At 38.7% G+C, this 72,089-nt stretch overlaps 1 protein-coding gene across 1 annotated transcript; it reads left to right on the plus strand.

Moving 5' to 3' along the window:
* Positions 1–14,217: 14,217 nt before the first annotated feature.
* On the plus strand, positions 14,218–42,015 carry LOC149029128 (26S proteasome non-ATPase regulatory subunit 2 homolog A-like). The gene is made up of 25 exons (XM_089140497.1): positions 14,218–14,435; positions 14,561–14,661; positions 15,482–15,602; positions 15,698–15,757; positions 23,619–23,686; positions 24,166–24,208; positions 24,504–24,569; positions 24,776–24,814; positions 24,899–24,981; positions 25,325–25,439; positions 25,692–25,766; positions 26,177–26,335; positions 35,241–35,348; positions 35,443–35,547; positions 35,624–35,764; positions 35,847–35,951; positions 36,570–36,791; positions 36,954–37,067; positions 37,143–37,358; positions 40,088–40,147; positions 40,229–40,342; positions 40,622–40,707; positions 40,792–40,900; positions 40,989–41,167; positions 41,255–42,015. The coding sequence occupies exons 1-25, from the start codon at positions 14,325–14,327 to the stop codon at positions 41,328–41,330; spliced, it is 2,676 nt and encodes an 891-aa protein (XP_088996623.1). The 5' UTR covers positions 14,218–14,324; the 3' UTR covers positions 41,331–42,015.
* The last annotated feature ends 30,074 nt before the right edge of the window (positions 42,016–72,089 follow it).

Here is a 72,089-nt window from a genome sequence, read left to right on the forward strand (position 1 = left end):
AGGTGGACAATCCTTTCACCTTACCAACGGAAGGCTACTCCTCGAAAACAAATATAATCCACAAGGGATCAACAGTTTCAGAAAAACCCAAAGCTAGTCAGATGCCCCGCGCATCAGTGCTCTCGAACATCTTATATGATATTACTTAGTGAAATATTGAATTTACTTTTTCTGATTCAGAAACCGCATACTGTTATTAATCATCCCTCCAAGTTCCGGATCGATCCGAGCCCCGGAAGACCGATGTCGGACCAAAATCCCAAAATCCACTATGCGTTTCATATCATATTGCATCATGTTATGGTTTGTATCATATGGCTTATGTTTTATGGAATAACTGCCTTGCTAAGTTCATTTGAACTCACTCCTTTTTGCAACATCTTTTGTTAGATTCTGTTACAGATAGTACTACTGTTGACTATGGCAGTCAACACTCTGAAGACCAAGTTGGTGACTCGTACCACACTGGTTACGGTGAACAAGTTGATAAAGACTAGTAGTCCGAGATTGGGACTTATCTGGAGTAGTTCGGTTTTGCACTTGGGTGCTAGGGATAGGATATCGTCTCATTCTCTTTTTAACCTTTTATTTGATTCGTTGAGACCGTAGTTTAGTTTGTTCCCTTGTCACTTTGGGAACCAGTTGTAACCCTTATTTTTAGTCGATCTACCTTCCGCTATTATCATAGGATGGGTTTCCCCCTCCTTTTCACACTTTGACTATTTATCCTATTTGTATCATTTTCGCACTTTGATTTTCTTTGTGATCCTTTATTGACTTTTATTATTAAAGTAATTAAATATAAAGATTTGTTCTTGCTTTTGATTATGTCATTGTGCTAAGTGGCTATGATCGTTCCTAAACTTGATCGGTGGGATCGTGAATCACTCCTCCGGGTAATCCAAATAGGGTACCCCCTAGGTGGATGTGACAACTTGCCTTCCAAATGTCCAACTACCAAGCAAGGCAGGCTCTTCAACAAAAGAATCCAGATCCATGGGTTCAAAGTATGGATTATGGACTTCTATCTGGACACTCCACAAATTTACCCGACTAGACCTTCGGGTTCTCGAACCTGCAATACGGATCCCGGGTTAGAAATACGAGGGTTGTTACAGATAGGGTAATTGTCACGCCCTCCCAGCCGGTACCCTATCTAGCATACCCGAGAGTGTGATCCACAGCCCGAAGATCAGGTATCGAGTGATCAACCTCCCACATAAACAATAACATAATCATGAACAATCATAATAAAAGTGCGGAAGATAAATCATAGATCCAATAAAGAAGAATGAATCATAAATGAATCAGAATAATAGATATAATCAGAGTGTCAAACAGATAAGTAAAGTGAGGCAAATATCCCACTCTACAACCAGCGGAAAAGTAGCTCTAAAAGAATAAAGTAGACAAAATCTAATCCCAGTAGCAAGTACATTGGGTAACTAAATTGTTCTCCACTTTATAGACAACATCCTTATAAGTGTAAATCTCATAAATGGCACAAGGACGCTTCCACTCAATGGTCGGACTAAACATCGTACGGAGCATAACCACTCGCGGAATCTTCAGAGTAATTGTGGTAACCGCAATCACCTTCCTGGAGATATGCCTCTTCACCTTGCGCTTCTTCATAGGGACCGTCATAGTACTCAGTACCTGCAGGATAGTCTAACAACATTGTACAATAAAGGAATGAGTTTCAAAGAAACTCAGTAAGGCAGTTAAAATCCATAATAACATAAATGGCAGGATTCCAGAACAATCATAAATGCAATATGATATGAGACAAGCAATGAATGAATGAAACTAACTCTATGTATGCTGGTCTCTATTGGCAAACATGCTTTAAGTCATAACACCGTACTTCTTTAGGAAAGTCCACTCACATCCTCAACCATTTAAGATATCTTGGATTCTCTCACGGATCATTTCACCGGTCTTGAGCAGCCGATTGGTAATGGGTCCTTCATCCCTCGGGACAAACCATGGCAGGGGGTTAAGTCAACACACTCTCTCACAACCATTTGGCATAAGATCTTGGCGCATGTCGGGGGTAAAACCTAGCCAAATGCAAGTCTTCTACTTAGTTACATTAAGTCGGATCCAGATACTTCCATTCCTCGTCCCCGACGATCCTTTCCGGTATCCTTCACACTAGAGTCCTCATAGACCCTGACTACGGACTCATCAACCCTATTGGTTATCCACATATGGTAAACGGGAAGCTCTCACGTCCTCTCACGGGTTGGTTACCGGTCTTAAGCGCCCGTGAGCCCAAGTCTAACCATATGCAACCCTACCAATAAATGGCCCCCACAATGTGATTCCTGTCCTCTCACGGGTTGGTTACCGGTCTTGAGCGCCCATGAATCCCCATTGCTACCACGGGTCGTTCGGTCTCAATACCCCTCCGATTAGGGTCGACATAACGGGACATCCTAGCCAAACACTACTAGACAATCCTAGATATGTCATCCAACAGTTTAGGAAGGTGTCCAGAGGGCATCTCCGGAAACATCCCATAATATTCCCGTAGTAGTCCAAGGACAGAAGTGTCAAAAGGACACCTCTCCTTTCCAAACCATACTTAAGCATACACATGCATCAATTCATATCATCACATATATGGTAACTTCATATATGGAAAGAAATCAATAATTACAATCACTTGTATAACATTGGTAAGTAAATCATACATGAATCAATTCAATATGAATAAGTAATGCTACTGTAATCAAAGTTATGCAACAGTAGTATATCATTGTAAGAATCTAATTTAGGAATCATATCAATGACATTCAAATATAGAAACTAGATTCATGCTATCTATGTAATTAAGGAAATAACCATCCTTACCTTTTATAACCCGCAAAGGAATCCTAAGAAATCAAGTAAGATCTTGGCAAACTTGAGAAGAAGGTCCTAAACAAGTGTATACAACATATTAGGAAAGATCCCTAACAGAAAAGATACCAAAACATCCAACACAGACCAAATCTGGAGTTGCTGTACTCATTGGTCGAGTGGATTGGTCGACCAATGCAGACAGTAGCCCAAAAAAAAACAGAGTTTTAAGATATGAAATCCGAATTTGGTGGTTCAAAAGGGTACTAATCAAGGGGTAAACTACATCAGTAGTATTCTAACATATAGGGGACTTCAAAACACCAATCCAAACAAGACATCAAGATTCAAATTAGGAAACAAAAAGTTACCATAATTAGATCAACCATGGATCTTGATGAATTCGAATTAGAAATCAAAGACAAGAACAATAGGAGGATGGATCATTGCTTCAGGTAAATGTTTCATGAAAACATACTTAGATCTTCAAGGAACAAGGCTTAGAAGCATAAATCTAAATAAGGAAATAAAACCTACCATATATGTAACTACCATGCTTCATGAAGAACACATAGTATGGTAGAAGAGAACAATTAGAGATTGATAGATCATGGATCATGGAAAGAAAACACAGTAATTAACTACTAACATGATCAACATAGAAGATCCAAAGAGATCAGAATTCAAATCAGATGTTTAACAAGATTAGATCATGGTTTGATCATGATTCCTTCAAAAGCTTGCAATGATCATGGTTAAGATCATTGTTCTAGCCTCAAATCCTTAGGATGATCATGAGAACATGTTCAGAGATGTTTGCAACAGAGAATGCAGCATCTCTTCTACTGTCTCAACTCAAAAAGGAAAGAAAAACAAAGATGGAGGAGAAGAAGAGAGAGTAGACATACCTTTTGATGCAAAAAGAAGAATTTCGACGAAGATCCGTCAAGAAAACACCAAGGATGCAAGGGAGATGACTTGCAGAGGTCTTTGGTTCGTTCCAGAGAGTTTGGAGGCAGCAAATACGAAGTGGACTCGAGATTGGACTTAAATAGAGCAAGAACAACCTAATTGCCAAAGACAGCACTCATTGGTCGAGTGGATTGGTCGATCGGCCCGATCGACCAATCGATCGACCAATGCTGACAGCAAGACCAAAACAGGGAATTGAAGGCCCAGATCAAATCCAATCCTAAAGGGGTTTTGCACACAAGTCAAATGACTTACCTAATAGGTAGAAATGCCTTCAAACCAAGATAGAGAGCACTCCAAGTCCATCAACTAATCAGATCTTCATCAGGATTCAGTTTCCATAAATAGAACTTCATCATCAACTTTCATGGATTCAAAGCCAGACACCAAGTCCTCCACTGGGATGGCCCAAAGCTGACTTCTTACTTTACTCCGGGTCATCGGACCTACAAATAACAAGGTTTCCGGGTCAAGGTTAGGGCTGGGTTTTACAGTAATGACATAATGGGGTTACAACCATGTTCATCTAGATATCCTAGAAGTGCATCCTAAGCTATATTGACAGTGATTGTACCACAACCCTAGGTCAAGTCCATTTTTATTTTAACTACACCACATTACTTTACAAATCAGCAAGGTAGAAAAAGAACATAATATTATAATATAAATGAATGTGGAAATCATACAACCACAACATATAAGTCATTATGCATGATTAATATTGAATTGGATTTCAAAGATGAACATGTAGTTGAATTTTCTCACAATTTAAGTCGTCTATAAACTTTTCAAAGTGAAACAAAAGACGACTTTAACACATCCCAAAAAGTCCTATTTAAATATTGGTTCAAAGTTAGAAATAACCCTAGAAGTCAAACATCGAAAGTATAATCAAATACAAAAATAGCAAGGGTATAGGTTGCTTGAAAGGGGGTTGCTCGAGAGATTTCTGTCAATCGACCCTGGGGTAGGGTTTCTGTCAATCGACCCTGGGGTAGGGTTGCTTAAACAGTACTAGTAAGGGTCGCTCGGGAGACCCTTGCCAGTTGACCCTAGTAGGGTGGCCTGGGCAAAGCAAGGATGGGTTGCTCTGTCACATCCATCCAGCCGGTACCCTATCTGGCATACCCGGGATGTGATCCACAGCCCCGAAGATCCATAGTTCAGAGACCACATCAACCACATCGACAATAACACAATCATGAACAATCAATAAAATAGAATTCAGGAATAAGATATCAAGGATAATCAGAGTGCGGAAATAAATATCAAAATAGATAAATAAGAAGACAATGGGCGGAATCCACTCCTTCACCAAGCGGAAGTGAGGTCAAAATTTAGTTAAGTACAAGTCTCAAGTTATGAAGGTAAGTTAAAGTTATTACAATTCTTCTAAGTTTAATTGTCACAAAAAGAAGGGGTAACTACTCATAAGTCTCCTCCACAATGGATATGTCCTCCTCAAAGGTGAGGGCCATGGAGAACCAACATGACTGCTCCCTACAACTCCAGGGCTAACCCTGGTACGCCGGGTGATCTTCTTTGGTATGGTCACCGAAGTCTTCAATCTAGCTAGTCTCCGGATAGTAGTATGAGGTATCCGGGTCCGCCTCAGGGAGGGTGTCATCAGAGTAATCACCTGTAGAATAGCCTAACAAAATATTGCAACAGAAAAGGAATGAGTTCAAAAGAACTCAGCAAGGAAGTTATTCCACCACACATAAACCACAAGATAATCATAACATGATGCAGATGATATGAAGCATATAATGCAATATGATTTTATTCTAAGTATGCTGGTCATCTATGGTAGACATGCTTTAAGTCATAGAACCATACTTCTTTGGGTAGTCTCAGTCACTCATCACCGGGGGAAATTGGGTCCTGCATCCCTCTCGGACAAATCCATGGTTGGGGGTTTCGGTCACCACTCTCTCACATCACCGTTTGGTCTAAGTATTGGCGCATGTCAAGGTATAGCCTAGCCCAATGCAAGTCATCTACTTAATCATATCATGTCAGTTCCAGATACGTCCATTCCTCCCCTCTCGGGATCCTTTCCGGTATCCTTCACACTAGAGTCACGGATATTACTCACCAGACTCATCAACCCTATTGGTCATCCACAAATGGTAAACAGGAAGCTCTCACATCCCTCTCACGGATCATTTCACCGGTCTTGAGTGCCTGTGAGCCCAAGTCTAGCCATTTGCAACTCTACCAATAAATGGCCCCTTTCGGGTAACCGTAATGCAATTTATGTCCTCTCAAGGAGTGGATACCGATCTTGAGCGCCCACAAATCCACACCACTATCACGGGTTGTTCGGTCTCAATGCCCTTCCAAATCGGGTCTGATATGATAGGGACATCCTAGCCATACATCTAGACAAGTCCTATGTATGTCATTCAATAACCCGGGAAGCGTCAATGGACACCTTCGGAGAACATCCCATACTATTCCCTCCGATGTCCAAGGACAGAAGCACCAGTAGGGTACCCCTCAATCCCAAGTTATACTTAAGCAACCACATGCCCAAGTTCATCATATATCAGTTCACAAGATACAACATCATAATAAACATTCAATTCATGACATTGACATAAGTCATCATATATTGAAATTGATAAACATGATAAGACATTGAAATAACATAATGTAGACACAAAGCTACTGTTGAAAGACATATGTAGCAAGTCTAACATGATAAGGATATGAAATAGAAACTATATTTACTAAGTTAGGGATACCAAGTCAAGATTCCATATCTTAGGTAATTGTATCGATAACTATCCTTACCTTGAATCGGAGATGAGGATGGTCCAAGATCACAAGCAAGTGGCCCAAATAGCCTTAAAGTCCTAAACAAGCATATATGAAAGGTTAGAGAAGAAATCAGAACAATTGGAGATCAAACGAATCAGAACTAGGCAAAAGTTGCGACAGAGAACTCTATTGGTCGATACATTTGGTCGATAGTATCGACCAATAGTATCGACCAAATCAATTCCAGGACAGCAAGCTGGCTTTTTGGATTCTTGCCCAGATTTGGTCTTCCGGGTCTCGGATTGACACGAAACTTGGAGGATAGTCTAAGCACAACATGGGGACACTAATTATCAAGAAACTTTCATAATCCAATGGTCCATTTGGAAATCCCCAAATTGATATACCAAGGTTAAGAGTTGTAAATCATGGCATTGGCTACATCTTAATGCAAATTGGGGGAAAACATGGGGGATTAGGTAGGGAATCATTTAGAAGTAACATTGAACTCATATGCAAGGTATAGATTAAGTTAATCATAAGCTTCATCTCAGTTTTGGTAAATAAAACAAGTTGGTAAGCAATAAATCATGGAAATGTGTAGTTAATGATCATGAGGTGAATCAATCATAGTCATATCGGTGAAAACATCATTGTATGGGGTTTAGAAGGCTCATGGCAAGGTGTATGCAAGGTTGCAGCACCTTGGCCATGGTCCCAACAGTGAAATAGAGGAAAGATGAGTGAGAAAGTGATTAGGAGAGAGAGAGTCATACCTTTAAAGTGGAACAAGAAAGTAGGAAAGAGTGGTTGGCAATGATTGATGAAGAAGATGCTTCACCACTACCAAGGAGGAGTTCTTGGGAGGCTCTCCCACGTTCCCAAATGTTAAAAACGCGAGAATAGGGCTCCAGTCTCGAGGAATAAATAAATAGAAAAGAATATTCCAAGAATCTTTAAATCTGGGTTCAGCAAACTTGTTGGTCAATATATTTGGTCGATACTATCGGTCGATAGTATCGACCAAAACATGTTTCTGCAGAATTTTACAGAATAGTTCAGCAACTTTAGGTGCGGACTTGGAGGGCTATACAAGGTCAAATTGCATGAGGTTTTCTCCTACAGTTCACTCAAGAGGTCTAGTTTTAGGGAGTACCTTTGGATTTTGCACTGGAGTCCGTTTGGTATCTCAACTGTCTCACTCTTCATCAGTGCGCAGATTCTAACTTAACACTGGTAATGTGCTCAAGGAAGGAGCAGCATCATCAATGTCCATAAACTGGAGTTCCGACATTACGTCATCAACCAGTAGGGCCCATAAGTCCCTCCCACCACCACTTCGGGTCTTCGGACCTACAAACACAACAATGACCGGGTCGGGTCAAGGTTAGGTAAAAGCTGGATTTTACAGCTCTAGAGACCCTTGCCAAGAGACCCATGTCCGAGTGCAGACAACAACCAACATACTACTCAGATGGCTACGAATTTGGGTTCCAAACAATTTCCAGATCGAAAAGGATGTTCTAAAAATTTCTAAGGGCAAGATCTAACCTCAACAAACATTCAAGAGCACAAATCTAAACAATAAACTATTGAATCACAAATTAGGTCTCTCCAAAATCTATCCGTGAAGAAATCGGCAAATTAGAGTGATTGTAGAATCACTCCAGAGCAAAATAAAAATAGGGTTTAGGTTCGCCATAATTATGGATCTCTCCACAAGGTTCCACTTATGGCGATAAATCAAACAAGGATGAGCTATACTAAGGAAGGAGATAATTAACCTTAGCAATCACGGTTGGAACACAGATAACTCTCCAAAAGATCTCCCCAATGTTCTCCATCACAATGGTCTCTCTGATGTGGTCTAAGTTGTCTAACGTTCTTTGATTGCTGAGGAGTATAATAATATGTTTTAGGTAAAAAATCTCATTAAATAGGGGTTTGAAACATTAAATCCTGAAATACCCTTTTCTAACTCACGGGCACCAGGTAGGGTCGCTCACCTTGGAAATTACCCCAGAAGTGAGTTTCAAATGTAGTTTCCTAGGGCTCTTCTTCAACACTAAACCCACATATTAGGAGGTTCTTACCTAACTTTAGGGCCTTCCAGAGGTGCCAGCATGAACTCTTAATCCATTTTCTCAGTCCATCAAATATTAGAGTCAATCCTTCTTTTGAAATTTAACAAAGGTCTAGATTCATCATCTTCACCATCCATTTCCATTGGTTCAAGTTCCAATATATTGGTCTCTATTTGGATGGCCCACAGCTGTCTTCTACAAGTATTGCGAGTTCTTGGACCTTCAATATGGGTTTTCGTGTTAGGATCGTTGGGGATTTTTTTTTTTTTTTTTTTTTTTTTTGGTAGAGATCGTTGGGGATTTCACACATATAATTATAGTTTGTATGTATTTGTAATTGGAATGGGTTTTGGGTCAATTACTTGTATCGAGTAGAATTATAAGTGTACAGGAATTAAGGTTTTGGGTTTCCATATATATAGTCTTCGTGGGATAAACCAAGTAACATGAGGTGCAAGTAAAGGGTAGCAATTTTCTAAGATATAAGACTGATTAAGTTTTCAAGAAATAGTGAAATCCTTATACCTTGAGTGGACATAGGCAATTTTTCCGAACCACATTGAATTCTTTGAGTGCATTTGGCTTGTGTTCTTTTTTGTGGTTGTTCCTCCGTCCCCAACAACCATATGTCAAAACAAAAGGGGGGGGGGAAGAAATAGTGATAAAAGAACGATACCTAAACGCTAGCGCTACCAACAATTCAAGTCGTCGTTCCCGCAGAGAGTCTGCAAGACCACAAGCAACCCATGAATGGGTGTGTGTAACTATTTTGGCGAATTTGCAGAATTACCCGCTGAATTTGTTGCATCTGTCCTTCGACCTTGAATGGCATTCTTCAAATAGGAAAGAAAATAATATAAACTTTTAATAGAGGAATGAGACAATATGGAAGGAAATGTCTTATTTTGGAGAAGGACGAGAAGCAAAGTTTTTTTTATTTTTACTAGCAATATTCCACATGCATATGCACGTAGTTTAAGTGATTTTCTTTTATTTTTTATATTTATATTTTTTAGTGAAGGTGACTTTCTAGTGAAATTTTTGACTTAGTATATTGAATGGATTTTGGTTTTTTTTTCTTCTTTTTTCTTTTGCCATTTTTTGTAAAGTTATCATAGAAATTTTAATTTAATATGTGGAGTGAAATTAGGTTTCTTTTTTATTTGTATGAAATGTAATTGTAGTTTCGCATTGTAAACGTGCTTGTTCATTTCCATCTACTCATTCCGCACAAATAAGTGAATAACCTTTGACCTATAGTCAAGAATCGAGATCTCTTGGATTGTTAATTTTCTTGTGATTTTTTAGTTACATTTTCATTTGAAATGCGAAATTTTTTCTAGTTTATTTAATCTACTTTGTACCTAAAAAATAAATTTCACTTCACATCAAATTTTTTTCCCTCTTTATAACAACCAAATGAGCTCATAGCAAAATTTGCATTCATATGACCAACTTAAATGGCGTCCCATCCACAAATATATATTGAATCAGAAACCATCAACGGTCATCCATATAATAGGTTCACTTATATTATGCTATCTTCTTGTTTTTGTAGTTTCCACTGTCTTGTATTGGTTCAATGTCTTACCAAAAGAAAAAGTATTGGTTCAATGAAAATCACTAATGGGAAAAGGCAAGATTCTTAGAATTAGGATCAGAGTTGCTTTTCCTTCTCATTTGGCATTAATCGGAACGTTCATTTCCGCCTGTAGCATGAGTTTTGCAGTATGGTTTATGAAATCAAGATAATGGATACTTGAAAACAAAATTAGATAAGAGTTGGTCAAAATGGATGGTGATTGGAAAAATCATTGGTAGGGGCTCAAACTATGCTTCTGCCCTTTTTTTTTTATTTTATCATTTGGGAGTATTTCAGGTTTCTATTAATTAATTACTTGGATAAAGATAAGAGTACTTGTCACTAAGAGGGAAAGAGTAAGACGCAAGTGGAAAAATCCCATCTCTAGATCAAAGTCTTCTAGCAAGCAAGACAAAGCCCACATTCTAACCTACACAACCATCCCATCCATTGCTGTTGTAGATAATGATGGACATGAATTCGAATTCAGACCAACCTACACAACCATCCTAATCGCCGGGGTAGAGAATGATGAAAGGGCAGTTGGTTACATACCTTATTGCTACAACAAAATGTCTATTATCTTCCAGCAATGTCATCATATCTTCCTCATTTGTCTTATCCTATCTGTTTTCTTTTCTCCATGCTCCCGCAACAAGAATTCCTTGCATTGTAATGCAGCTACTTCCAATTGGATTTAGTCATCCTGTTCAAACTACTCGATTGAACAATGTCCATCCATAAGACCCAAGTACAAAGAAATTGAATAATTAAAGGCTGAAGTAGAACTAAATGATATAGGCAATATGTTGTACATGGGAATTGTGATCGATGGATGATATTGATAGATTAAATTAAAGATCTCCAAGAGATCTTAGCACTCAAAACTACCAGGGAAAATAGGAATACTATATGCATAATACATTTAAAAATAAAGAGCGAATGAATAGGACAATGGAACCCCACCCCTGGCTAAGATTCCTTCTTAATCCTTCCAGTGATGAGTAGATCGGTTAATAGTCTTTGTTGACTTTGGGAGTTAAACATAAGCAGAAGATCCAACCTTTTCTATCTAATAACCAATAATCATTTTTGGGATTTTTGTTTTGTTTTTGTTAACAATCAGATAGACCAGGCTTTGAACGGTCAGACAAAGCAGGCTCTAGTAAGCAAAGGAGAGAAGTCGAGAGGATTTGTAGTTGTTCTCAAAGGATTAGAGCAGTCAAACAAATTAGGTTAAGAATGGTAGGATAAATAAGGTTTTAATTAATAGTAGAGGGGAGAAGGCGGGTGGAGAAACCCAAAAGTAATGGAGAATAAGTAGCAGTGATGTTTGCTCTCTAGTGTGTAGGTTTCGCGACTTTTCAACTTAGAGTTGGACGCGGGGAAGGAATCACTTTATTTTAGTATTGAAAAGTTCAAAAAGTTCGAAAGGCACGCGTTTGGGGAAATTGTACCTCTTGGGAGGAAGCACTATCAATTGTATCTAATCAAGATAAATCAAATGTTTTGGCTTAGTGGATGAATGTGTCAAAATTAAATTAAGTTTGTACACGACATTGCACAAGGGTGGCTTGGAATTGAGTTTGTATATGATATTGCATGAGGGTGGTTTGAAAGAGTATGTTATTTGCCAAAGTTTGACAGGGTATGTCCAATGATGGAAAAGTATGTTGTTTTCAAGAAGGGATATTTTGGTCAAGTGAAAAAACAAACCATAACTGAATTGAAGTTTTACTTTTATATAGTAGTATGAAGTATGATATGATAGTATGATAGCATAGCATAGCATAGCATAGCATAGTATAGTATGATCACATGATTTGATCTAAAAATAGTATGGTAGGGGGAAAATAAGGGAGGTGACTACCGTTTGGGTAGAAGGTGTGAATCAATTTCTTGAGCGTTCTATGACAAAGGATATGTTGCTTTGTAGGAAAGGTATTTTGGTCCAATGAAAGATCGTCCATGACTAAGTTAAGGTTTTACTTTTGAATGTTAGTTAAGGTTTTACTTTTAAATAAATACTTTCAAGGAATGGATTATGAATCTGAATTTGAGATGTTTAAAAGGGTTTATATACTTTGGGAATGGGTGTCTATGGCTAGGAAATGGTATTTTGGTCTAGTGAAAAAAATGCCATAACTGATTTGAGGTTTTCCTTTTATATAATAGTATGATATGATATAATATGTTTACCAAAAACAAAAAGATATGATATAATATAGTTTATCTATTTATTTTCCCCCAAATTAAGGGAAATATAATGAAAAAAATCCATGGGGGATTTCTGTTTCCTAATTTGATTGGAGAAAAATTAGAATAAAAAGGGTATTAGAAATTTATTGGACAAAAAGAAAACTAATAAGTAAATTAGTATAAAAATTTGACATTTGAATAAAAACAAGTGATACAATAATCAAGGGAAAAATTTGTCACCAAATAAGAGTACATGCACTTATATAATAATGTGATATTGTCATGTATGAGATAGATCCATTAAGGCACCATTTTGTTTGCAAATGTGGGGTTGGAAAAATAAACATGTGGGACCCATGTGTAACATGGTGGGAGAACATAAAATGAAAGGAAATGATCTTGTAAAAAAGTGTCAAATGTGGGTTTCACTTTGTTGTTTTCCACATTTTTTCATAAAATTCCACATATTTAGTGGGAATTTGAAAAGGGATGAGATGAAAAAGTTAGCTTGCCATGGTAGACAAATTTCCTTAAATTAAAGAAGTTTGTTTGTTAATCTTAGTGAACCAAACAAGCCACACTTTTTCAAACTTTTTCACATCCTTTTTTACCACCCCACTTTAGATTCAATAAATAAACGGTGCCTAAGTTGAATCCATATACATCACCAAACCTTACATTCACCTCCTTATGCTCATCATCCCCAAATCCTTACATTCACCTCCCTATGTTCATCATGTCGTAGTTTGCATGTTCATCATCATTTGATAGTGACATCATGACCAGATTAGAGGACCTTGCTTCAGTCCTATGCTTTAATTGTCCAACCAAACTTTTTGGACCATCCGATCAAGATTTCGGTCGAGTTTTCGATCTCTCTTAATCATTAAGAATGAGATCTTGGATTTGATGATCCAGTGCATTTAATGCTTTTTCGAGGATTAGATTTGTTAAGAACGAGATCTCGGATCCGACGGTTTGAAATTTTTTAGGACGGTCCTGTGCATTTAATGCTTTTTCGAGAATTAGATCAATCAAATGTGGTCAATGATTATGTTAAGAACGAGATCTCGGATCCGACAATTCGAAATTCTATGCATGGAGTTAAATGCAATATTTTGTGGACTACAAATGGCAGCATATCATGAGTACCCACAAATACAGGTCCAATATGATTCACAACTTGCAATTCAAATTCTCATTGGGTGCATGCAAAGCCCATGGGCTGCAAGAGATATTGTTGAAGACATTCTTGATATCAAACTGGGATTTCATCGGGGTGTGTTCACGCATCATGTAAGAAAATCCAACTTATGTGCTGACTTTTTAGCAAGCTATGCAAAGTCCCCTGGCGAAACTCACTTGTGCCCTTGCACTCTTCCCTTGGATCTGGTTGGACTTGTTCACCAGGCTGCTGATGGGAAATACAACTAATGCTTGTAATTATTTTCTTTTATTTCTCAGTTTAATATAAAGCATCTTTTCACCAAAAAACAGAAAACTGTGGTTTGAAAGAGAAGGATCCATCATCATCCATGTAAGGCTCGAGCGATCTCACATGGTATTATTTCAGCCCGATTCATTCCGATTCTATTCTAAACTGGGTCCGATTCTACTATAAACTGGGATGATTGGTCAGATTCCACATCGTTAACGTTTTCTACATTTGCATCTCCAAGATACCTTAGGGCGTCTTGCTATTGGTTAGGGTCCGCCCCGGCTTACTTATTATTCAAGTCAGAATCTCGGAGTGCCATATATAATACAACTATTGGAAATCCAGTTCTTCAACAAAAGCTTGATAAACTGGACCTGTCCCAGTCTCTTCCTTCTTCAGCGTTCATCTGTTCGATAGTTTTGTCGATCTCTGAAACATGACGACCGATCCAAACCCTAAAAAGGGCGGAAACCGAGACGAGGCGTCGATGAAGGTCCCCTCCAAGGACCCCAAGAAGAAAAAGGACGAGAAGAAGGAGGAAGATCTAGTAATTTTAAAACCCTACTTTCCATTTAATTTTTTCTCTTAATTTTCTTTTATCGTTTCATTGAGGTTCTATCTTCATCTTCTAAGCCATTCGATTTTCTTCGTCTTTTTGCTTTCTAATTTCAGTCAGATGAAGATTTAGCCCTAAAGCAGCAGTTGGAGCTCTATGTTGAGAGAGTTCAAGATCCTGACCCGGGCTTGCAGAAGGTCGCGCTCGAGAGTATGAGGTAGTTTAGTCTCTTCAAATTTCGTTATTTGAGGCGATTTTTATTGGTTTGGGCTTTCACGTTATGGCACTTAGTAGGGCAGAACAGTATAAGGAAATTGGAAAGACCACTCGACATGATATATTGGGAATGGGATTGGAGAAGCTGAAGTTTGAAGAGCGATGTTAAGTGCCGTTGAAGTTTTTGGTCGTTTGAACTATGCACTTTCTAGAATATATAACCCTTGTAATGGGTAACTTTGGTTGCTGCATTTTACAGTGATCCAATGCCCTGTCCTACTTCGAATAATGTTTATTTGAAAAGTTTGTTTTGTTAAACGGTTGGTATGAATTTCATGCATATGCCTTGTAGTTTACTTGTCAGGTAATATTTTTTGAATTAGGAAGCATGCCTTTTGTGTGCATGCTTTTACTTTTACAATGGATAGGAAATTTTTTTAGTGAAGGGGACATGAATGAGGGCAGTCCAGTTCTCCGTGACAGGAATGTCTCTGGATACTGCAGTCCCGGAAGAACACTGTCTAGAGAGTGCATATTTACTTTTATTTTTGTGTATCCTATATCATAGAAGAGGCTGTTCTGTGGATGTTGCTGGCTCTTTACCTCTGCCAAATTTTGCAGAATTGTGCAATGAAGTTTTATTTTGATTTTGTTCGCAAAGGAAGGAATGCATTCAGAACTTGTAGCATAACGTTTTTAATTGTAACCTGTTGCCGATATATCTGTTTGCAACATTGTTTCCAATTTGTAGACAGGCATTTATGCATGGAGGTAGCTTTATCTACAGTGTAGCCTGACAATGTGATTTCTTTCTTCTGTAGACAGGAGATCCGAACATCTACGAGTTCAATGACTTCGGTTCCAAAGCCATTAAAGTTTCTTCGTCCTCACTATGGAAACTTAAAAGCATATTACGAAACAATGAATGATTCTCCTGAGAAAGTACGAACAGTTTGTTCTTATGTTTCCATAATTTTGGTCAAAGAGCACTTCTGCTTATGTGGTGACTGATCTTCCCTCTCTACATTTTATTGCAGAAATTCCTAGCAGACATACTTTCAGTTTTGGCCTTGACCATGTCTGCTGAAGGAGAACGGGTATGCAAAACAACTTTATAATGCTATTTTACTTTGAACTGTTCGGCTCCAGGTTCAAAATTTATTTGTGTCTCAGGCTTTTTGTCTGCTTCCTTTTTTCCAATAGATGAGAAAAGAACTTTGTCCCCATGAGCTTGGTGTTCTCCCAACTCTTTTAACAGGGGTTCTGGGAAAAATAACTTCCTATACTTCAAACCAGATAATGAAAGAGGAAATAAGAAATAATCAAAATATGCAACGTTTTATAATTTTCAGACAAAGGACAAAAAGCTAACTAAAGGAATTAAGGGAACATCTCTGGTCACGAGCATACTTTGGGAAAGTAGTCTCGGTGGCCTAAGAATATATTTGCTTGACTTAAGAACTATTTTTCTAAGTGCTGGTGATACTGGTGAGATTAGCTGCATGTATTGGTTGTAGTCTCAGAATGTAATTAGATTAAAATCTATTGAAGAATATTTAACTGATTAAGCTACACATTAGGAATTTCTCCTGTCAATTAGGGTAACATATGCAGAAGAAGAAATTTTAGGGAACTGACAAAAGGTACAAAACTGATCTTGGGAAATGTGTTGTAACCCTGTAACTGAATGACAATTTGATCTAGAAGATAAATGGATGCATAGCAGATAGAGGGTAATAGAAAAAGAACTTGGGGATCTTCCTAGTGATGTAACTAGGGTTGGCTCCCCTAAAATTGGGCCAAAAAACCAGCTCCAAAAAAGGGCTCTTAAAGCTGGCCGAATACCCTAGGGGTATATTTGTCATTTTTCAAGCCCCCTTTTGGGGCTCAATATGGGTCTTAACTGAATCCCCTCGATCCAGGGATCGTGGATTTACTTTTGGCTTTCTGTTTGAGTCAGTAATTTGTAAATTGTAGTCCCTTTTAAGTTGTGTTGAGTTTAGTTAATTGTGGATAAGATTCCTTGTCTAGAGACAATGTTATCTCTTAGAGTTTGTTAAGTGTTCTAACAATATTCCAATCTAAGGGTTGTGGTCTTGTAGTATTTTGATTCCTATTTGGGGGTGATAGTCTAGTATTGGGATCCTCATCTATTAAGGATTCCAACCCCACACTCAGTCTTTTCTTTTTAAGGCTATGAATAACCTCTTATTGCATTGTAATTTTCAGCTTGAGTTTATGAATGAAAAATTAAATTGATTGGAGAATTGACTGTGAGACTTGTGGGAGCTGTAGGAGTGACTTGGAGCTGGTTTTGAGCTATTATTTCTGTAATTTTCAAGTTGTTTTCTTCTTCTTCTAGCACTCAAGCAACAATTCCAAAAAGCCTTCTCAACATACAAGTATAGGCCTTCCTCCACCCCTTCCCTCTGTTCCCAGCTCCTATCCTTGCTGCTGCACCAAACCAGCTACCCCTTTACCTCCTGCAAGCCCTAGAGTCCCCTTACTCTTTAGTCCCTTGCAACTCTGTGACCTTCCCCCACCCCCCCTCTTCAGCAATTCAACAGTTTCCTACGGAGGAGGTGATAGAAGGGTCTGAGAAGGTCCTAGCAACTAAACAGTTGAGGCACCCACTCCTCCAAGGGTTCTTCACAGTATAGGATGAGCATTGCTGCCCACAAATATCAGGTCAATACCAGCACCACACTCCCATGTGAGATTGGACTTCTCTTGGGTCTTTCTTTCCTTCTTGGGGAAGATATTTTAAAATTGCTAAACCTGTCCATACCAGCACCACTTCCATGTGAGATTGGACCTCTCTTGGGTCTTTCTTTCCTTTTTGGGGAAGATATTATAAAATTGCTAAGGCCCATAGCGACAAGGATGATAAAAGTGCTGACAGAAAGGCTCCAACGGCATGGCAATCGACTCCATCCTCTCTTCTAGGGTTCCTAACATTGAGGCCCCTAGGATTGAAGATTACATTGCTATAGGTCCCATTCCACCAAGGTTATGTCAAGGAAAGGTGCAAGTTAGCAACACACCTACTACTCCCTTTGCACTGTAAGATGAGAGGTCTTACAAGCCCTCTAGAGAGTTGACCCAGAAGCACATGACAAACACATTCACTAGGAGATGAATGTTTTCAAAAAGAGGAGAGTTGATGTAACCAGGATTGGGCTCCCTAAAATTGGGCCCAAAAACCATACCCAAAAAAGACACTTAAAGCTGGAGGAATACCTAGGGGTATTTTGGTCATTTTCCATGGCCTCCCTTGAGGGGTTTTCTATGGGTCTTGACGAATCCCTTGATCCAAGGGTCATGGATTTACTTTTGGTTTTCTATTTGAGTCAGTAGTTTGAGAATTGTTTTGGGTTAGTAAATTGTGGATAAGATTCCTTATCTAGAGAGGATGTTATCTTTTAGAGTTTGTTTTTATTTGGATGTTGTTTAGTTGAGTGTCCTAACAAGATTCCAATCTAAGGGTTGTGGTCTTGTAGTAATTTGATTCCTTTTTCGGGGTGGTAGTCTAGTGTTGGGATCCCAATAAGAGTCTTTTATTTTGGGCTATAAAAAGCCTCTTCTTGCATTGTAATTTTGAGCTTGAGTTTATGAAGGAAATTAATTGAAGAATTGACGTTGATAGTTGTGGGAGCCCAAGGGGGGAGTGGGGACCTACGGGTGGTTTTGAGCTATTGTTTCTGCAATTTTCAAGTTGTTTTCTTTTTCTTGAAGCACTCAAGCAGCAATTCCGGCAAACCTTCTCAGCATACAAGTACAAGCCTTCCCCCACCCCTTCCTTCTTGGCTGCCGCCCCAAACCAGCAGCTCCTCTACCTCCGGCAAGCCCTAGAATTCCCTTCCCCTTTAGTCTTCTGCAACTCCAGTCCCTTCGCCTAGCCACTGTGACTTTCCTCCACTCCCCCTCTCTTCCCCACGGCTTCCAAATCCCAACCTTGTTAGGATTCCCCTCCCCCCTGCTCTGTTTCAACCCATTGTACCCTCATTGGAATCGCATAAGCCCCTAGGTGTCATCCCTACTGTTATTTTCTTCAAAACAGCCCTGCAACCCCAACCTTGGAAAAACCAGCACTTCATCTTCAACCTTAGAATTTTGCAGAATTTTTAAGTTTCCAGAAATCTGATTTTGTAAAAGTCTGATCAATTGGACCTTAATCAAGTTGAACGGACAGCAATATAAGTCAGTTCTATACAGCAGAATCAACAGGGATCGTCTTCTTTCACCCTAGCCAAATCCTCCAAACCCTAGTTTTGTGCTGGTTCTTATCTAAGAAGAACCTGAAGATCTAACTCAGACCCTGGGTTACATCACCTAGATTGTGAGGAAATCCATCTGTGAACTGCATGATTGATAAAGAAGAGTAATCTGTGGAGAAGAATTTTGATTGTGCTAATTGAATAATGGAACAGATTACAACCATTCATATTGACCTTAAAAAATTCCTATGAGTCAATAAATTAAAGAAAAGAAGGAAAGAAAGAGTAGGAAATCCTAGCTCATGATTGGATTGTCTATATACTTATACAAATAATATTTGCAGGAATAACTCTAGAAGCGAGAAGAGGAGAGTTTGAAAGCCTCCATGGCTAGACTTATTATTGTAGCCCTAGATTGAAAGGTCAACTAGGTACCAGTCAACCAAGATCTCTATGGGACCAGCCAATTCAAGTAGACAAAACCAAGTATAGGGCCAAGTTGAAGGTTAGTGTTAGGGTTATTGATGGGGATATGTCTAGTTAACATGGTGGAGAATGTTTGCAAAAAGTGACAACTAACTGGCAGTTAAACCTGTGAGTTATGGAGTATTCCTTGGACAAATAGGATTGAAGGGTAAAAGCATAATTTTAACAAAATTGGCTTGGTGATTGGTTTGAATTTTGAGTCAAGTCTTTTAGGGTTAGAGGAAGGGTTGACAAAAATTTCTCTCTTATAGTCTGAGGAAGTTCCTCACCCGAGTCCTTTTTCTTGTGTTTCATATTCATTCTAGATGATTTCCAAGACAAAGGAAGCTTATCTAGAAGAGCATCAGTCACAAAGATTAGGAAAACTGGTATTTACTTTAGACAAGTTTCCAATTAGAATTTGGAATTTATCCATTTGGTATGAGATGCTGTCTCCCTTTTTTGAAGTTCAAAATTTTTTGCTGCTATATAATTCTTTGCCCCTACATCATCCAAAGCATAGTTCTCGCTTAATGTGCACTCAATCATGTCAAGAAAGATATAGAAATTATACAACTTAATTGAGTGGAATTCAGAATCTGATTTTAATATTGAAAACGGTCTTCATCCATGCTAGTCGCTTTGCTCCAAGAACAGGGTTAACACTCTGTTCTGGTTTGGGATAGCTGAATGTAAATGCAACTGATGCAGCTGAGAATAGGTCTTCTATGGTGGGCTTAACAATGGCCAAATTGAGAATGGGAGACCTTCAGGGAAAGGTGGATAAACACACAATAACACATGCTCATATCAAGTCTATTAAATTCAATCTGGTAATTACTAGCTTACAAGCTAACATAAAACTGAAATAATTAGATATCTAGCATGACAATAACAACTTGAAATATATTAACTGGAACTCTTAACTCTCTCTTATGTATGAAAACTAAAACAAATAAAGATAACTAAAAGGCTGAAATAATTTGATTAATTAAGTCCAACTCTTGTTAGACCAAAACCCATTAGGCCAGTCCTTTTTGGGTTGGGCCTCCAAATCCTAGCATGTCAGTCTAACCAGTATAGTGATTCTATGTGAGGACCCCAGCTTGAATAAGAGCAAACAGTAGCATCTGTTTCAACATCTTGAAATTCTGATGGTTGAATGATCAACTTTTTCAAATTTGGATATGCTGATCTTTTTCCACAGCAGGTAGGAGGTTGGTAAGAGTAGGCCTTACATTATTTAGGGACAGTAGTGTCATTCTTATTAAGTTCGGCAATCAATTTAGTTATAGCGGTGGCTGTACTGTTTTTGTTATACAAAATAATGAAATAACAATCTTAAGATTGTAGTATAGTTGGGTAAATGGTTTTTACATTAAGGAAACTTATTTACCGCATTGCAAGATATTGTTCTATTCTATTTGGAATAGAACTACTCTTACAATAAAAGGTAACTAAGTGACTAGCAACTTGCATAAAAACATAAGTCCTCCCATGTGTGGAGACTTGTGGTCCTGTTACACGTTAAAACTTCTTAAGTCATTTGACTGACTTAAGTAGTCAAAAGACAATTTAAACTGCAATAATTGAACCAAGTTGAATGGTAAAGAGACAAAATTGTGCTTGTTGACGAGCTAATTTTGTCCATATCCTAGATAACCTGTTTTAGTCCCTAAAGGTGGCCCTAGTATAAGGTTAAATCATTGGATGGAGGGCTCAACGGTAGGCTTTTTCGACTGGAAAGATGCCCAAATTGATTGTGGAACTGCATCTTAATGGATTCTTAACTTAAAAGTTCTAGTATAACACGGGTGTTATGGACCCAATACGTAGTCCTGGTAGTTTATGGGTGCCTAGGTGCCTGAGTCGAGTGGCTTTTTAAATGAAAATGTGCCCATTGTGTGTTTGTGTGTGTGCTTGAGTCTTGTTCAAGTTGTTATTCTTGTTTTTTTTCAGTTTCTTTTCTTCTTACCCTCCCCCACCTCTGTTTTGCTCCCTTGTTTTACCCATTTTTAGACTAGAACAGATCTGGGTGCTTAGAGACAGATGGGTTGCCTTGAATATGGGTGTTTGCCTTGTCGCTTAGGAGGCAGGATGAAAACTATGTTTACTAGGGTTTGTTTTTCGTTGAAAGGATGGTGAAGTAAATTATTAATTGAATCCCACCTGAACTAGGGCTGGCCTATTTGATGTAACCAGTGGGTTACTTTAATTTATCTGACTGGCTGTCTATGATCGATTGTTTGCATCAAGAAGTTCGTCTGAGATTCACTTAGTTTTCTTGATGAATTTAATGAAAATGAGAAAATGATATAGAAGTAGAAAGACCTAGGCAAGGTTCTTTTTCTTTTAGTTTTCTACATATACAAAAGAGGTATTATAATACCAAGTTTCAAGAAAAGGAGACCAGGCAAAGGATATTGGCACAAACTTGACAGATACTTTAGGGCATCGACTATAGTACGTACCACTTCTTAATAGCTTTTGACATTTCTCCTCTCGGTCTGTGAATTGAAGGTAATATGTAAAATAACATCACGCCAACATAGGCTTTTTAGTATTAATAGATAGGGTGGAATCGGTGCCGAGGGCTTCCACACAAGCAGAGTTGGGGGGGGGGATTTAACCTACCACAATCTTACCCTAGCAATTTTTGCTAAGAGACTGTTTCAATGCCTTGACCTTAGATAGTTGCGCCAAGGCCCGCCCCTCATTTTAGTGTCTATAGATATGGAACTGATGTAGGAGAAACCCTAGAAACTAGGGACCTACAAAGTGGGCTACTAGACTCTTAGAATTGAACACCTATTCTTGACGGATAGTAAAGAAGGAATTTGCAGCACTTGAAATCTGATTAATCATGCATGTAAGACAACTAAAGTAGAGAAATAAACACAATAAGTCCTACTGGTAAGCACAACTAAACAAGAATCAATAGGGAAACAAGGGGATGGGGATCTTGGCACCATAACACTAAATTGAATGCAAGGGTATTAAGAAACTTAAAGACAATAGAGCTGTCCTAATCAATATCAGACTTTTAACAAGGAATTCAACAATTAACAATGTAAAGGGAGTCTTAGGAAGTTTTTGTTTTAAACAAAACTACTGCCAAATAATAAATGAGAAATATTTAGGGAGAGGTAATGTTACCTGCTGATCCCGGCTGCAAAACAAGGGTTAGAAAGCATTTAGGAACAGAAATAAGAGAAAGAAAAAATATTTTGAAGTAGTTGTGAATGCTAGGAAAGGAGAAAAACATATTTTGTAGTAATGGTGTATCCTAGGAAAGAGAGTAGGTGACTAGAGAGAGGGAGAGAAAGAAAAGAAACAAAGAGAAGGGAAGGGAGACTAACAAAAGAAAAACTAGATTGCCGTAGGGTAGGAAAATAAAAGGAAATAAGGGAAAGAGGGAAGAAAGAAAAAAAAAACAGAACAACTGTGGGGTTTGGGGAAGAAGAAGAAGATCTCCAGGAAAGAAACTAGGTATTTTTCGAGAAAAAAGAGAGTAGATCTTTGTAGAGGAGAGCAAGGGGAATTTTTCTAGTGGGAAACAAGGGTGAAAGGAGGAAAGAGAGGTTACCTGGAAAGAGAGAAGTGCTGGTTCCGCCAGGAGAGAGAGAGAGAGAGAGAAAAAAAAGCAATGTGAGCTCTTTTTTCTAATTCTTTCATTCATTCATTGATTGCCAAAAACGAATTCCATACAAGGTTTAAATAAAAAAATTGATCCCTCACAACCCTATATGTTTAATTCCCAAAATAACCCCCACTTAAGTAGTAAATATAACCCAAACCCAAAAGAATTCAAAATTGGGTCAAAATAGACTCTAGGTCCAGCCCATAAAGACCTAAACATGAAATTAAAATATTTCAATAACAAACTACTACCCAAGCCACTATGATTAAGGAAAATAACATGACAAATTGCCTATGAGCAGCGCTTCTCATCGAACCATAGGATCCTAGCAATCCGATAACTTCCAAACTCATCATCCATCTACATAGATGCTGTCGTGGGATGATCTCTACGTCGGCGTCGCCGGTAAACTCGGAACTGCTCACTGATGTCCTCATCAGGAACACTAATTTATCTATTCATATGGCTGCATACGATCTGTTTGATCTTTGTTGTGCATATATCTGATCAACTAATGGGTTTAATGAAATTCCTATTTCCATCATCTCTGTTTTAGAAATCGATACTATTAAAAACTGACTGTTACTGTAACAGTTTAGTCGTGAATGGTCATTTAATGCTCTCTTACTCTTGCAGGAGAGTTTAAAGTACAGGTTGTTAGGTTCAGATGGAGATATCGGGTCATGGGGTCACGAGTATGTAAGGTAAGCAGCTTTTAACTCAAACAAACTCAATCAGGTTAATGTTATTGGGTTACTTAATTTTTTTAATTCCATTTTATTATTATTATTATTTTTTTTTTTTGTATGTTGCATAGGCATATGCACATGTCATTCTTCACAGCCTCACTTTTGGGCATTTTAGGCTGCCCCTAGTTCTTTTAGATCCTTCAATTTGTCAGATCACTCCTTGATGCAGATTAAAATAAACTAATGGTTGGTTGTAATGGTTATGATTCTTTAATCCCATGAAATTAAGTTGTAAATTGGCCTCTCTGGGGCCCCAAAAATGAGTGTACCAGATCCAAATACAAAGGTGGCTAGTCTATTTTAAGTTAAGTGTTCATTAGGTCTTTTAAGTTCCTCCGCTATTAATTGAATTGGTGGATTTGTTCTTTGATATCCAAACGGTGGTGTAGAATATTAATTATTATATACTCACTTGATTATTTATTGGTTACCAGGAACCTTGCTGGGGAAATTGCACAGGAGTTCGCGAAGAGACAGGTTGGATGATTGATGTTTTAAAGAACAACATCTGTCTACTGTTATAATAAGTCTAATGAGGGGCTTTGAAAATGGAAGGAAAACTAGAGAAGTTCATGTTTTTGGTGCAAGGCAAAAACTATAAGAATTATATTAGTACTTCTAAAAGAAATGTTTATAAGTCTCCTTTATGGCTTCACTGGCAATGTGTGCATTCTGGTTTATGTTTGGATACATTTTGACTTCTGCAAATTAATGTGTAGCTTACTGGGATCACTGTCTAATGTTGTATTTTCATTATCCTGCTTTATTGCAGATGGAAGAGGTGCCAGTAGATGATCTGATGGAGCTTGTGACTCAAATTGTTGTCTTCCATTTGAAGGTACAGTTCATGAGAGTTTTTGTGAGCAATTCACCTTTTGAGAGATCTAATTTGATATTTCATAGTTTTTGATTCACTGAGTTTTATTGTTACCTGGTTTATAAGGAATCTATTATTAAATGTGTAATGTTTTGTTCATGAGCCAGCATTATGAATTAGAATACCTTGCATGTAATGTTTTTTCCTTTCTCATCTGTGTGTTGCAGCACAATGCAGAACCTGAAGCTGTCGACCTGCTGATGGAGGTATTCCTTGGATATTTTTGCTTGATAGTCTCATTTTGTTGGTCGCTTGTAAATGGTCATGGCAACTTTTCTTGATGTGTCCAGGTTGAAGACCTTGATACTTTAGTTGAACATGTTGATGCTACCAATTACAAAAGGACATGCTTGTACCTGACAAGTTCTGCTAGGTAACTGCTGTGACTGTTGATGAATTAAAAATTCTAGCTTCAAAGGAACACCCCCTGCCCCCACCACACACTTACGCGAACCCATAGAATCAAAAGTTCTCCCTGTTTCCCCTTTTCGTTCTCTTAATTTCATTATTCATTTTTTTTGAGTGGATTATGGAATTGGCAGTAGTTACACGTAGTCTTTCACTTGAAAAAAAAATTATTGAAAAAATATTAAATAATGTGTCCTAGAACAAGTCCTGTTACTCCAGTGATCTGGGAATATTGTATCTGAAACAAGAATCTGCTTTACTCATTATTCTGATTGTGAATTTACTGATGGTTCTGTAATGTGTTGTAGTTATCTTCCAGGACCAGACGATATGTTAGTGCTTGATATAGCATATATGATTTATTTCAAGTTTGAAGAGTACCCAAGTGCACTTCGAATTGCTCTCTTCCTTGATAACATGCAGGTTAGCAATTGTTTTGAATATTGATTCAACCTTTCTTTTTCTGCCTCATTTTTATTAGACATAATTATCTAACAATTTTATAACAGAGTTTCTTTTCTTTCTCTCTCTCTTTTTTTTTGGGATGAATAATGGGGAATTTCTTTCCCTAATTTTGTATGTCCTTTCATGCCTTTAGGGGACTATGCTCACTTACTTCAGTAAAGATCAATTTTAGGCAACATAGTTCTTATGTGCTTGTGTTTTTGCTTGCAGTATGTAAAGCAGGTGTTCACATCTTGTGATGATCCACTCCAAAGGAAACAGTTCTGTTACATCATTGCTCGACATGTATGTCCTGAATTTCTTTTTCAGTTCATGTTTTGTATCTCTACTTCTTATTGTCCATTAGTTCCCAATTGTGGAGTTATGATTAGTTTGTGTTCTTCCTTGGTTGGAGCAGAGCGAGCATTTTCACCTTCTTTCTGTTGTTCAGTTTACTCTAGGTTTACAGGCTTCTTCTTTTTTTTTTTTTTTTTTTGGGGGGGGGGGGGGTATTGGTTTTTGCATTAACTCGTTGTCGGATCTCCATTGGAGGAAATTGTGGTTTGTGGATAAGAAGAAACCGGGTCAACATGGTGTTTGTGAAATTGTGGATGTTTTAATTTCATGATTCAGCATCTTGTGAATGAAAGTTTGACTCCATCTGTTTTAGAAATAAGTTATGGGTATTCATGTGAGGATGGCAATTCACAATGCAGGGTGTCACATTTGAAATTGATGAGGAGATAACTGCAGATGATAATGAGAGGGAGGCATTGCAGGAAATTATCTATAACACAAAGCTAAGTGAAGGTTATCTTACTCTTGCCCGTGATATAGAGGTGATGGAGCCCAAATCTCCAGAAGATATCTACAAGGTACTAGTATTTTGTACAATTGAAGCTACTGCCTGCTTAATTTCGCCATCTTTCATAAATGTTGGACATGTTTCCTCACTCATCCTGTCAAATATCAGTTATAATCGTTCTATACTGCTTTTCATGCTCTTTGCATTCAATTTGATAAAGTTTATGTGTTTAAGCTATATTGCTGCTTGTGATCTCTGAGGCTTTTCTTTTTTGCTGTCAACTTGGTGCTTTTAACTTCAATGATCAACTGGGATCTCATTTGATGGGTTGCAGTAGGCACCCAATAGCCAGTTCTTAATCCTACAATTTATTGTGTGGCATCCATTGCCCCTCACCTCCTGTATGTTTATTTGTTGCTTTATGTTTTGATTCTTTTTTAAAAAAATATTATTTAATTGATTGCCTCATTAAAGAATTAATTGCGAGAACCATTCCCTTTATCTGATAGTTTCAGGTTTGGCCCACCTGATCATTAAATCTCCTGAAGACAGCAGATCCAATTCCCAGTTTTCTTATTCCTACCATGGTTTTGACTTTTCTTTGTCCCCTCGCTATCTTTGTGTTATTGCTTTATTTAGTGTTCTATTCATAGAAAAAAATTTGAGGGAAACTCAAGTTTCGACCTAGTGAAAATGGGAAACATAGGTGGGAAACTGGAAAATTTTGAGGAAACTTAGGACTTTTTCGTGCAAGTTTCGACAGGTTTTAAAGAGTATTTTAGTGTGGGACTTTGCATTTAAGCTAATTAGAGTATACAGAACACATTGGCTGTATTTTGCTAAAAATAAATGTAGATATGTCATTCAATGTACATAACATCAATGTAGAGTTGTTCGAAAAGTACACTATAAACTTAATTACTTAAGCACATAACATTCAATATGTAATTTCTAACTTCAAAATAGTTGACAATAGAAGGAAAGTACAACTTAGTGCCAAGGGGAGTGCCAAAAGTGGATCCATCCTGTGAGCTGAGTAGTACTATGCCTGTAACATCCTCTCCTCCAACCATCGAACATAGACATCCCATGACATTTTATGCCTATGGTTTTCAAGGTAATTGACAACTGTAACTTTATGAGTCTGGTCATCAACATGCTTAAGATAGCCAGTCTGAGGGAATACACAATTTGGATAGGGAAGCCTTGATGAAGGGGGTATTTGTCATGGTATTTGGAGAAACATGAAATAAACAAAAAAATTGAAAATTTGGGAAAGCTACAAAATTTACTGGTAAAAGTCCCAAGTTTCCACAAAAATTCCCAAGCTTCCGAGGAAATTTGGGAATTTTTTTTCTCATGAACCAGCTGGTCCAGCTGGGTTGAACCAGGTTTAGATGAAATTTCGACAGTTTCAATCGAAATTGAGGACTTTTTTGGGGTCCTCATGAATTTTGTTTCGACTTTTCTAAAATGCGAAATTTCGCATGTTTCGACCGAAATTTGCACCATGGTTCTATTAGTTGAATTGCCAAAGAATGTTTTTAATACTTTTTGGCAAGTATGGTGATGCCGATACTCCAATTTGTCCATGTCTTTCCTCCATATGAGGGTGTAGAGGTGTCCTTCCATATAAAAGGAGATGAGTAGATTCATGGGAATGGCAGCATACGACACACTTTGGCATTTTTTTTTAAAGAATCATTCCCTTTGCCTGATGGATTTGATTTGATAAACCACCCTGATCATTGAATCGCTTGAGCTCATGCATATGTCCTAAGGAAAATGGACAAACAACACGAAGCATCCCTAATGATCTGCAGAATAGTCTTGTTAAACATAAATTAAGCTTCACCCGTGTTTGTTTTGATTTCTTTATAGTTTTTGTGGGTGGTTCAAACATGTGTGTTTCCAAATAGAGCTCAGAAATCACATAGTTCACTAGGTGAGATAGGCATAAAGCGGCAAGTGTCTATGTTTGCATCAACATTTGGAGTTTTGTACTTTTGGTTTCATCTTTTGCCAAATTGCAAAATTTTGGCCGAAAGGTGCAGATTTCTGTTACCGGTTCAAGGCCCAAATATTCAAATTAGGTCTTGAAATCTTTTATGGGGAACACTATTTTAGCAACTTAATCCCTTAGATTGTAAAAACATGTTTTGCCCCAAAATGGGTATTGGCTTCATACCCTAGGTTGGTAGTGTATACTGTATGCTGCTGTATACTTTTGCTATTAGAACATATTCTACTACATATCTAGTATTAAAGTTCTCATAATTCAATCAAAACAATTAAAAGATTTGCTTACATTGATAAAACATAAAACCAGAAACCATATCATATTTATCAAATTTTATACGTGACTCATCAATTATGGGAGTGATTTGGAAGAGAGTCAACTCTGAGGTTGATGTAAACCCAATTTTAGGGTTAGGGTTTCTTGAAAGAATTTCTTAAAATTTAGGGTTTGCCCATAATCTTTGGGCAACTAGTCCCAAAAATCCTATGGGTTGATCTACGGCACATTTGGTAATGTTCTTGGAAAACGTTTTTGGCATTTTTTTATTCTTTGGGAATGGAAGAATGGGTTAGAGGCGTTTGTTAAAACGGTTCGTTCTTCTATTCTTTAAGAACGGACCCGTCAGAAAAGTGGTCTGAATAATGCCTTTTGCGGAATATCAAAAAGATGTATTTACCAAAGAATAGAAACAGAAGTGATAAAATTGGTCCCTGTTGAAACCTTAGAATGAGTTTATAAAACACCAACTTATTCTAATAGTGTTCTGAAAAAATTTTCAAAACGGATTTATCAAACACCCATTTTCAATCAAAGAACAGTCTTTTAGCACAGAAACACTGAAAAATGGTTTTGCATAAGAACTGGTCTCTTAGAACGGAAACGTTACCAAATGCATACCAGTATAATGAATATTTGTGGAAAGGGATTTGGGTTGTTAGGGAAATTAAAAGGGTTTTGGTAAATTCCCGTGGGGAGACTTTGTATTGTTATGGTAGGATAAGAATCATCTAAAACTAATATGGGATGAACATGATCAATCTAAAATACTGTGGGGAAGCTCAATTAACACAAATCAAATGAGTTGGGATACTTGGGGAAAGGTCGCAAAATTAGGGTTTTGGGAATGGATCTTGGGCAGTCTTTCTATTCTTTCTTTTCTTTATTTCCTTTCTTCTTTCCTTTTTGTTTTCAGATGTGCTGCAAGTCAGAAAGAGAGGGAGGGAGAACTGAGGGAGAAAGACAGGGGTGGGGGTGTGTGCTGAAGGGTTTTGGGAGGTGGTGGGGGAATGGTCTGGATGTGTCACAGGGGGTTGGGGAGGACTGCTAAGTGGCTGGTGGGGTGGGGGGAGGGATCTAGGGGGCTGCAATGCAAGGGGGTGCGGTTCCTAGTTAGCGCAAGAGAGAGAAGGGGAGGGGGGAGGGCTATGATGGGAGTGGGATGAAGGGGAAGGGGGCTGGGAGAGTGTACCTGGAGAAGTTGCTGGAGATGAAGATGGTTGCTGTCTTGTTGAAGAATGGTTGTTGCAATCAAATCAAGGAGCTAAATATCCACCATGGCCCTCCCAAGATGGTTGCGTCGCAATTTCCCTCAAGAGTCCAATTCTCTATTCAATGCAGACTGCCTTTACATAGGAAAGAATCGCTTATTGATAGCCTAACATCAAGAATGAAAGAATCTAGCTCCAATTGGGAGACTTGACTTAGACTCAACTAGGACTTAGAAACTAATTAACTAGGGTTTCCTTTGCCAGTTAGGAGACTCCTTAAAAATAAATAACAGTCACATAAAATCAAAGATCTTGACTTAAAACCTAATTATCTGTAGAGAGTCCTACTTGAAAGAAAGACTCCTATGACACTAGAACTGAACCACCTAGCTCAAACTAAGACTTCAAAATAGAACAGAAATTCTGAAAATAAAATAACCAACAGTTAGGATTGGAAAATGACCAAATTTGTCTTGCCCTAGTTGCTTTGTCTTTCCGCCGGGGGGGGGGGTTGAGGCCCAAGCTAGGGTTTCAGCCAGGAGGAGCACTGTCATTCACATCAATTCTCCCCCCTCTCGAGAGCATTCTTCTCTTGGTGAATGTGCTTGTTCTGTGAGTTTGGGTCAATCGTCGGGAAGCCTTTTGTGGAAACTTGTCCTTGCATCTCCTAGAGGAAGTAGCATGTATGATGTTGATAGCACCATTCCTAGGTAAAACTGTGATAAGGTAGGAATAATAGGAATGAAATTCTCCAGTTTAGGTGCTTTCTTTTCAAAGAACCAAGGGGGGCTTGATGAAGACACATTGTCGAGCTCAAAATCATCAGTTATGCCCCTGTAGTGTTGTTGTTCCACCATGCTTCTGCTGCATACAACTGTTTTGGCTTAACTTCGGCATTGATTCCTTCAAATAACTTTTTGATACCAAGGGTGGAGTCTCAGTGTAGCATGGAATAAGGGCTGGTGCTACTCTTAAATTTGTGGGAAGCGACTCTTTAACTTCAACATCAAGGGCATGGTGAACTTTGGGTAGAGAAAATACTTATTTAGGCATGTCCCCAACTGGTGTTGTTGCTTTGGCCATGTTCTTATACTTCTTGGAGGCTTTTGCTGCATCTGTTGTGATCTAGTCTTTGAGGGCTCAGGTCTCCTCCTGGTCTTCTAGAAATTTGGCCTTGTGGCCTCTTTGTAGCTCTCTTGTCATCATTCCAAATTTCCAATAGGCATGGGCAGCATCTTCTTAGACATCTTGTGGGGCTACTTCTATAGATGGGCAAGGTATCTCCTATGTGCATACGATGGAGGTAGTCTCTTAGTGGTTCCTCCTGGTTTTGGCTACTACCGATTCATCTGGATATTGGTGTTGCAGGTTTGTCTAGCTCTGATGCGAAATGCTATAAACCCTAGGGGTGCAAGTTTGGCCCTGGCGGCCCTGACCCGCCTTAAGCCCGCCCTGAGCCCGAATAGGGCTTGGGCTAAAGATTTTGGCCCTAAGGGCGGGTTAGGGCCAAAATATTCTGGCCCTGAACTAGGGCCAAGGGCGGGCCTGGGATTACTCTCTGGCCCGCCCAGCCCATCCCGGCCCGTCCCTGATTTTTAGCCCTAACCCAAGCCCTGATCTTGGCCTTGATTTTGGCTACCCGACCCGAGCCCTGATTTTGGCCGTGATCTTGGCGCTGATTCTGGCCCTAATCTTGGCCCTGATATTAGCCTTGACCCTGATTTGAGTCTAAAGACTCTGGACCCTCCACCCACATGGAGAGGAATTAAATACATATAGGTGGATACTTGACACGTGTCAAATTTAAAAAACATGATCATGTTTTGTAGAAAATTAATAAAAATAAACTATAACCTCATTACCAATGTAATAAGCATCTATTTGATTTTGGCCTTGATCCTGACCCTAATTTTGGCTCTAATCTTAATATTAATTTGACGATGATCATGTACTACAGTACTAGATTTCTACCCTGATCTTCATACTAACATTGATATGAGTCTTGATTTTGATATTTAGTCACTTTGATCATATTAGACTATAAATTCACTTTTTATATTATTTTTAAGGTAATTTTTATTTTTCCAACAAAGTCATTTTTAGTTCAATAAAATATGGATTTTGTTTTTTGACTAAGGCGAGATAATATATTATAAATAATAAAAACTATTACATAAAGAATTAATATCTAACAAATCTATACCCTAACTTCTCATCATGAATATCTAACAAATCTACTGTGATATTTCAAAAAAACTTATTAAAAACATATAGCTATGTTTGTAACTAAAACATCATTTTCTTTAACTATGAAAAAAATACTTTTTTTTTGTTGAATACTAAATTGTTGTCGATTTACTTGTTAACAAGGTTTTGAATATGATTTTTTTTGTATTGAATAAAGATATCAATTTATTGAATAGTTGTGAATGAAAACATACCTACCTACGGCTTAAATTCTTGACTTTGAAGATAAAATTTTCATTTATCAGATTCCTTTTAAATTATGAATCTCTGATGTTTCTAAGTTTACAAAAAGAGTTTGTGTGACATTCTCTATAATTGACTTGACTTTCAAATATGCCTAAATTTAATTACAATTCTTCTCTCTACTTATTCTATTTCATGAATAATTTTAACTCTTTCTCGCTGGAGAAAAACCAAAGGAAAAAACAGAGAGAGAGAGAGAGAGAGAGAGAGAGAGAGAGAGAGATTTCTCTAAAATCTAAATGGGTATAAATAGTTAAATACATATTGAATCTAAGTTTTGGATTATTTGTTGACATCTTTATTTTCCAGAATTGAGTTTGGAATTTAAGTATTTAATTACTACCTGTCTTACATTTGATATTTACGATCAAAGATATGGCCAATTAAAGCTAGGAACAAGGCCAATTAGGGCCTGGGACAGGGCCAGGGCGGGAATGGGCTCAAATTATACCATATAGGGCTGGGCTTGGGATTGCAAAAGCCTGGCCCAGTTGCAGCCCTAATAAACCCTGTTCTAGGGTTAGGGTTTCTTGGAAAAATTCCTTCAAATTTAGGATTTTCCCAGAATCTTTGAGCAACTAGTTCCGAAAATCCTATGGGTTGATCTAAAGTGTAAGGAATATTTGTGGAATGGGTTGTTAGGGAAATTTTAGGGTTTTACTAAATTCCCATGGGGAGACTTTGGATCATTATGGTGGGATAAGAATTATTTAAAATTAGGGATAATTACTATTGCCCCCCTATACTTTGATTTTATTACTAATGTATCCCCTGTATTTTGCAAAATTACTAATCCAACCTTTAACTTTGTCTATAATTACTAATGCCCCCCTACTGTTAAGTTCCATTAGTTTACTGATGATGTGGCATCTCCATATTTTTTAAAAATCCCAAAATACCCTTTTACTTATCTCTTTACTTATTTACCCTTTTGTCAAGTTACAGTAATACCATTAATTAATTGTAGAGAAAAAAATAATCATAATCTGTTTTACTCTAAAAAAAAATCACAAAAATAAAGAAATAATAATTGAATAAAATTAAAATAGAAACCGAAGAGGAGGGAAGATAGAATTCAACTCAAATTTGGAAATTGAATATCACCTACTTCGTTAATTCCTTCTCTGGCAAGATTTTGTGGTTTCGTCAATGGTGGGTTAGTAAAGCGGTTAAAAGTCTAAACTCCCATGGGGAGGTGTTACGTTTCGTTTCCAATATTAAAAAAGCACCAGTCCCCCAAAAAAAAAAATTAAAAATAAAATTGTGGTTTCCTTCCCTACGTATGCTAGAGGAGAAGGTGGGAAACCAAGTCGAATTTGAATTTTGCCAATTTCTTTAATTCAAAATAAATAAGTTTAGTGAAGGTGAAAAACCAATATTTATTTAATTCAAAATAAATGAAGTTAGGGTAAAATTGACATTTAATTTGGTTTTTATAAATGGGGTAGTATCGTCTTTTGATTTCTTAATTTTAATGAAGGACAAAGTGGACATTACATATTCAAACTTAACGGCTACTTAACACCGTTATAAGGAAGGGGGGCAACAATAATTTTTTAAAGAACAGGGTTTTATTAGTAATAAAATCAAAGTACAGGGGGGCAACAGTAATTATCCCTTAAAATTAAGATGGGATGAAAAGGATCAATTTAAAATTACAGTGGGAAAGCTCAATTGACACAAATCAAATGGGTTGGGATAATTGGGAAAAGGGGTAAAATTAGGGTTTTGGGGATGGATCTTGTGCAATCTTTCAATTCTTTCTTTTCTTTCTTCCTCTCTCTCTCTCTCTCTCTCCAGATGTGCTGCAAGTCAGAAAAGAGAGGGAGGGAGGGGTTTTTGGGGGGGGGGGGGGGATGGTGCTGAAGAGTTTTGGGAGGTGGGGGAATGGTCTGGGTGTGTCGCAGGGGGTTGGGGAGGAAAGCTAAGCAGCTGACAGGGGGTGGGGGAAGGGATCTAGAGGGCTGCGTTGCAAGGGGGTGGGGTTTCCTAGGCAGCAAGAGAGAGAAGGGGAGGGGAGGCCTATGGCGGGATTGGGATGAAGCGGAAGGTGGCTGGGGGAGTGTACTTACTTGGAGAAGTTGATGAGATGAAGATGGTTGCTGTCTTGTTGAAGAATGGTTGCTGCAATTGAATTAAGGAGCTAAATACACTGTGGCCCTCCCAAGAAGGCCACGACCCAGTTTCCCTAAAAAATTCTTCAAATCTTTTTTCAATGCAGACTGGCTTAACATGGCTTATGGATAGCCTTACGTCAAGAACGAAATAATCTTAACTTTAACTGTGAGACTTGACTTAGATCCAACTAGGACTTAGATATAACTCAAATATGGTTTCCTTTTTAAGTTAGGATACCCCTTACAAACAAATAACAGCCACATTAAATAAACGATCTTGACTTGAAATAAAAGACCTAGTTATCCATAAAGCGTCTTACTTAAAACTCCTAATGACACTAGAATTCAACAACTAACTCAAACTAAGACTTAAAAATAGAATTGGACGCAGAAAAATAAAACATAACCCCCCCTCCAAAAAAAAAAAAACCCAACAAGTTAGGGATGGAAAATGACCAAATTGCCCCTGTAGGGTTCAGCAAGGCCTAGGTGTGCCATCTTGGCTGGGCCTCGGCCAGGGGGAGGGCCTTTGTACAGATCAGAGGTTTTCTAGGAAGTTATCTTATTTTGGAGTGGAAAATCTCTGAAAATGATAGATATGATATTGAAATTTAAGTGAAGTTGAAATTTTTCTGAAGTACAGAATTTTGACAGAAACTTGTCTAGACCCGGATATGACCCTGGTTTTCATTTCAATCTTTGTTGAAACCAAAAAGTTTCTCAAAATTTTGGTCACTGTTTTACTGTAGTCTTACTGTATAAACTTTTCTGGCCCCTCTCCGTCTTGCATACATGTATATGGTCACATGTGCAACTATAAACTTAGTGAATGTTATTTGCTAATGTATTTGATTTTCTTAGGTGCACTTGATTGATGGGCGGGCAAGCGCTGGTGCAAGTGTTGACTCTGCTAGGCAGAACTTAGCAGCTACATTTGTGAATGCATTTGTTAATGCAGGGTTTGGTCAGGTAGGTAATGTACACACTTGATGTTCGAGTTTTTTTATTCATGTTTTTGTTCTCCATTCTGAATTTTCTTGTGTAATTTCTCTCTTTTCTGCAGGATAAGCTAATGACTGTCCCATCAGAATCTTCGAGTGGTGGTTCTACTGGAAGCTGGCTATTTAAGAATAAGGAACATGGGAAGGCCAGTGCTGCTGCAAGTCTGGTATATTTCTAAATCTTGGTGTTCATTTTTGGGTTCACTTTTCACTTGCAATTCATGTCATTTTTCTTATTTGTAGGGTATGATTCTTCTATGGGATGTTGATTCAGGACTTGCACAAATTGACAAATATTTCCACAGTAATGATAACCATGTCATTGCCGGTGCATTGTTAGGAGTTGGGATTGTCAACTGTGGTATCAAGAATGACTGTGATCCTGTATGTCCAGTAGTTTCTGTACACATTGAAATTAGGGCTGATTATGAGTTTTTCCTTATCTAATTGCGTTTTCGTCCTCCAGGCGTTGGCTCTTTTAAGTGATTACATTGATAAAGAGGATTCAACTGTTCGAATTGGTGCCATTATGGGCCTTGGTCTTGCTTATGCAGGTTCCCAGAATGAGCAGGTGAATTATCTTCCATCCTTAGTAGACTTTCATGTCATTGGAGAATTTTTATTCTGTGAGAAAATTGTGGTCGCATGTACAATTATAAAAGGACTTTGTGTCAATCCAATGAATGGATGAAATCTTATCTTCTGTTGACTAAAAAATTAGTTAGATGGGTGGGTCTATTCTCTAAATGTAGTCCAGGGCTCTGTCATTATCTATTAGTGAGACAATTATCTACTGTTGGAAACTAGATATCAAGTTAGATGATTGTGGCTGTTTGCTTCGTAACTTATTGAAGGATGGTTATAACATCCATCTCTCCCCACCCTGCAGCACAAACTCCACATGCTAAGCCAGATCAAACTACTGACTTACTAGAGTTATGATGTATCCTAGAATTTGGGGAAGTTGTGATGCTGCCTTATAAAAAGGCAAAATTCATTTGTCTGAATCTGCCTAATATTAGTTTGATGTGGGTTTGGAAAAGTTTTCCTGACATCACTGCAAGATTGAATTAGAGAGACTGGTTGTGCAGTATGCATCATTATTTATTTATTTATTTATATTTTTTTTATTGTCTGCCCGGATGCTAACCATGTAATTTCATGACTGGTGGATTTCTTGTATTGCCAGATACGTAAGAAACTATCTCCGACTTTGGGAGATGCAAAAGCTCCTCTTGATGTGATTGCCTTTACTGCAATCTCGTTGGGCTTGATCTATGTGGGTTCATGCAATGAGGAGGTTGCACAGGCCATAATCTTTGCCTTGATGGATCGGAGTGATACAGAATTTAGCGAGCCCCTTACTCGGCTTTTGCCTCTGGGCCTTGGTCTTCTTTACCTTGGGAAACAGGTAAATGAATTGAAAAACTAGGTTTTTTTTTTTGGTGATTAAATATTTCTGTAGGGTTTCCTAGATGATTAAAATTTCATCTCTGTTTCTAAACTGCTCTATTAGGGGTGGAGTTTGCTTGTCAATTTAACTGTGTTGCTTGGAACTATTGGTATCTGATAGGAAAGTGTTGAGGCCACTTCTGAAGTTTCCAAAACATTCAATGAGAAGATCAGAAAATATTGTGACATGACTCTGCTATCTTGTGCCTATGCTGGAACAGGAAATGTGCTCAAGGTATCCATAGACTGCTTATCTGGCTGTCCAATTATTTCTAGTGCTCAAGGCTCTTAGCCCTGTTTCTGTATACAGGTGCAGCATCTTTTGGGGCAATGTGCTCAGCATCTTGAGAAGGGTGAGATCCACCAGGGTCCTGCTGTTCTTGGGATTGCTATGGTAGCAATGGCTGAAGAGCTGGGTCTTGAGATGGCTATTCGATCATTAGAGCATTTGCTGCAATATGGAGAGCAGAATATCCGTCGGGCGGTTCCTTTGGCTCTTGGTCTTCTTTGCATTTCCAACCCTAAGGTATGTGATGTAGCCAGCCAATTATAAATTCCAATTTAGTATCATAGATCAGATTGGCCTGTTTTATAGAGCCAAAATTGAATCATATCCTGATACATCAGGACTAAAAAGGCTTGGTGGTTTCAGGAGCCTTTTTTCTGGTGTTTTTTTTTTTTGGGTGGGGGGGGGGGTGGTGTTGCTGCTAGGGGATGAGGCACAAACTGAGGGAGAGAAATATAGGTATAAAATGGAGGGTAAGAAAAAGGTAGGAGACTGGAGAGAGTGAAAGTTAGCTTTCTGAAGAATAAGAAACAGGGAGAGGGGGAACGATCAAGAATGACCAGATTGCTTGAGAGAGTAACGTTGGAATTGATCTTCCCTTTTTAGTTTCTGTTTTTTTTTTTGGTGGGAGCCGGTTTGGGGGGGGGGGGGAGAGCTGCCTTTTCTTGTTCTGTACATAACTCTTCTTACCTACCCAATTGAAACCCAATATTCTTATTTCAATTCCAACCATTTAAGGGAAGGGTTGTTACATGTATTTAAATGTCTCATATTCTAAAAGGAAGACTAAGTGTTAAACCATAATGTAGAGCTAATAACCCTCAAACGTAAAATAGGATAGAAGCTAGAAATTTAGAGTTCTAAGTCAAACCTGTCTCAAGAAATTTCCAATCGGATCTGCTTTGAATGAGGCTTTTGTGTAGATGAAACAGTGCTGCCAGTCCCACTTGAACCCAATGGTTGGATTGGTAAAAAATGATAATAATCAGGAAAAGTAGTTTCTAAAAAAGAAACTTAGTCAGGCAGCAGATGCCCTTGAGACTTCGGAGTGAGTTTTGGAGTTAATGCTATGCTGCAACTTTTAAATGAATGTGATTATGGTTTGGTTAGAGTGAAAACAGTAAGTTATTAGTGGAGGAATAAGATGATGGGAGGGAAAGATGGATTAAATGAGGGGAAGATGAGGAGATGGAATGGCAGGCGCTAGTAAGGCTCCTGGGTTTGTGAGATTTCTTCTTTTCATTTACTAATTTTTTTTTTTGGGGGGGGGGGGGGTTGGACAAGATGAAGAAGAAGGTGCATCAGCAATAATTCTGCAGTCACACCTGTTTTGAGTGTGAGAATCTGCAGCCTATATAAAAACTAGAAACTAACAACTTCCTACTTATCCCATTCAGAGACAAGATTGACCCTGCCAATTTTTCACAGAATCTGGTCTTCGGCCACCCAAATCATCTAATATTATTCCACCGAGGTCAAAATGGGTGATGTGATTTGATGTGAACAATATTTCGGCCATATTTTCTTTATGTTCTGTCCTATATCGGATTTACTTGCTTAACTATATTGAAATTACTTGCTTAACTATATCGAATTTACTTGCTTAACTATACTTTCTCAATGATATCTAACAAATCTGGCCAGGCTTCTAGATAAGTTGGTGCATCCTTGATAGGGCTGAGCGCTTATTTCCAAGATTTGTAAATGAAAGCAACTGAAATTTGGGGAATAAAATATGGTAATGCCTTGACAACTGTATGCTAGGTCAGGTGTTGGCAATGATGAATAGAGATTGTTTCAAGTTTGAAACAGTTCTGGTAATAACAGGTGGGCGGGTATGGAACTTCGACCTCAACTAGGGTAAAGTTTGGTGGAGATCCGCTGGATGGTTCTGGTGGAGATCTAGGTTCTTGAGATTGGAATCTTGAAAAGTTATTCTCAAGAAAGGTTGCTGGGTTTTAGGTTTTTGGTGGCGGGAAATGGCCTCTGGTATGAATGGACTGAATTTGGTCATATTTTTGGAGGATACATAATACATAATCGCACCAATCAACAAGAATTTTGTTCTTTTTACCAAGGTTTTTTTGCATATGAGGACGTTGATTGGATTTGTAGCTAAGTCTTGTAACTAATGGGGAGAAGAGGATGCGGATGGTTAGGTCTCCTCACCGACGAATTGTCTTGTCAAGGCAGCAAACTTAGAAGGCCGATTACACAGCGAGATCTAGGGGTTTGGATATATTACTTGCCGACACCTATCAGCAACTTGTGTCCCCTAACACATGAAGCATGCAGCAACTTGGATGCGGCTATTTTAGATATTTTTGGCATCAAAATAAAGAAGGTGACAGAGGAGGATGTTTCACAGAGAATTAAAGTGGGAAGGATGTAGTGTAGAGATGCATCCAGAGTATTGTGTGATCGATAAGTTCCTTTAAAGCTTGAAGCTCTGTAGAAATGTTGTTCGGTTGGCCATGATGTATTAGAGTGGTTATTAGGCAGCTAAGAGGCGTCATATTGATTGGGAAGCTAGACACGTGTTGTATTGATTAAGTTTTGTATGGCAGCAATGAGAATGTCGAGATTGATCTGTGGAAAAACGAGGATAGGGAATGAGCATATGAGAGCTCACCTGGGAGTTACCTCGATTAATTGATGAATCCTGTAGAGATGTTTAAGTTGGTATGTTCATATTCAATGAGGCCTAGGAACAACTTGGTAACAAGCGATATGGTCCCAATTGAAGGAGGGCTAAATGAACTAGGGGTATACTTGAAATGAACATAAGAGAAGTGCTGAGAAAGAATGTGCAGTCTATTTCGACGTACTTGGCTGCGTCTCTTTCCTCTTGCTGCCATTTATTTTTTAATTCATTTTCCATCTGTCTTTCGCCTGTTATTTTGCCGTCTCTTGCTGTGTTTGTTGTTTGTATTAGTGTGTGAAGTTTCTAAGTTGGTGTTTCTGACTAGGTCAATGTTATGGACACATTAAGCAGACTCAGCCATGACACAGATTCAGAAGTAGCGATGGTATGTCCTTTGCTGTATGCTTGGAATTTATTTTTCATGTTGTTTTATTGCAGTCTAATAGGTATTCTTGGGTTTGTGTAGGCTGCCATCATCTCCTTAGGATTGATAGGTGCGGGTACCAACAACGCTCGAATAGCAGGCATGCTTCGGAATCTGTCAAGCTATTATTACAAAGAAGCCAGTCTCCTCTTCTGTGTAAGCTTTTGTTTGCTTAGTTTCCCTTTTGCCATTTTTCTGTTCTTTGTAAATGACTAAAAGAAAGGGATTCTTCAAACCCCCCCCCCCCACCAAAAAAAAAAAGAAAAGAAAAAAAAGAAGAGAAAAGAAAAGAAAAAAACAACCCCCCAAAAAAAAGAAAAAGAGAAAAAGAAGAAAGGGGTGTACCCAGTGAAGGAGGCTGCTGTGCCGTGCCTGCGTAGCTTTGATCAAGGCCTACACTCGTCTTTGTAATGGCTTATTTTCCCCCCCTTGCAGGTGCGAATAGCTCAAGGCCTTGTGCATCTAGGGAAGGGTTTGCTAACTTTGGCTCCATACCATTCTGATCGGTTCCTGTTGTCACCGTATGTCGGTTATTCTCTGCCTTGTTTTGTTGAGGAAATCTGTACCAATTGTGCCACATTAATTTGTTTCTGTTCTTTTCCCAGGGCGGCCCTAGCTGGACTGGTTACCTTTTTGCATGCCTGTCTGGACATGAAATCAATCATCTTAGGAAAATACCATTATGTTCTTTACTTCCTTGTATTGGCAATGCAGGTTAATCCCAAACTAGACCCTTTTTGTTTACTTGAGTTTAAAATTTTGTTTAATTGTGTTCCATTTTCTTGATGATTTTGATGAGCAGCCAAGGATGTTAATGACTGTGGATGAGAACTTGAAACCTCTGTCGGTGCCTGTTCGGGTGGGTCAAGCAGTAGATGTGGTTGGCCAAGCTGGTCGGCCCAAGACCATAACTGGATTCCAAACACACTCAACCCCTGTCCTTTTGGCTGCTGGTGATAGAGCTGAACTGGCGACTGAGAAGTAATAACCTAGGAACCTTTGAACCCATTATGGATGTTCACACTTTTCTTTGGTGCACTGTTAGCTGATGACATTTGGTTTTTGCAGATATATTCCACTTTCCCCCATCTTGGAGGGCTTTGTCATGTTGAGAGAAAACCCAGAGTATCGAGAGGATCGTTAGGCCTGTTACTTCAGCAGCATGAAGATAACAATCTCCCAAGGGCGAAGAGTGAGTCCCATCCTTGGGGATGGGTGTGGCTGCCATGCATGATTTTCTGAAGTTAGTAGTTGTTGCCTTGATGTGGGATTGGCCAAGCACCTGTGAGAAGGGTTATAAGAGAGAGGTGGGTGCAAACAAATACGATTTCACCGTGTAAGGTTTTTATTCGTTTTCATGCCCGCGAAAAGTTAGTGTTTCTTAGACGGGGAATGGGAGGGTTGTACTTGTAGCAATGAGAGCTTTTGAGTTGCTCCCCCATGTTAATCTGGGGCCTGATTGGTAATGTTCTTTTGATGACTTTTATTTATTTTTTTGATAAGAAGACAATAGATAAATTAAGCTAGGCAGTTATAAAGTTCGTTGGGGTCCACGCTACAATTAGTTCGTGTGCATGTGTCAGTTGCTATCCAACTAAAAGTGTTCTTTTAAGTGTTCGGGATTTAAACGTGCAAACGTTAACATTTTAAGTATTAAGAAGATACTTGTAGTAGGAAGAAGGGGATTCTTGGTTTATAAATGTGGGAGTATGTTAGAGATGCTTTTATCATTGCACAGAGTCTCGTCCAGTTGAAGTCTGGTTGGTGCATAGTGAACTCGTTGAGATGCCATTTGTTGAGATACTTTATGTTTCAATTCAAAATTACCTGTTGTGGAGTCACCAAGCCCCTCGTGCCTTGGCGACACATGCTACAATGGATAGGATAAAGGGATGTGATCTTGGAGGGTGTGCTAAGTCCGTATGCCTGTCCTCACTTCGGATTGTAGGCTGCAATTTGCCTGCATGAAGCTGGAATTGCAAGTAATCGCTCGTCAGTCATATTGTAGTGAATTTGTTCCCGTGCCTTGTAGATACTGCTCGTCACACCATGGGAGCTGGCCATGGCCAAAGTCGTCACCTTAACTAGTAGGAGGGAGGTGCCGAAGGCAGATCTATTTGTGTTAAGTACTCCTTGCACATAGTAAAGTTGGTGAGTGCAACATTTTTAAACTGTCACAAACACAAAGGTTATGGCTCATATGTTTTCGATTCTCTCGCCCATGCGGAAATAGATTGGGAAATTCTATCAGGCTTAGGTGTTTCTCGAGTGAACACTCCGGTGTTTCTTTCCTTCTACATGAAATAGCATGTGATGATAAAGGTAGAGATTAACCATTTCCTAGTTGTGTTATTTAACCCCCAGCTCGCAATCATAGAAAATACAAAGATAAAGAAAAGAACTGTATCAGATTCTGCATTCTTAGCCCAAGGGGTCTTGCAGCCCATACTCTCTTGATTCATTTACATGAGAACAAACAAGTGTGATAATTGGATCCACATCCTCTGTAATTCCTTTTCCTACAATTCCCTACAATTCTCTCATAGGATTGTGCCATGTGGCATTTAAGTAATCCAAAGGTTACCCAACAAACTAGAGGTTAAATAAAATTCAAATTTATGGGTGGGTTTAAATAAAATTCAAATTTAGTTTAAATTGGATAACCATTGGATTACTTAAATGCCACATGGCACAATCCTATGAGAGAATTACAGGGAATTGTAGGAAAAGGAATTACAGAGGATGTGAATCCGTGATAATTTCTCCTCATTGCATTCCAAAGTCCACACTTAGGAGGGATTGGCTTCCATCTGAAGAGAATGACGTTAAGTGGTAATCTTGCATGCAATAGACACAAAATAAGGATTTAAATTTGGGATGGATTGGGAGTTTTCAAAAATATTACCATCAAACTGTGTTATTATCAGGATAAGTGTCAAGTTTTAATTTCGCTAGTGCTTTCCCTGTCAGTTTTGCAAAGAAATGGATTATAAAAACCCAACAATAATAGATAAGGAAAGACGACACAAAAAGGTAGGTGAGAAGGGTACTCCCAGTTTCTAAATTGTGTAGAGTTAATCATTTGTTCCACAATTGATGAGACAGACCATAGTCTAACTTGGGGTTCCCCCACCAAGTGGTTTGTTGTTGAGGGTATCCAAGGGTCAAACAAAAAAGAAGTATCTCTTCCGTTTTCCACCTTTCTTGTCACCATCTGTTGTAGGAGGGGTAGTATGTTGCAAATGTTGTTCCGAGTTCAGGACCTTTTCTTCCTTCAGCTTGGGGTCAAAAGGTAAGGAATTGGAGAAGTATTTTGCTTTCAAAATTTTAACCCATAACGACTCAGTGTTGGTGAGCATTCACCATCCTTGCTTGAGAAGTAATGCCGAGTCAATGTCTTCAATCTTCTTGAATCCAACCCTCCTTCCTCTTTAGGCCCAAATCATCAGTTCCATGAGACAAGGGTGAGATGCTTTTTTGGATGGATTTCCCAGCTAGAATCTTTGATGCAATGAATCTATTTGGTTGCAAAATATTTTTTGGAAATTGAAGGCATTGTATGTGGTAAATGGATTGAGGTTGAAGAACATATTTGATAAGGATTTCCCTTCCAGCAAAAAGAGGTTGAATGCCTTCCAAGATGCCGCTTTAGTTGTTATTTTGTTGAGGATGAATTGAAGATTCTTTGTTTTAGTTCTTTCATGGAAAAGAGTCAGCCCCAAAAACACTGCATTCTTCTTCATTTCACTGATATCTATCAAATGCCTTTTATGATTTGTCACATTTATGCTAAAACGGGCCCCACTCTTCTCCAGGTTTAACTCTTGTCCTGTTATAAATCCAAGAACAACTTTACCACCGCCTTAATTGCCAAGATATATTCCCTTTTTTTTTTTCTTTTCTTTTCTTTTCTTCTCTATAGAATAGAAAAGTATCATCTACAAAGAACAAATGTGATATTTCTTGTGCTTTTCTTACAATCTTGGTTCCATGGATGTCACATCCACCTAATGGGTATCCATCCACACGAATACCCAAGGGAGTAATCCACAGTCACAAGATCAGTTTCATGTTAAATCACATATCACTCCACATAATAACATAATTGTGAACAACAATATACTTTCTTGAAGGTTAATATTCATCTTCTTCTTTTTAATTTTCTTCTATGGTTGCTTTCTCCTATTGTCTAGACCTAGTTGAAGGCTCCTAGTTACTATATCAACCTTATTCTTCTATGCTCTTTACTTTAGAGTGAATCTCCATTCACTCTGGCTTATCCATGAATCTTCTAGATCAATTTCAGAGAAGACCTAATATAGGATTTGTTAGGTTTTTTTCCCTTTTGCTTTGATTGATGTCTAATCTATGATAGATCATGTTCTAGTATTATTTCAGAATTTTCTAGGTAATTTCAGAAGAGTTTAGAACCCAATTTGGAAGCCTTTTGTCTATTCGAATCAATTCTGTCCGTACTCGTAGAGTGGTTGACCAGCCTGGTCGCCTCGGGTGACCTTGCCTTGGTCGACTGCCTTAGTTGCCTCAGGCAACCACCCCGACCAACCACCCTCTGCAATGTTGGTCTTTTGTTTCTCTTTTCGATATAGGACCTCTAAGGTTTTTTCTAACTTTGAACTAATGTGTTAATAGGACTTTTTGGCAAGCGTGAACATACACTCTTTGACTTACTTTGCAAAGATGCAAATCAATAGCAACGTGAGGACGTTCGCTTGCACATAACCATTGTTACTTTCTTATTTGATTTGAAACTTTCACATTGATATACATGCTGCTGTTGTAAGACTTAAGAACGATGATTATGTCCTAAAATTACAAAATACAAGATGATTGTTGATGATATTGATGTATGGATTAAACTTGATACATTATAGACTTGAATTGGATTGTGGACTGTTAATGTTAATTTGACCCTTTTACTTCTTTGTGGGAGGTTGTTGTTGTTGTGATTGTGAATTGGGGAATACTTACTTATTTGGGGTGCTCTTGGCTTTGGATATCAACGGAGGTTGTATGGGACACTATCCTCTGATGCCCCCAACACTTTTCATGGTTAGTGTTTGCCAGGACTAGGAGGTCTTGGAGAGTTAGGTACCCCGTTATATCACACCTTATTGGCTTGGGTATTGATGTTGAGTTATCCATGGTAGCAGTCTGAGGTGGTGGGCTCTTAAGACTAGTAGCCAACTCGTGAGATGACACAACCACATTGTGGGGGCCATTCATTGGTAGGGTTGCATATAATATGTGTTAATACAACTTAGAGGGGGGAGGTGACTAGGTTGTAATTGGTGGATTGTCCCAATTTCTCGGTTTGATTGCAATTTCAAGATAAATTAAAGATTTAAATGAAATTAGACAATAACAACCAATCACAACCCAAGAGTTTATAGTGGTTCGACTTTTCAAGTCTACGTCCACTCCTCTCTTGGTCTCAAGAGAGTATTCCACTAGTGATTCTCTTTAAATACGGTGGGTAGAGAATCTTTGTTACGGGGCAAGAGTACCCTTTACAATCTTTGTTTAGTAAATAGCGCGAGAACACCCTTTACAATCTTTGTTCTAAATAGGGCAAGAGCACCTTCTACCAATTCTAATCAACCTAAACTAGAATTGAACAATTAATACTAGTTTAAGAAGTGAAGGACATTACCTAACAAGGGGAGTGACACTTTACCCCTTGTGTGAATGTGGTGACTAGTGATGAATGTACGCTCAAGATATGCAATGCACCAACAAGAAGTCTCAATGGCCTTCAATGACTCCAAGCTTGACTCCAGTGAGCTTGCTTGACAACTTTGGAATGTTCTTCAAAGTTGGATGGAGTTGAAAGGCAAGTGATCAATGCTAATTCACTCAAGTAAAGACTTTAAGACTTGTGAGGGAGTAATAGCTCAGTAGGCAAGGTAGAACCCCTCTAATTAAGGGTGTCAATTCGGTACCGAAACCGTATAAAAGCACCGTACTGAACCGTTTAAACCGCGCCGTACCGTACCGTTTCCAAATTCGGTACGGTACGGTTTCGGTATACGGTACCATACCGTCGATATGTACCGTATAGCGTACCGGCAAACCGAATACCAAATACCGTTTCGTATACCGTATACCGGTAATAAATTAAAAGTTAAAACCCTAAACAGCTTGGTAACTTTGCTTTGTTCGTCAGTCGTTACATTCGAAGAGAACAGAGTTACAGAGAGGCGAGGGCTGCGACTGTGAGAGTCTAGCCTGAATCCCTGATGGCCTGGGCGTGATGCCTCTTGTTCTTCCTTCCTCTCATTCTTCCTTCATTCTTGTACTCTGTTTGCTTTTTATTTTCTACAAATCTCATTCTTCGTTCCTTCTTACCGCTGGCTCTGGGTAAGGACGACAATGGTAACTGGGTAAGCACATCGCCTCTCGTTCTTCCTTCTTCGAAGCTCCATCTAGTAAGGCCGTAAGTAAGCTGCAGCCTGCAAGCAAGCCTGCAACTGCATCCATGCATCGCCTCTTGAGGCTCTCATTCTTCGTCTTCCTTCTTCTGTCTGACAGTCTAAGGCTCTGAGCAAGTTTGTTCATCAAACTGCTCTGCTCTGTTCGTCGAACTCCAGTGGAAGGCCAGTCTGGATGAGAATTTTTTTCTATTAATTTGTAAATTGCTGCTCCCTCTCCTAAATTAGGAATTTAAATTCCTAATTTATGGACAACCTCATTTCCCAACTCCATTCTCACATCAATAAGGTTCTTTCATACACTCTTTAATTTAGTTTTTGTCTGTGTATGCCACTATGCCTACGTGTTCAACAAGAATTGGGTTTCCGTTTGTTTTAGGTTATCTCTGGCTGGGGGCGGTGCTGAAGATGTACAAAGAAACAACAGTCGGAATAAGCTTCTTCCAAGAGAATAGTTGCTATCACAGGTTTTGTGTCCTTCCTTTTTCCACCCCCTCTCTTTTGAAGTTTGAGAAATTGGATTGGGCATCACCGCATCAGAGTCTCAGACATATGCAATATCCTAAAAGAATTTTTTTTTTTAAGTTGATGATTAATTGCATGCAACTAATTCATATGGGCCATGTAGATTTTTTATTCAGATTTTTAAGTTTTGGGGATCAAATGCTATTCCAATCTTCTGATTTGTAGTTTTCAGGTCACCTAGATGGTGGCGTGAATGGTGAAGAAAGTACTGTAGCCTGAACTGTAACGAAGTTAGTGTGGTGTCAAGTGTGAAAGAAATCTTTTTTTCTCGCAGACTAGCAGTAATAGGAATAAAGAAAAAATAGAGCATAGAGGAGAAAAGAGGGGGAAAAACTTTACCCACCTGCAGAAATACAGGTGAGGAAGAGGAAGAAACTTCAGCAGAGGGGGAAGGGAATCCATGAGAGAGAATTTTCACAAGAGAGACTGATGGGCTTTTTATATTATTTTTCTAATTCATTCATTGGTCCTCCCAATAAAACAAATAACTGAAACAGAAAATATTTTAGATAGATCAACTGTTTCTGGAATGGTGGCGTGAATGGTGAAGAAAGTGCATAGTGTTTAAAATGCATAGTGTTCATAGTCTTTACACACATACAGAGATTCTTTCTTAAAATTGTACCTGATAACAGTGTTGTAAATTGTAATTGTACACCTTCTGTATCGCTTATAGAAATTTCTATATAAATTCCTGCCTAAAATTCTCTCTCTCTCTCTCTCTCTCTCTCTCTCTCTCTCTCTCTCTCTCAGCTTGGTTTGACATAGAAGCAGACTTTATGTTGCTTTGCTTCATCCCTAAGAATGAGAATGCATCTTTTGTTACATATTTTAGATAGATCAACTTTTGTATTGTGATTTATAAGATATATTTGTAGACTTAAAACTCTTATTGGTTATCAATTGATTCTTTTTTGATTTCATGTTTATTGTTCTTGCTCTTGTTTCTATTTTTTGTAAGAGTGTAAGAGGTGAATTGTCCTATTTATCATCTTTGTAGTTACTATTATATTTGTCACTCCAACAAAATGAAAAGGCGTCGGTCTGAGATTTTCGAGCCACATGATGTTTCTGTTTTGGGTCCGGAACCTTCTCAGATTGAAAGAACTGTTGAGCAATTAGATAGCCAACAAGTAGAGACCCTTTCAGATTCAAATCAACCAACCAAAAGGGGCAAAGTTAAAACATCATTATGTTGGACAAGTAATTGGTTCAAAATGGTTGATCCTGATCCCAAAAAATATCAAGATGAAAGGCCTAGAGCAGAATGCACAAAATGTGGGAAGATATTTTTGGCTGACCCCCAAAAAAATGGGACCACTGGTCTCAATAATCACATGAAAAAGTGTCCTAAGGCAGACAACAAAGACATAAATCAAATGGTGTTGCAACAAAGTGATGGGAACTTGGGGATGAGAAGCTTGAAAATTGACCCGAATGTAGTGCATGATTTGGTCTTGGAGTTGATTGTTAAGAATGAACTCCCTCTGAGATTTGTAGAGTATCCAGCATTTAGGAGACTAATGTTTTATCTTTATCCTGAGTACTCTGCTATTAGTAGGAATACTCTTTTGAGTGATATTCATAGAATCTTCAAGAAGGAGAAAGTTGCTATTAGAGAGGCAGTGAAGATATCATCTGGAAGAGTGTCAATCACAACAGATCTGTGGACTTCAATAGCTAATGATGGGTATATGACACTCACTGCTCATTATATTGATAACTCATGGGTTTTGCAGAATAAATTGATCAAGTTTTCTATATTAGCACCTCCACATTCGGGTGCTAATATATGTGAGGCTGTTCACAAGATTTTGATTGAGTGGAGTATTGAACAAAAATTATTTTCAGTGACAGTTGATAATGCAAGTTCCAATGATTCTGGGATTAATTATTTGAGGACCACTTTGAATTCAAAGAATGCATTGATTTGTAAAGGAGAATTTTTTTCATATTCGATGTTGTGCCCATATTTTGAACCTTATAGTTCAAGATGGCATCAAATTCATAGATGCATCTGTTCAAAAGGTTCGAGATAGTATCAAGTATGTGAAGAGCTCACAAGCTAGGAAACTAAAATTTCAAGAATGTTGTGCTCGCCTAGGAATGTCATTTAATAGGGGTTTGCATGGAGATGTAACTACATGATGGAATTCGACATTTCAAATGCTTAGTGATGCTCTATTTTATAGTCCAGTATTTGAGACTTTGGGATATTCAGATCGAAGTTATGCATTGAACCCTGACTCGGATGAATGGGAGAGGATTAAAATTTTTTTATAATTGTTGAAGCCATTCAATGAGGTCACAAAGGTTTTATCGGGTTCTAAATATCCTACTTCAAATCTATACTTTGTTTGTGTGTTGGAAATTTACATAACTTTGAATAATGGATCACTGATAGATGAGTTTATGGCACATATGTTAACAGCCATGAGACTAAAATTCAACAAATATTGGGAGAAATATTCTTTGATTTTGTCAATTGCCATTATTTTGGATCCCCGATACAAAATGAGTATTGTTCAGGCTGCATTTGAATCAATCTATCAAGGAAACTCTTTCTTAGTGGAAGGTGAAATTCGACGTGTTAAGGGAGCTTTGGAAAAGCTCTATGGGGAATATGCGAACATGTCAAAAGATAAAGAGTCTTCTTCTTCTTCTTCTTCTTCTTCTTCTTTTGTTATGATCTACGAGGCCTCTTCTGATTTTCTCAAGGTATATTATTATATGTCTTTGATAATTTGTGTTATCATTTGATTGATATTTATTAGTTTTTACGTTATATAATACCTTGTATGTCTATTTTATAGAATTTCCTTCAAAAAAATTCTGTGGAAAAAGTTGGGACAAATAAGACTGAAGTGGATCTGTATCTTGAAGAGCCATCCAAGCAATGGGCAAAGGATTTTGATATTCTTGCATATTGGAAGGTAGTTGAAGGACAATACCCTAATTTGGCACGGGTAGCTCGTGATGTTTTAGCAATTCCAGTGGCATCTAAGTCGGCATTTAGTGCTGGGGGTAGGGTGATTGATAAATATCGAAGTAAGTTACTCCCTAACAATGTTGAAGCCTTAGTATGCCTTCGAGATTGGATGTATGATGTGAACTTTGGAGGTAATATTTTTTTCTTATTATTACTATGCGTATCTCCTAAAATATTATTTTTTAATTCTAATTAGTTATTTTAATTGTTGTTTTTCTCATTTTGTATAGTTGAACCGGATCCAGATCAAGATACTGAAGAATTATCTGATGCATTGCAAGATGTTTTTACAATGTATCCGGTTTCTACTGAAGGATCCTCAACTCCTAGCAACGTAGAGTAAGTCTATAAGAATATAAGATTGTTGTTGTATATGCTTCTGTTTTCATCTAAAAGTAATTGAAACTCAAGTTAATATTAATCCAAAGATGATATTCTAATTCCAAATTGCGGGGATTGATGTAGCGTGGAACTGTGGAAGGGAGGATGCATAGCAACAAAACATAGAGTTTATTTATAATTTCATCTAGTTCTTTGCCATGCATATGTTTTCATTAACTATATTTTATGTTTAGATTATTCCTCCTCATATTGTATTATTGTCAAGAACTGGGGAACTTTGGATTACAAATTTTGCAGGTCCAACGCCTTGTGCCCATAAACGTAAAGCTGCTTACCCAAAAGATATTTCTGATAGTCTTCATGATTATCAAATTGAATGTTGCCTGGTAGAGTCTAAACTCTAAAGAGAACTTATTATTGGTATTAAGGCTCAGTACAAGAAGGGTTAGAAGAATTGTCAAATTTATGATTTATATGCTTGTAGAAACTGCTGGTGAATATAAGTTGGAAAGAGTACCCTTTCTTGTTGATTGATCAAGTGCTCTTTCTAGGGAGATTATGTTCTAAATCAATATCAATTGTTGAGTGTAAAGAGCTGCAAGGGAACTCAATATACTTCATTGATGACAAACTTCTGGGATTCAAGAACAATGAATATCCTGAGAAGGGAATTTACAGTCTCAAGACTGGAAATATTGTTCCTTGTAACCTTTCATTTGATTTGTATCTGTTTTACTTGCCACATGTTTGGATCACTCCCTCTAATCCTCTATATGAAAGATGTAATTTTATGACCCTTTAAACTTTTGATTGTAGACCAACATATGCATGATATGTTCTATTGAAAACGAAACAATAAGCTGGGGAAATTAACTAGCAAACCGGTGGTTTGTCTCAATAACCGGTTTGGTTTCTATTGATTACGCCAACCTTCTCATTGTAAATTTGTAATAGCCCCATCCCATACCGATTTTCATACCGTAACAAAAACGAACCGTGTACCGAACCGTGCCGTTTTTTCATACCGAATTATTACCGCTTTCATACCGTACCGTTTTTAAAAATACCGTTTTCATACCATACTGTATAAATTCGATACGGTACGAAAACGGTATGAAGTTTTCAAACCCAAAACCGTACCGTACCGTACCGAATTACCGATACCGTACCGAATTGACACCCTTACCTCTAATGGGGGTGGTTGGGCTTATATAGAAGTCATTCAATTGCTTGGCTCTACCTTCCAATGAATATAAAATTTTAGTGAAATTTTACTCCAGACGAACGTCCGTCTAAACAGATAGAGCTCTATTTCAAAAATATCCGTTAAAATATAGCTGTTGGGCTTGAGTCAAGACCAGACGGACGACCGTCTAGTTAGATAGTCGTCCGTTTGGCTTGTACAAGCTAGACAGAATGCCGTCTGGCCTACTGTGACCAGACGGACATCCATCTAGACCAGACAGACAACCGTTTGGTGCACAGTAGCCCATCTACTTTGGGACTTGGACTTGGCTTGGGTTTTTGGTCTTTTTGGTCAAACCTAAGCCTTATATACTTTCCTACTATGTCCTAGGTTAGTTTAGTGACATGATATGCATATAATTAATGTGGTTACATATGCGTGTATACGAGAGTGTCTTAAGTCCCAAATTCATCTAAGTCTTGATTCTTGACTTGAGCTTCGCATTTTCTTGTGCATTGAACTTGATACTCATCTTGACTTTGGCTTGAGCATCTGGTGAGTTTGGTCCAATGAGTTGGAATTGGTCCACTATAGTAATGAGCTGGACAAACACCACTTAATGTAGACATTAGTACTTTGTGTTTGTTATCATCAAAACTAATGGAGGCTGATGTGGCAATGCTGACATGGCATCCAACAATAGGCTTGGGCTCAAGGGGGCTCAAGGCCGGTAACCTACCTGTGAGAGGAAATGAGAGCTTCTACCCATTATATGTTGATGACTAATAGAAATTCTAACAAAAGATGTTGCAAAAAGGAGTGAGTTCAAAAGAACTCAGCAAGGCAGTTATTCCATAATAACACAGATACATGATACAAAGCATAGCATGATGCAAGATGATATGAAACAAACGATGCAAGTATGAAACTAACTCTATATATGCTAGTCTCTATGGTAGACATGCTTTAAGTCATAGCACCATACTTCTTTGGGTAAGTCTCAGTCACTCAGCACCTGTTGGTAATGGGTCCTGCATCCATCTCGGACAATCCATGGCTGGGGTTTCGGTCACCACTCTCTCACATCACCATTTGGTCTAAGTATTGGAGCATGTCAAGGTAAAGCCTAGCTCAATGCAAGTAATCTACTCAGTCGTATCATGTCAGATCCGGATACGTCCATTCCTCCCATCCCAGGATCCTTTCCGGTATCCTTCACACTAGAGTCAGCGTATCCGACTCTCTCAAATATGGACTCATCAACCCTATTGGTCATCCACAAATAGTAGACAAAAAGCTCTCACGTCTTCTCACAGATATGACTCACCGATCTCGAGCGCCCGTGAGCCCAAGTCTAGCTATTTGCAACCGTACCAATGAATGGCCTTCGAGTATCCGCAATGTGATTTATGTCCTCTCACGGATATAACTCACTGGTCTTGAGCGCCCATCAAATCACACTACTACCACAGGTCGTTCGGTCTCAATGCTCTTTTGATTCGGGTCTAAATCAACAAGGACAACCTAGCCAACACATCTAGACAAGTCCTATGTATGTCATCCAAATGATCCAATAATCTGGGAAAATGTCGATGGGCATCTTCGGAGAACATCCCATACTATTCCCTCCGATGTCCAAGGACAGAAATGTCAAAAGGACATTCCCCAATCCCAAATCATACCTATTCAACCACATTCTCAATTCCATCATATCATACACCAATGATAATAAATCATATAGAAGGATATATAACATAATATGATCAATCATATATGTAATTAACAAGAATGAATAGTCATGATAATCAAAGAACATATAAACATGGTACTACTGTTTTAAAGTACATACAACAGTCATGTGATACTAGAAATACCATAAAGAAGGTGATTCTTCCAAGTTCTAACATATAAGCATAATTCACATAATCCATGTAATTATGGTAATAACTGTTCTTACCTTAATCGAATCGAAACTAATACAAAGGATCACTTAGAATAGTCCCCAAATCAGTGCTTGCACCCTAGACAACATATGTGCAACATTAGAGAAAGAAACAGTCAAATCGGAGGTCAAACGAATCAAATAGAGCAAATACAAGGTTGCTATACATATCTAGTCGACTGATTGGTAGACTGACTCAATCGACCAAGCAGTCGACCAAGTGAACAAGAACGGGGCTGAATAGTGATTTTTGGTCCGAAACCCATCTTCCGGAGCTCGGATTGCTCTGAAACTTGGAGGGATTGTTAGGAACAATATAGGAACACTATCTAACAAGTAATTAACAAAATCCAATGGCCCAATTGAAAACCCCCAATTTGAAACCCTACTATCAATATGCCAAACATCATAATCTATAAAGAAATCGATCACAATTGTAAAGGGAAATCAGGGAATTGATTAATGGGACGATGGACAACAGATTAGAAACAATTACTAATATGAAATCAGACCTAGCATACTATAGGAATCAGTTTAGGGAAGAAATTAGGTTGTCATGAAAGAAATCATAAGAATAAACAAAGTTAAGAATCAAATATGATATGCATAGCATTAATGGAATGAAAGGGGGGTTATTCTAAATCAAAGAGGTTGTAGAAGAGGTGGTTGCAAGGTTGCAGCACCTTCTTCATAACCTTAGTAGCAAGAACAAGATTAGAAAGGAGTGAATTAGAGAGAGAGAAGCAGATCTTACATTGAAGATGAATTTAGAGAGAAGAAGATTGAAGAACCTTGTAGGAGTTCTTCACCAAGGCCAAGGAGGAGTCTAAGAGGAGCCTTCCCACGTTCCAAGAGAGTCCCAACAGAAGAATAGGGTTAAAGCCCCGAAGATCCACATAATGGCCCATTCGACCAAGCAAGGACAGCAACTTGGGGGAGGGAATTGGAGGCCGATATCAACTCGAATTCACTTAGGCTTTCTCCTACAATTCAATCAACAAGTCTAGGTTAGAGAATTACCTTCGGAACATGTCCGGGAGTGCATTAGGTCCACCAACTAAACTCCCCTTCTTCAGGTTGCATATTCAAAGCAATCACTGACAATGCTTCCAAGTATGGAGCACCATCAAAAATATCCATGGGTTTCGGGTCAAACACCATGTCTTCTACAGAGAGGGCCCATAGAGACCTCTTCCTTCACTTCGGGACATGGATCTACCCTAAGGGAAAGGTCTGACATGACTTCCTAAGGCTTTCAAAGATAGTAACATGGAAATCAAGGTCCAACATCAAGGTCTAACATTAAACAAGTCTTTCTTCACCCAAAACAAATAGGGTGTCTTAGCTAGGTTTGGGCTGGATTTCACAATTATGGCTCCGATCAATAATGATAGAAGTCCTCTTGTTTGCCAGTGGGACTACGAGCTAAGACCAATCCTAAGTTGCAAGTGTATGAACGTTTGGAGAAGAAGGCAAAACATTTGAAGACTTAGAAATTTGACTTAGTTTATTCTTTTTTGTTTGATTACTTTAGTCATGTCATCACTTCTGCACTCTGATTTAGTTTGAAATCCTTATGAGATCCTTGATACTTGATTTATTTTCTTAATTATATTCATAACATTGATTTGTTATTGCTCATGATTAGTCTATTGTGTGGATTGGTTTATGATTGTTTGAGACCTGATCTGTTGGGCTGTGGATCACACCCTTGGGTATTTGGGTGGATGGATACTGGCTTGGTGGATATTGTGAAATCTAGCCCTATTCTAACCCTGACCTTGACCCGGAACCTTTGATGTTTGTAGGTCCGAAGACCCGGAGTGGAAGAAGGAGAGACTTGTGGGCCCTCTCAGTTGAAGACTTGGTGTTTGATTCCGAGCCCATGGATATTGACAGTGATGCCCTTTACTTGGATGCATTGTCAGTGTTCAGCGAGAAGCTACACCTAGAAGAGGGGAAGTCTAGTTGAAGTACCTAATGCACTTCCGGACTCGATTCGAAGGTAATACTTTAATCTAGACTTGTAGGAGAAAACCCACTTCAATTTGAGTTGTTCTAGCCTTTCAATTCCTTGGATCAAGCTTGCTGTTCTTGCTTGGTCGACTGATTGGTCGACTGGGCCAGTCAACCAAAGGATTCCCAAATCCAAGAATTTGATGCTTTTTGGATATTCTCTTCTCTACTTAAGTGAGCCTCGTGTCTTGAACCCTATTTTACTCTTTTAGCTTGCTGAGAACGAGGGGAGAGCTTCCCAAGGAATATTGCATTCAGTCATTGCCAATCATCGTCTCTTACCTCCATTATCATCTCTAAGGTATGATTTCTCTCTCTTACTCTCTATTCTACTCTATTCCCCTCTCTTACTTGCTGTTGTAACCTTGAAGTTGGTGCTGCAACCTTGCAACCACAACTTCAAGTGCTCATTCTTTGCTAATGCATAAGCTCTTCCCATTCTTACCTATTCTATACTCTCATTTTGATTCTTGCCTATGCATTTCTATTATTTTCTTCTTAGCATCTTGTATTCCTATCCTAAACTGAATTATGAAGCATGCTAAGTTTGATTTCTATGCTAGCATATGATCCTAATCTATTGCATATCAACTCCCCTAGCTAATTCTCTAATTTCCCTTGCAATTTCATTTGATTTCATTGAAGACTATGATTCTTGCATATAGAACTTAGGGTTTCAATTTGGGAATTCCTAATTAGACCATTGGATTATGCAAATAATTTGCTAGATAGTGTTCTTATACTGTTACTATCAATCCCTCCAAGTTTCGGATCGATTCGAGCCCCAGAAGCTAGGTTTCCGATCAAAATTCACTATTAAGCCCCGCATTGTTCACTTGGTCGACTGGTCAGTCAACCAATTGGTTGCTGAACTATGTGCTTCGCCGATTTGACCCGTTCGACCTCCGATTTTCCCGATTTCTTTTCTAATCTTTCATCTATGTTTGTCTAGGGTCTATATTCTACCTTTGGATCATTCTCTTGTGATTATTGGATTATCATCATCACGACTCTAGGTAAGGATGGTTATCCCCATATATGCATAGACTATATGAATCTTACACTGATGTTGGCAACTTAGTAGGCTTAGCTTCTTTGTTGTAATTGAACATCATATGTGTGAAACCCAGCCCTAACCTTGACCCGGAAACCTTGTTGTTTGTAGGTCCGATGACCCGAAGTAAGGTAAGAAGTCAGCTTTGGGCCATCCCAGTAGAGGACTTGGTGTCTGGCTTTGAATCCATGAAAGTTGATGATGAGGTTCTATTTATGGAAACTGAATCCTGATGAAGATCTAATTAGTTGATGGACTTGGAGTGCTCTCTATCTTGGTTTGAAGGCATTTCTACCTATTAGGTAAGTCACTTGACTTGTGTGCAAAACCCCTTTAGGTTTGGATTTGATCTGGACCTTCAATTCCCTGTCTTGGCCTTCTTTGTCGGCATTGGTCGACTGATTGGTCGACTGGGCCAGTCGACCAATCCACTCGACCAATGAGTGCTGTCTTTGGCAATTAGGTTGATTCTTGCTCTATTTAAGTCCAACCTCGAGTCCACTTCGTATTTGCTGCCTCCAAACCCTCTGGAACGAACCAAAGACCTCTGCAAGTCATCTCTCTTGCATCCTTGGTGTTTTCTTGACGGATCTTCGTCAAAACTCTTCTTTTTGCATCAAAAGGTATGTCTACTCTCTCTTCTTCTCCTCCATCTTTGTTTTTCTTTCCTTTTTGAGTTGAGACAGTAGAAGAGATGCTGCATCCTCTGTTGCGAACATCTCTGAACATGTTCTCATGATCATCCTAAGGATTTAAGGCTAGAACAATGATCTTAACCATGATCATTGCAAGCTTTTGAAGGATTCATGATCAAACCATGATTTAATCTCTGTTAATCTTCTAATCTGAATTCTGATCTCTTTGGATCTTCTTTCATTGATCATGTTAGTGGTTAATGGTTGTGTTTTCTTTCCATGATCCATAATCCATAGAATTCTAGTTGTTCTCTTCTACCTTACTATGTGTTCTTCATGGTGCATGATAGTTACATATATGGTAGGTTTTATTTCCTTATTTAGATTTATGCTTCCAAGCCTTATTCCATGAAGACCTATGCATGTTTTCATGTTTTCATTACCGAAAGCAATGATCCATCCTCCTATAGTTCTTGTCCTTGTTTTCTATTTCAAATTCATCAAGATCCATATTTGAGTTAATTATGGTAACTTTTTGTTTCCTAATTTGGATCTTGATACCTTGATTTGATTAGTGTTTTGAGGTCCCCTATATGCTAGAATACTACTGATGTAGTCTACCCCTTGATTAGTACCCTTTTGAACCACCAAATTCGGATTTCATATCTTAAAACTCCGATTTTATAGGCTATCGCATTGCATTGGTCGATCGATTGGTCGATTGGACCACTCGACCAATCCACTCGACCAATGAGTACAGCAACTCCGAATTGGTCATGTTTCGGATGTTTTGATATATTTTCTGTTAGGGATCTTTCCTAATATGTTGTATATACTTGTTTAGGACCTTCTTCTCAAGTTTGCCAAGATCTTATTTGATTTCTTAGGATTCTTTGCGAGTCATAAAAGGTAAGGATGGTTATTTCCTTAATTACATAGATAGCATGAATCTAGTTTCTATATTTGAATATCATTAATATGTTTCCTAAATTAGATTCTTACAATGATATACTACTGTTGCATAACTTTGATTACAGTAGCATTATTTATTCATATTGAGTTGATTCATGTATGATTTACTTACCAATGTTATACAAGTGATTGTAATACTGATTTCTTTCCATATATGAAGTTACCATATATGTGATGATATGAATTGATGCATGTGTATGCTTAAGTATGGTTTGGAAAGGAGAGGTGTCCTTTCGACACTTCTGTCCTTGGACTACTATGGGAATATTATGGAATGTTTCCGGAGATGCCCTCTGGACACCTTCCTAAACTGTTGGATGACATATCTAGGATTGTCTAGTAGTGTTTGGCTAGGATGTCCTGTTATGTCAGACCCTAATCGGAGGGGTATTGAGACCGAACGACCCGTGGTAGCAATGGGGATTCATGGGCGCTCAAGACCGGTAACCAACCCGTGAGAGGACAGGAATCACATTGTGGGGGCCATTTATTGGTAGGGTTGCATATGGTTAGACTTGGGCTCACGGGCGCTTAAGACCGGTAACCAACCCGTGAGAGGACGTGAGAGCTTCCCGTTTACCATATGTGGATGATCAATAGGGTTGATGAGTCCGTAGTCCGAGTTGGTCGGTGCCATAGGATACGCCGACTCTAGTGTGAAGGATACCGGAAAGGATCGTCGGGGACGAGGAATGGAAGTATCTGGATCGACTTGATGTAACCAAGTAGAAGACTTGCATTTGGCTAGGTTTTACCCCGACATGCGCCAGTACTTATACTAAATGGTTGTGAGAGAGTGTGTTGACTTAACCCCCTGCCAAGGTTTGTCCCGAGGGATGAAGGACCCATTACCAATCGGCTGCTCAAGACCGGTGAAATGATCCGTGAGAGAATCCAAGATATCTTAAATGGTTGAGGATGTGAGTGGACTTTCCTAAAGAAGTACGGTGCTATGACTTAAAGCATGTCTGCCAATAGAGACCAGCATCCATAGAGTTAGATTCATTCATTCATTGTTTGTCTCATATCATATTGCATTTATGTTTGTCTCCGGAATCCTGCCATTTATGTTATTATGGATTTTAATCGCCTTTTACCGAGTTTCTTTGAAACTCATTCCTTTATTGTACAATGTTGTTAGACTATCCTGCAGTGTACCGAGTACTATGACGGTCCCTATGAGGAAGCGCAAGGCGAAGAGACATATCTCCGGGAAGGTGATTGCGGTTACCACAATTACTCTGAAGATCCCGCGAGTGGTTATGCTCCGTACGATGCTTAGTCCGACCATTGAGTGGAAGCGTCCTTGTGCTATTTATGAGATCTATACCTACAAGGATGTCGTCTATAAAGTGGAGAATAATTTAGTTACCCAATGTACTTGCTACTGGGATTAGTTTTTGTCTAGTTTATTCTTTAGAGCTACTTTTCCGCTGGATGTAAAGTGGGATTTTTGCTTCACTTTACTTATCTGTTTGATACTCTGATTATATCTATTATTCTGATTCGTTTATGATTCATTTTTTCATTATTGGATCTATGATTTATCTTCCGCACTCTTGTTATGATTGTTCATTATTATGTTATTGTTTATGTGGGAGGTTGATCACTCGATACCTGATCTTCGGGCTGTGGATCACACTCTCGGGTATGCCAGATAGGGTACCGGCTGGGAGGGCGTGACAATATGACTGCTGTACATACCTTAGGACAGTAGTACCATGTTTATATACTCTTGCTTATCATGACTATTCATTCTTGTCAATTACATATATGATGGATCATGTGATGTTATGACTTACTTTTCGATATGATGAAGTATAACTGTCACATCCTCCCAGCCGGTACCCTAACTGGCATACCCGAGAGTGTGATCCAAAGCTCGAAGATCAGGTATCGAGTAATCAACCTCCCACATAAACAATAACATAATCATGAACAATAATAATCGATGTGCGAAAGATAAACCATAGATCCAAATAAGGAAAGAATGAATCATATATAAATCAGAGTACTAAATATAATCAGAGTGTCTAAATCAGATAAGTAAAGTGAGGCGAAATCCCACTCTACAACCAGCGGAAAAGTAGTTCTAAAAGAGAATAAACAGGATAGAATCTAATCCCTTATAGCAGGTACAATAGGTAACTAAATTGTTCTCAATCTTATAGACAATATCTCTATAAGTATAAATCTCATAAATGGCACAAGGGCGCTTCCACTCTATGGTCGGACTAAGCATCGTACGGAGCATAACCACTCGCGGGATCTTCAGTGTAATTGTCGTAACCGCAATCACCTTCCTGGAGATATGCCTCTTCTCCTTGTGCTTCTTCATACGAGCAGTCATGATATTCAGAACCTGTAGAATAGTCTAACAAACATTGTACAATAAAGGAATGAGTTTCAAAGAAACTCAATAAGGCAGTTAAATCCATAATAACATAAATGGCAGGATTACAAAACAAACATAAATGCAATATGGTATGAGACAAACAATGAATGTATGAATCTAACTCTATATATGCTGGTCTCTATTGGCAGACATGCTTTAAGTCATAGCACCGTACTTCTTTAGGAAAGTCTCAATCACTCATCATCAGTTGGTAATGGGTCCGGCATCCCTCGGGACATTCCATGGCTGGGGGTATAGGTCACCACTCTCTCACATCACCATTGGTCTAAGTACCGGCGCATGTTAGGGTTAAGCCTAGCCAAATGCAAGTCTTCTACTTAGTTACATCAAGTCAGATCCAGATACGTCCATTCCTCGTCCTTGACGATCCTTTCCGGTATCCTTCACACTAGAGTCCTCATAGTCCCTGACTACGGACTCATCAACCCTATTGGTTATCCACATATGGTAAACGGGAAGCTCTCACGTCCTCTCACGGGTTGGTTACCGGTCTTAAGCGCTTGTGAGCCCAAGTCTATCCATATGCAACCCTACCAATAAATGGCCCCCACAATGTGATTCCTGTCCTCTCACGGGTTGGTTACCGGTCTTGAGCGCCCATGAATCCCCATTGCTACCACGGGTCGTTCGGTCTCAATACCCCTCCGATTAGGGTCTGACATAACGGGACATCCTAGCCAAACACTACTAGACAGTCCTAAATATGTCATCCAACAGTTTAGGAAGGTGTCCAGAGGGCATCTCCGGAAACATCCCATAATATTCCCGTAGTAGTCCAAGGACAGAAGTGTCAAAAGGACACCTCTCCTTTCCAAACCATACTTAAGCATACACAAGCATCAATTCATAACATCACATATATGGTAACTTCATATATGGAAAGAAATCAATAATTACAATCAACTTGTATATAATTGGTAAGTAAATCATACATGAGTCAATTCAATATAAATAAGTAATGCTACTGATATCAAGACAGTACCACAGTAGTATAACATTATAAGAATCTAATTAAAGAAATAAATTAACAAGATTCAAATATAGAAACTAAGATATGCAATTTATGTTGTTAAAGAAGTAACCATCCTTACCTTTTATAACTTGCAAAGGAATCCTAAGAAATCAAGTAAGATCTTGACAAACTTGAGAAGAAGGTCCTAAACAAGTGTATACAACATATTAGGAAAGATCCCTAACAGAAAAGATATCAAAACATCCAAAACAGACCAAATCTGGAGTTGCTGTACTCATTGGTCGATTGGATTGGTTTACTGCCCCAGTCGACCAATCAGTCGACCAATGAAGACAGTGGCCTACAAAATCAGAGTTTTAAGATATAAGATCCGAATTTGGTGGTTCAAAAGGGTACTAAACAAGGGGTAAACTACATTAGTAGTACCCTAACATATAGGGGACCTCAAAACACTAATCGAATCAAGTCTTCAAGTTACAAATTAGGAAACAAAAAGTTACCATAATTAGATCAATCATGGTTCTTGAAGAATTCAAGATAGAAATCATAGACAAGAACAATAGGAGAATGAATCATTGATTCAGATAAAGATATCATGGAAGGCATACTTAGATCTTCAAGAAAATAGACCTAAGAGCAAAAATCTAAATAAGGAAATAAAACCTACCATAGATGTAACTATCATGATTCATGAAGAAAGCATGGTATGGTAGAAGAGAAACAACTAGAGATTGATAGATCATGGATCATGTAAAGAAAACACGGAAATTGACTACTAACATGATCAATATAGTAGATCTAAGAAGATCATAATTTAAATCAAAAGATGAACAAGACAAGATCATGATTTGATCTTGATTCCTTCAAAAGCTTGCAATGATCATGGTTAAGATCATTGCATTAGCCATTAATCCTTAGGAAGATCATGAGAGACAAGTCCAGAGATGTTTGCAACAGAGAATGCAGCATCTCCTCTACTGTCTCAACTCAAAAAGGAAAGAAAAACAAAGATGGAGGAGAAGAAGAGAGTGTAGACATACCTTTGATGCAAGAGGAAGAGTTTTGACGAAGATCCGTCAAGATAAACACCAAGGATGCAAGGGAGATGACTTGCAGAGGTCTTTGGTTCGTTCCAAAGAGTTTGGAGGCAGAAAATACGAAGTAGATTCGAGATTGGACTTAAATAGAGCAAGCAAGACCTAATTGCCAAAGACAGAACCCATTGGTCGAGTGGATTGGTCGACTGGTCCAGTCGACCAATCAGTCGATCAATCAGTTCAGCAACTCCTAAACAGGGAATTGAAGACCCAGATCAAATCCAATCCTAAAGGGGTTTTGCACACATATCAAGTGACTTACCTAATAGGTAGAAATGCCTTCAAACCATGATAGAGAGCACTCCAAGTCCATCAACTAATCCGATCTTCATCAAGATTCAGTTTCCATAAATAGAACCTCATCATCAACTCTCATGGATTCAAAGCCAGACACCAAGTCCTCCACTGGGATGGCCCAAAGCTGACTTCTTACTTTACTTCGGGTCACTGGACCTACAAATAACAAGGTTTCCGGGTCAAGGTTAGGGCTGGGTTTCACAATAACTTATGTATGATATGATGAAACTGAGAATGTGATTGGATAAGTCAATTACATATATGATGGATCATGTGATGTTATGACTTACTTTTCGATATGATGAAATATTACTTATGTATGATATGATGAAACTGAGAATGTGATTGGATAAGTATGATTTGAGATTGGGGAATTTCCTTTTGACATTAATGTCCTTGGACATCGGAGGGAATAGTATGGGATGTTCTCCTAAGATGCCCGTTGACGCTTTCCCGGATTATTGGATGTCATGTATAGGACTTGTCTAGAAGTGTTGGCGAGGATGTCCCTGTTGTATCAGACCCGAATCGAACGAGCATTGAGACCGAACGACCCGTGGTAGTAATGTGGTTTGGTGGGCACTCAAGACCGGTAACCAACCTGTGAGAGGACATAAATCACATTGCGGATACCGTTAGAGGCCATTTATTGGTACGATTGCAAATAGCTAGACTTGGGCTCACGGGCGCTCGAGACCCGTGAGTTATATCCGTGAGAGGACATGAGAGCTTCCCGTCTACTATTTTTGGATGACCAATAGGGTTGATGAGTCCGTAGTCAGGGACTATGCTGACTCTAGTGTGAAGGATACCGGAAAGGATCGCCAGGGGCGAGGAATGGAAGTATTTGGATCTGACATGATACAACTGAGTAGATGACTTGCATTGGGCTAGGCTTTACTGTGACATGCGCCAATACTTATACCAATGGTGATGTGAGAGAGCGGTGACCTAAACCCCAACCATGGATTGTCCCGAGGGATGCAGGACCCAAGTACCACCGGAGAACCCAAGATACCGAGATGGTTGAGGGAAGAGTGATTTGAGACCTACCTAGAGAAGTATGGTGCTATGACTTAAAGCACGTCTACCATAGAGACTAGGATGTGTAGAGTTAGAATCATATTTGCATCATCTTTTTCATATCATCTTGCATTGTGTTATGTTTTTGATCATGTGACTTATGTATTATGGAATAACTGCCTTGCTGAGTTCTTTTGAACTCATTCCTTTCTGTGCAATTGTTTTGTTAGACTATTCCACAGGTAACGAAGGATTTGATGGCGGCTACCCAGAGACAAACCTGGATGAGGCATACTACCCTCAAGGTACTAGCTACCATGAAGATTACAGTGAAGATCCCGAGGGTGATTACGCTTCGTACCAGGATTAGTTCGATACTGTTGTGGGAGCGGCCGTGCTTGGTCTCATATGTGTACACCTACGAAGATATTTTGTATAAGACTGAGGAGACGATTGTGTAGACTTTTATGTTGTTATTCTCTTTTTAAGTTTTGGATCTGTAAACCTTAACTTTGATTTCTTTTTCCTCTTTTTCTTTCTTTAATCAAATCACAAATAGGAAATAAGATATTGAGGTATGCAAGGACTCTTTTCTCCATTTGGACTCTCTTAATAATATCTCTGTAGATTTGATTGATAATTTATAATCTCAGCCATTGATCAAATTTGCCTTATTTATCTCTTAAATATTTTGGAGTTGGCCCATAATCACATCTTTGGCCCATCATGCTCCAGGTCAGGCCCATTTTCGCAATTGAGAATTTGAACGGACCTCTTGACGTGTAAAATCGCATGTTTAATACCCAAAACTCCAAATATTCGCTCAAGTCCTGAAAATTCATAAAATCTGCAAAAACAACATAAAACCCAAGGTAGCTCCACTCAAAGTGTATAAAATACATGCTTTATGCCCAAAGATTTCACACATAAATGTGTTCATCAAGATTCGTTGAGACCTTAGTTTAGTTTTGTTTTTCCTTTCATTTTGGGAACCATTTGTAATATTTCTTTTACTTTTGATATACTTTTCTGCTACTACTGTAAAGTATATTTCTGCTACACTCTACATTTGATTTATTCTATTGGTATCATTTTCCGCACTCTGATTGTATTCTTTGAACCTTATCTTGATCTTTTGATTAATATAGTTAACTTTGATTTAAATCTTGTTCTCGATTATATTATTATAAATGTGAGAGGATGATTTCCTCGAATACTTGGATATTCGGGCTGTGGATCACACACTTGGGTATGCCAAATAGGGTACCGGCTAGGTGGATGTGACAGAAGAAGCGACTAACAATGTACCTGTCACAACATCATGATTCACATCTTGTTCAGCACCAAATATACTAAACACTCTTCTAGAAGGAGGGGCAAGAGCACTCTTCGCTACAGGGGCAGATGACTGGTTTGTCTTCTTAGGGCAAGCACAAATGAAGTGTCCAGTCTGCTTATAGAAAAAGCAAACAAGGTCTCTTGGTCCAACTAGAGTCACTGCAATTGGAGGCTTCTGAATCACTGGTGTAGGATTCACATTCATAGGCCTCAGCTGGGACATTCACTGCTGGTCTATTCCCACTAAACTGATTATGCTGACCAGTATGTGTAAATCCAGAACTTTGGTCTACGCTCCTAGGCTGAAATGCAGGAGTAGGATAAGGCGTAGGTCTAGTGAATCGCCTTTCCGTCCAATCAACTAAACCGGGATTTCTTGGCAGCCATGGCCTCTGAACACAAGCACTTTCTTTCTTACTTTCTTCCAGTTTCTTCGAGTTCTGTACAATCTGGGCATAACTCTCAATAGAGAGGACAGTGAGGTATGCTTTGATTGTAGGCCGCAAACCTTTGAATAATTTCTTTTCCTTAGCACGATCAGGCTCATAGAATCAGGGGCAAAGAAGAAGAGTTCTTCAAACTTTTGCTGGTAGTCCAGCACAGATAGAGAACCTTGCATAAGAGCCATAAATTCAGCTTCTTTGGCATCTTTCATTGCTTTAGGGAAATAATTCTTACAAAAACTTCCTTGAATAATTCCCATGTAACCACATCAGCATGTAAGTCTTCAAGAATAGGTCAGGTGGAGGTCCACCAAGCATCGGCTTCATGCTGGAGCTTATGTTCGACAAACAGAATCTTCTATGCTTTAGAGCACTGCAGGTTACGAAAAGCTTTCTCTAGTTCCCGCATCCACTTGTTCGGAAACAGAGTATCCTTCGAAACACCAGTAAAGGTAGGCACTTGCAACTTCAGGAAACTCTCCATCGGACGGGTATGAGGAGTTCCAACTAACCTTTCCGCATTAGGGATAGCGGCATGAGGATTTTCGTTCACAGTAGTACGAGTTTCATTATGAAAAGTCATAAAACCCATCATCATTTGATTGAATTGATTAGCTTGCTGCTGCATAATATTGCCCATGATGTTGGCGATATCACGGAAACTTCCTATTGGCGAAGCACCAGGTGGTTCAGTAGCAGTCTGACCATTCACATGAGTCTGCTAGTCAGAGCCACCATCAGGTATGGTCCCATGAGGTATGTCTTCATTCGCATTGCTACTGGACCCAGCATGACGATTCCTCAAAAGAACCATTCTACAAAAACCGAAAGAGATCAACAAGTTAATGTCAGAGAATTACCAAAGAAGTTTAGACAAGAAGGGCATTTTTGTAAATTTTTTCGGAAATTTTTTATTTTGGGGAAAATTCAAATTGAACATACTAGCAAGTGCATAATACCTTGAATTGCATGCTTATGAAGTTTAATTGAAGGAAACCCATCGAAATCGCAGCCTAAAGCGAAAAATTCAGCAAGCTAGAAAAAGGGATTTTTGACTTTTAGGTTATAATTGGGGATTTTTGAAAATGTCAAAATTGGTTGAAACGAATTGCATGAGTACCTCTAGCATATCATTTTTAGCATGTGACAACTTATTTGGTGTTAAAAGTCCTACGAGTTTGAGAGTAATTGAATTTTTTCTAAATTTGGAGATTTCGATTGCGTTAGTGGAAGCCAGTTGGTGTTTTTGTGTTTGCTTGATGTTTAAGGTTTGTTTTTGCATGGAAACTATGGGATTATGTTACTAAGCATGCATTGTGAAACCCAGCCCTAACCTTGACCCGGAAACCCTGTTGTTTGTAGGTCCGACAACTCGAAGTAAAGCAAGAAGTCAATTATGGGCCATCCCAGTGGAAGACTTGGTATTTGGCTTAGAATCCATGAGTGTTGATGACAATGTTCTATTTATGAAAACTGCACCCTGATGAAGAAGGAATTAGTTGATGGACTTGGAGTACTCTCTGACTTGGTTTGAAGGCATTTCTACCTACTAGGTAAGTCATTTAGTGTGTGTGCAAAACCCCTTTATGTTTGGATTTGATCTGAGCCTTCATTTCCCTGTTTTGGACTTGCTGTCCTGATTGGTTGACTCATTGGTCGACTGGGCCAGTCGACCAATCAATCGACCAATGAGATCTGATTTTTCTAATTAGGTCTTTGCTTGCTCTATTTAAGCCCAATCTCGAGTCTACTTTGTATTTTCTGCCTCCAAACTCTTTGGAATGTACCAGAGCCCTCTGCAAGTCATCTCCCTTGCATCCTTGGTGATTTTCTTGACGGATCTTCGTCAAATCTCTTGCATTTACACAAAAAGGTATGTGATCATCCTCTTCTATGTTTCATCTTTGATTCCCCATTATTTTTATTCCCCATTGAGGACAGTAGAGATTATGTTGTATTTCTATTGCAACTATCTCTTTACTCATTCCCTCTCTTTTCCTAAGGATATAAAGCTTGGTGGATGATCTTCATCAAGATCATCACTTGCTTTTGAAGGAAAGCATGTATTCATTCTCTTTCCTTATTTAGATTGATGTTCTTCAGTCTTAGATCTATTTTTCCTGAAGATCTATGCATGCTTTTCATGATTTCTTTATCACATTAGTGATCCATCATCCTATTGTTTCTTGTCCATGATTTTTACTATGAATTCTTCAAGAACCATGATTAATCTAATTATGGTAACTTTTTGTTTCCTAATTTGTAACTTGAAGACTTGATATGATTAGAGTTTTGAAGTCCTCTATATACTAGTATACTGTCATTGTAGTTTCCCCTTTGTGTTACCCTTTTGAACCACCAAATTCGGTTTTGTATTAAAAAATCTCTGATTTTGAAGGCCACTGTCTCTGTTGGTCGACTGAGGCAGTAGACCAATCAATCGACCAATGAGGACAGCAACCTCATGTTTGGTCTGTTTTGGATGATTTGATTTCCTTCCTTTTAGGTATCTTCCCTAATATGTTATATATACTTGTTTAGGATTTTCTTTCCAAATTTAGACAAGGTCTTACTTGATCCCCCAAGATCCTTTGCGAGTTATATAAGGTAAGGATGGTTATTTCCTTAACTACATAGATTGCATGTTCTAGTTTCTCTATTTAAATCTTTGGTTTACTTCCTTAATTAGATTCTTACAATGATATACTACTGATGCAACTACCTTGATTACAGTAGCATTACTTGTTTATACTAAATTGATTCATGTATAATTTACTTACCAAATATATGCAAGTTGGATGTTATTATTGATTTCTTTCCATATAAGAAGTTACCATATATGTGATGTTATGGATTTATGGTTGTGAATGATTAAGTATGGTTTGGAAAGGAGAGGTGTCCTTTTGACACTTCTATCCTTGGACAACTACGGGAATATTATGGGATGTTTTCGGAGATGCCCTTTGGACACCTTCCTAAACTGTTGGATGACATATTTAGGGTTGTCTAGTAGTGTTTGGCTAGGATGTCCCGTTATGTCAGACCCTAATCGGAGGGGTATTGAGACTGAATGACCCGTGGTAGCAATGGGGATTCATGGGGGCTCAAGACCGGTATTGTGAGAGGACAGGAATCACATTGTGGGGGCCATTTGTGGGTAGGGTTGCATATGGATAGACTTGGGCTCACGGGCGCACAAGACCGGTAACCAACCCGTGAGGGGACATGAGAGCTTCCCGTTTACCATATTGAGACCAACCTAAAGAAGTACGGTACTATGACTTAAAGCATGTCTGCCAATAGAGACCAGCATATATAGAGTTAGAATCATAATACATCATGTGTTTCATATCATATAGCATTTTACTTTGCTTTGAAATCCTGCTATTTATGTTGTTATGGATTAACTGCCTTACTGGGTTTCTTTGAAACTCACTCCTTTTTGTACAATATCTTTTGTTAGATTACTCTACAGGTACTGATGACTATGAATGTCAATATGAGGAAGCGCAAACTGAAGAGGCGTACTTCATGCAAGGTGCTGGCAACCATGAAGATTACATTGAGGATTCCTCAAGTGGTCTTACTTGTTACCAGGATTAGCCCTACTGTGGAGTGGGAACGTCTGAGCGTCATTGATGAAGTCTATGTTTATGAAGACGTTCTCTATAAAGTAGAATAGACTTTAGTTTAGTTTGTTATATCTTTCTTTCTTATCTTAGAACTAGATGTAATCTTTCTTTTGACTTGCGATCTACTTTCCGCTATTTGTGGAGTGAGCTTCCGCCTCACTTTACTTTTTGATCTAAACATTTTGATTGTCTTTCATACTCTGATGATATGTGATTTATTCTTTCCTTATTTGGATCTTTTGTTTATCTTTTGCACATTGATTATTTATGTTCATGATTATGTTATTGTCTATGTGGGAGGTTGATTACCTCGATACTTGATCTTCGGGGCTGTGTATCACACACTCGGGTATGCCAGGTAGGGTACCGGCTGGGTGGATGTGACATCATGAACATATTTCTAACCTATAACAACAAGTTAAACATGGTTTTACAAGGAATCTAAGCAAAGAAACCAACTTCTGAAGGTGCTGAATAGTGCTTACCTTGCTTTGATCTTCTAAGTGTGTGATGTTGTTGTTGTTGAAGCTTCTAAGCATTTGGAATCTCTTTGGAAACCTTGGCAAGATGGTTCTCCAGAGCCCTTTCTGAAGAAATTGGAGTTAGCAGTGAAAAATGAAGTGAAAATGGGGTTTAAAACCCAAATTTGCGTGTTCTAACTTGCTTGGTCGACTGAGTCAGTCGACTAAGCCAGTTGACCAAAGGAGGACAGAATTGCTTATTTTGGATTTTCGACTCGATTTTTGGATTTTTGACTAATGTTGCTTGCTATATTGATGATTCTAAGTATGATTTAAGCATTCTAATCACTTGGTCTTGTAGTTGTTGATGAGTCTTCGATTTCATGTTGTCATCTTTGGTTTTGTAGAATGGTTGTCCTGAGAAGCCGTCTTGTGGGCTTCGGCAGCACTGGAATGGGGAAGCGCCTGCTGGTGGATCTGACCAGCAAACGCAAGAGAATAGTCATACCACGAATGACATTCTGGGTGCTCCTGAAATCGGAAGCTTTCTAGATATTGCTGGTGTCATGAGTAACATGATGCAGCAGCAGGCAGCCTAGTTTAATCAGATGATGACTGGCTTCATGGCACTTCATGGCGAAGCTCATGCTAGTGGGCAAGGGAACCCGAATGTAGCAGCCCCGTATGTGGAGAGGTTCACTGGGACCCCACATACTAGGTTGATGGAAAGTTTTATGGAATTGCAAGTACCGTCGTTCACCGGTGTAACCAAGGATACTCTCTTTCCCAACAAATGGCTGTGGGAATTAGAGAAAGCCTTCCGAAACTTGTAGTGTTCGGATGCCTAGAAAGTTCTCTTCGCCGAGCAAAAGCTTCAACATGAAGCAGATGCATGGTGGACTTCTACTCGACCCATCCTTGAAGACCTTCATGCAGGTGTTGTTTCTTGGGAAGTGTTCAAAGAGGCTTTCTGTAAGAACTACTTTCCCGAAGCTGTTAAGGATGCCAAGGACGAGGAATTCAGGGCATTGGTTCAAGGTTCGTTGTTTGTGCTGGACTACCAGTAGAAATTTGAGGAAACTTTTCTTTTTCGCCCCTGATTCTATCAAGCCTGACAATGCTAGGGCGAAGAAGTTTTTCAAAGGTTTGCGGTTGTCGATAAAGGCATATCTTCTATGCCCAGGTGGTTCAGAATTCTAAGAAGCTTGAAAAGACGGAAATAAAAAATGTTCGTGTCCAGAGGCCTTGGCAGCCAAGGAACCCTGGTTATGTTGACTGCCCTGAGCGTCGTTTCATAAGACTTGCACCATATCCCACTCCTCCTACCTTTCAGCCAAGGAGTGTTGGTCAGAGTTCCGGTGTTACTTAGGTGGGCCAGCATAGTCAGTCTGGTGGAGTTAGACCTGCGGGAGTTGTTTATCATTCTCGGCCTGGGATTGTTAATCCTAAACCTGCATTTCAGATACCTCCTACTGTAGCGACTCCAATTGGACTGAGAGACCTTGCATGCTTTCACTATAAGCAAACTGGGCATTTTGCTCGTACTTGCCCGAAGAGACCTGCTGAGCCTTATGCCCCTGTTGTGAAAAGTGCTCCTGCCCTTGCCCCTGCCCCTTCCTCTTGTAGAGTGTTTAGCATGTCTGGTGTTGATCAAGATTCTTGTCATGAAGTTGTCACAGGTACATTGTTAGTTGCTTCCATTCCAACATTTGTTTTGTTTGATACGGGTGCATCTCATTCGTTCATTTTATCTACATTTTCTTTGAAGACTAACCTAACACCCAGGTGTTTATCTAGTTGTTTGTTGATTAGTACCCTTGTTGGGTCTGTTGTAAAGCTAGATAGAGTGTCAGAAGAATGTCCTGTGTTGGTTTGTGGAAAGAGTTTGAAGGCGAACTTAGTGTTGTTTGATATCGATTTTGATGTAGTCTTGGGAATTGACTGGTTGACATCTCATAATGCTGTAATCTTGTGTTCTTCAAAGAGAATTCAGTTTCAAGTGAGTGAGAATTCAGTTTTTGAGTTCCAAGGTGAGAAGGGAAGAATTAATAAGAAGACTTTGACCGCATTGATGCAAGTCCATGCATTAGTGGAAAGTGCTTCACCTGGAAGC

The sequence above is a fragment of the Hakea prostrata genome, chromosome 1 (assembly GCF_041222555.1).
Source record: "Hakea prostrata isolate BN-2017 chromosome 1, UWA_Hpros_2, whole genome shotgun sequence".
In the NCBI taxonomy this organism is placed as follows: domain Eukaryota; kingdom Viridiplantae; phylum Streptophyta; class Magnoliopsida; order Proteales; family Proteaceae; genus Hakea; species Hakea prostrata.

What these genes read in the sequence shown, in the direction of transcription:
- LOC149029128 (XM_089140497.1), top strand. Translation starts at nt 14,325, where the DNA reads ATGACGACCGATCCAAACCCTAAAAAGGGCGGAAACCGAGACGAGGCG. An exon ending in GTCGCGCTCGAGAGTATGAG is followed by an intron (nt 14,662 to 15,481) that starts GTAGTTTAGTCT and finishes TTTCTTCTGTAG; the next exon opens with ACAGGAGATCCGAACATCTA. An exon ending in TCAAGAATGACTGTGATCCT is followed by an intron (nt 35,765 to 35,846) that starts GTATGTCCAGTA and finishes TTCGTCCTCCAG; the next exon opens with GCGTTGGCTCTTTTAAGTGA.